This window comes from Lissotriton helveticus, chromosome 9 (genome assembly GCF_964261635.1).
Source record: "Lissotriton helveticus chromosome 9, aLisHel1.1, whole genome shotgun sequence".
Taxonomy (NCBI): Eukaryota; Metazoa; Chordata; class Amphibia; order Caudata; family Salamandridae; genus Lissotriton; species Lissotriton helveticus.
This window is the reverse complement of record NC_136070.1, coordinates 580,723,575-580,795,663: the sequence shown is the minus strand read 5'-3', so window position 1 is coordinate 580,795,663 and position 72,089 is coordinate 580,723,575. Positions and strand designations below refer to the sequence as shown.

General features: G+C 43.8%; 1 protein-coding gene across 1 annotated transcript; it reads right to left on the bottom strand.

The window, feature by feature from the left end:
- Positions 1-24,606: 24,606 nt before the first annotated feature.
- On the bottom strand, positions 24,607-68,500 carry NAA40 (N-alpha-acetyltransferase 40, NatD catalytic subunit). The gene is made up of 8 exons (XM_078660545.1): positions 68,273-68,500; positions 42,993-43,088; positions 42,601-42,653; positions 40,128-40,223; positions 39,378-39,536; positions 37,075-37,158; positions 25,895-25,972; positions 24,607-25,551 (listed from the first exon to the last, which is right to left on the bottom strand). Exons 1-8 carry the CDS (start codon positions 68,276-68,278, stop codon positions 25,410-25,412), a joined length of 714 nt encoding a protein of 237 aa, XP_078516671.1. The 5' UTR covers positions 68,279-68,500; the 3' UTR covers positions 24,607-25,409.
- Between the last annotated feature and the right edge of the window lie 3,589 nt (positions 68,501-72,089).

The following is a 72,089-nucleotide window of genomic DNA, read 5'->3' as shown; positions in this document are numbered from 1 at the left end:
AATTAATAGAGCTTCTTTCAGCAATAAATGAAACAAGGGGGAGGAGCTCCCTTTGGCAGAGTAGTTGGTGGTCTTTCTGTAAACTCCAGGGTATGGCCATAGGTGACATGGCCCAATACCCATCTCTCCGAGGCGATGGCTTGCCAATAAGGGAGGTAGGGGGATATTTTTACACACCAACAGGATGAGAAAATGTAGCTGGTACCTGGAGAAGGTCACTGTTTGCAACCGGTGTCATGGATCTGAGGAGGCCATCGTCTGCAAGGCCCTTGGATGAAGAAACCAGCTGTAGAGGATTGCCGATAGGATTGTTGTTGGTATCAGTCCTGTACTGTGGTTGGTATAGTTGTGCGTGCCACCCCTATAAGCGGAGAAACGACGGCCTGCATCCCTCTAAAAAGGTACCTTGTGGTATTGGAGAGTGCTTAGAGATTTTGCAGTATCAGTGTCTGTCTTAATAGCAAAGAGAGCACCGCTGATGTGCTTGCCAAATAGTGTCTCACCATCGTAAGCCATGTCCAGGATTTTGGACTGGACCTCATGGCGAAATTAGGTCACCTTTAGTCACCCATGGTGTCGTAAGCTAGCTAGCTGGCGGAAGCCTGTGGAGGTGATGCCCATGGCGCAGTCTATAATTTCATCTCACCCTCCAGGAAGATTTTCCTTCCTTCCGGTCGTTTGCCCTCAGGAATGAGATCAATAATATCCCAGATATCAGACCACATCTGGCAGTCATGGGAGCCTAGAATGCTGAGGGAGTTCGGAGCCTACATCGTGATTGCAGACATGGTGGAAAACCATTTTCCGATGTTATCTAGACGGCGTACCTCCATGTCAGATGGTGCAAAAATTGGAGTGGACTGGTGTTTTAACCTCTGTTACGCCACCTGCGAGATCACAGAATCAGGCTTGGGGGGTGTTGTCAAGCATGACAGGGATTTCTCAGGTGTTCTGTGCTTCTGGTCTATGTGTGGCAGGACAGCTGGTACAGTGGCCGGGTTTTTCATGATCTTTACTACCACTCGCCAAATGTTCACTATCGGTAAAGAGCATACCGACCTTCTGGCCTGCTCTTTGAAGTCATAGAGGAAGCAGTCAGCCTGCTTCACCAAGATTGGAAGGTGAAATCTGGTTGCGGCTCTCTCCATGAGGTTATGCAAAACCTCAATATCCTCTGGTGGTGAATCAGTCTGGCGAGGTGTAGGTGTGGACGGAGTTGGAATCACATAGTCATCTTATTCATCTAGAGATGACTAACCTTGCAGATTTTCACCCTCTTCTCTCTCCTCCTCCGAGGAAAAAGGATCCTCTCTGGGCGGTACTGCTACATGGAACGCAGGTGTAATAATAGGTGTAGCTGGCAGAGGAAGGCGTGGAGGAACCAGAGGGGTAGGAGGTGGTGGCAGCAGCAGCGATCCAGCAGGTTGCTCTTCAAGGGGCTGTGGAAATCGCCTCAGATAGTCGGAGAGCATGGCCTGGAGATACTGAACCAAGGAAACTGGAAGATGTGAAGTGTCCCACTTAGGTGGAGGGTCAGAATAGTATCCTTGTGGCTCATAATACCTTGTAGGTGTAGCATAATACTGTTAAAATATTGTCCTTCATCCTCATACTCCATCTTCCTCCTGACATTTCACATTCAGCTCAGGACTCTGAGCTGCGCCAAAGAGGCTGCAGTCATCATCCGACTCCTCATTGTCCAGAAGGCGGGTAGAGAGAGGTCCTGGAGATCTTGCGAGATTTTTATCATCATTGACGGAGATGCCGACGGTGCAGTCATTGAAGGAATTGCCATGGTCGACATAGTCGACGGGAACACTGTCAATGGAGAAATCAAACGTATCGTCACCGACGGGGCCATCGTCGACGGCAGTGACATCGACGGGATTATCGTCAACAGGAACTTTGTGGATGTTTGGATCTTAATCGACGAGATGGGCGTGTCGATAGCTGCTGTCTTCGTCTTTACCGTTCACGAGATGGAAGTGGTGGTCGTCGACGTTCATGGTGTCGACAGAGGTCATTGTCGATGGGATTTTGAAAAGGATTTATGCCTCATAGAAGGGTCGGTAGAGGAGGCCTTAGGGCTGTCTGGTAGGTGTCGATGGACAGATAAAGAGGTCTCCGAGAGGAAATGTTTTTGTTTCTAATTTTTCATGTAGCTGTGAGGTAGATAGGAAGTCTTGATAGATTTTCTGGACTTCTCTGAAGCTCCTTCAATATATCTAGTCCTCTTGTGAGACCTCACAGAGGAATAACTGTCCTCCTCAGAAGGTGTTTCCTGAGTCCTGGCCTTCTAAAGCCATAAGAGTAGCCTCCCTGTCCCTCAAAGTTTTTGAGGAGAAAGTGTGGCAAATCGTGCACCCCCTTACCTCATGCTTGGGATTGAGGCAGTCCTTATGTGGGTCATCCACATGAACTCGCTTCTTCCCACGTCTTGCAGGGACGGAAAAGGCACTATCAGACATAATGGAAATATCAAAGTTGAATAAAGCTTTTTAAATGAGAGTACTCAGCAAAGCTCAGGAAGACTCCCTTCACACGACGTGCAGTGAAAACCTTTCCTGGTAAGGTTCTAGAGCACAGCTTTCCAAACTTTTCATGTTGGTGACACACTTTTTGGATATGCATCATTTTGGGACACAGTAAGGCAGTGCATCGAGCAAGCCCGAACCACTTAAGGGGGATTGAACTAAAAGTGGGCAAATGGTGGATTTTCAAGCAAATTTGAGACCATGAGGTTGAACACAGGCCCCTGCAGCGGATGCCTTCGTCCACTGAGCCACCAGACCCGGCATACACACATCATTCTCTCTCTCTCTCCCTATCTCTCCCTGTCTCCCTCCCTCTCTCTCCCTGTCTGACTCCCTCCCTCTGTCTGTCGCCCTCTGTTTCCGTCCCTCTGTTTGTCTCCCTCTCCTTCCCTTTGTCTCCCCTTGACTCCCTCCCTCGGTCTCCCACTGCCTCCCTCCCTCTTTCACCCTCTCTGTCTCGGTCTGTCTCAGTCCCGGTCTCTGTCTATATGTCCCTGTCTCCCTGTCTGTCTCCCTCCCCCTCTCTATCTCTCTCTCGGTCTCCCTCACTTTGTCTGTCTCCCTCTCTCTCTGTCTCCCTCTCTCTCTGTCTCCCTCCCTCTCTCTGTCTCCACCCCCGTCGCCCTCCTCCCTCTCTCTGTCTCCGTCCCTCTGTCTCCTTCCCTCTGTCTCTCTCTCCCTTTGTCTCCCTCTCGCTGTCTCCCTCCATCTGTCTACCCCAGACTCCCTCCGTGTCTCCATCCTTCTGTCTCCCTCTCTCCCCCTCTCTGTCTCCCTCTCTCTGTCTCCCTCTCCCTCTGTCTCCCACTCCCTCTGTCTATCCCCAGACTCCCTCCCTCTCACGGTTTCCCTCTGTCTCCCTCCCTCTGTCGGTCTCCCTTCCTCGGTCGCCCTCCTCCCTCTGTCTGTCGCCTTCTGTCTCCCTCCCTCCGTCTTCCCTTCTTCCCTCTATCTCCCTCCGTCTGTCACCCTCTGTCACCTCAACCCAGCTTCCCAGGCACACACAGCCGCACCTGAGTACTTCGCAGATCTTTAAAAGACCATTTACTGGGAGACGTTATGCAATAGATGAGGCAAAGTGAGAACAAAGCTTTCAAAGTAATGCCTCTTAATTAGCAGCAGTTATGTGCTAAGTGCCCGTTAATACTGGTGTCATCCCCCGACACACCCACCATTTGCAGGCGACACAGTACTGTGTCGGGACACACACTTTGGAAAGCTCTGTTCTAGAGGATGCTAACAGATGATTAGTTATAATTGAAGTTTGGTCCTTTTTAAAATAGAATTAAAAAAAGGCCAAAGATAGTTTAGTAAACTCATGGCATACAGCCATTTTAGACTATGATAGGTTTTTAGGTCGAGCCTAGCAGCAGCGCGCATGCGCTTCTCGCTCTGCAAGACATACGGTATTAGGGTATGCACTTGAAACTCCACCTACTCTAAGCCCATATTTTTCATTGGCCTGTGTCCTTGTCCTTCGTAAATGCTGGCTTCTGATTCGGTAATAGGCTGGTTAGTCCCTTCTCGTCTTCCTGTGTAACCTCCCATGAGGACTGGACTTTTTAGGTCTCACCTGAGCCAATGCGCTTGCGCATTGCCTCGGCGAGATTATAGTAAGGGGAAAAGAACAGTCTACCAAAACGGCGGATCAGACACAGTTCATGTGATCTATGCGTGTGCATAACGCCAGCCACGTCACACACCACCATTTGTCTGTGCCTCGCATCAGACTTCAAAGGCTGCCGCTCCCCCACAATCAGATTTCAAAGGCTGCCGCTCCCCGCGTCAGATTTCAAAGGAATGCGCTCCCCCGCAACAGCAATACTGAGAGCTTGTCTCCGCCTGCTCTCCCGTGTGCTTGCATTTTCCTTCCTTGGCCCCGGGTGTTTTCCGTGTTCTCCCATTCAGTGCCTTCTCGACCTCGTACTTGATTGCTGTCCAAGCCCCAGCCCTCACTGCCTCTATTGTTAGACACTCTCCTTGTGTTTTCCTGTTTCCCCTTGCTTTTTCCCAGCTCCATCATTCTGTACTTTGATAAACTGAACGCGCTTTGTAGCACTCAACCCTGCGTGTTCTTAGCTTCAGTCTCTGTGCTGCTGCACCACATCACTCAGGGTCAGGGACACCACCACATCACTCAGGGGCACCACCACATAACTCCGGAGCCCCATTCAGGGGCACCACCACATCACTCAGGGGCACCACCACCACATCACTCGGGGACATCACTCGGGGGCACCACCACATCACTCAGGTACATCACTCGGGGGCACCACCACATCACTCGGGGGCACCACCACATCACTCGGGGGCACCACCACATCACTCGGGGACACCACCACATCACTCGGGGACACCACCACATCACTCGGGGACACCACCACATCACTCGGGGACACCACCACATCACTCTGGGGCACCACCACATCACACGGGGGCACCACCACATCACTCGGGGGCACCACCACATCACTCGGGGGCACCACCACATCACTCGGGGGCACCACCACATCACTCGGGGGCACCACCACATCACTCGGGGACACCACCACATCACGCGGGGACACCACCACATCACTCGGGGGCACCACCACATCACTCGGGGGCATCACCACATCACTCGGGGGCACCACCACATCACTCGGGGGCACCACCACATCACTCGGGGACATCACTCGAGGGCACCACCACATCACTCGGGTGACCCACAACATCACGCGGGGACACCACCACATCACTCGGGGGCACCACCACATCACCCTGGGACACCACCACCACATCACCCTGGGACACCACCACCACATCACTCTGGGACACCACCACCACATCACTCAGGGGCACCACCACATCACTCAGGGGCACCACCACATCACTCAGGGGCACCACCACATCACTCAGGAACACCACCACATCACTCAGGAACACCACCACATCACTCAGGAACACCACCACATCACTCATACACCACCACATCACTCAGCACTGTCCTTGCTGCTACCAATAAGCATTGCCATAGCCAATAGGACTCGCATTAGGAAAGTGTAAGCTATTGGCTTTGTGAATAACAATGCTATTAATTTATATATTTTCAAAGTCAACACATATTAAAAAAATGTGCCATTTACAATACCAATAGCTCACACTTTCCTAATGCGAGACCTATTGCATTGCAAATGCTTGTTACTGGTGGTGTTACTTGGTCTGTTTTATCTCCATCTGTGACCACTATTTTCTTTAAAGTTGTTTACCCATTCCACCCACGACGTGCTTTCCTGAAACAGCGTGCCCCACCATGCTTTATGGACATTTTTACTCCGTTTTTTCAATATTTTAGGCTTTTAACATGCAGTGTGGCACAGGCGACATGCTGCACTGCTTACCAAATGCATAAAATATTGAAGAAAGAGTTTGGCGAGCCACACCTTTATTTTCTTAGATGCCGCTCAACAAACTCTGTTGTGCAGTGTTTTCGTAGCACCCCCAAGACACGGATACAAGTTCACAAACTCAAACGTGACATTAAACTGGACTTTTATTCAACATAAACTAAAAATGCTAATATTGTAATACTGTTTATCGATACCGTAAGACGTGCGTTGGTTGGTTTCGGTTATAACCAATGCAGCAACTCCATTTTGAACAGTCCAGAGGTCTTCATGTTCAGAAGACCCAAAGCGACTACGGCAGGACGGCGCCATGCACAGCTGCATCGGCACCCACAATGGCAACTTCCACTGCGACAAGGGCAGCTCTGGCGTATTTTCCGTGGAGAAGTACGAACTCGTAACTGGCTGCGGACACTGCTGCAGTACCCGGTAAGTGGACAGGGTTCATTCTTGTTTCATAGATGACTTTTTGGTTATTATTAAATCACAATGTAAAAGATTTCTACAAAAATGCATATTTTTTTATTATTTTGCATTTATTTTACTTCTTCCTGTGTATTTTGTTCTACCCCCACAAATAACTTTTTTAAAGGCACGCTGCTTACGCAAGCCATTTCCTTTCATTGCCGCTCCATGCATTGCACCACTCTGCAGCTTCTGGGCATGGTAAACAACCTGTTCTGGAACAACTCGTTTTCATGCCCCATAAATCTCCATTGTGAAGTTATTTTTGTAGTGCCTCGAGCGCTTTGCAGACAGGCAGAGCCACTTAATACTATTTAAATGGAGCAAGGAATTCCAGGGAAGTGCTGGAAGCAAAGGTGCGGGCGTTGGGAGACAACCCAGGCCCACAGAATTGGCTGAGTCCACCCAAAACTACCCCCGTGGGCTTACCCAAGAGTACTTGAGGCTGTGACCCTCTTGGGAATTGAAATCTGGCTACAGGTTCAAGGTCCTCTTCCTTTATGCATTAATAGTTCCACTTGGCTTTTGGCAGGCTGCTATGGTAGTGCCGTGGGTCGATGTGCCCGCTGGCAAGAACTAGTCCTCTGGGTCACAGGTTCTCAGGCCCAGTAAGCTGCGTCACCTTCTATAACAGGACAACTAATTAAGTACAGTTCAGTGAGAGAATATCTGTTATCAGCCCCTTGAGATTTATAGAGGGAGAAACTTTGCAAGTTTGGCAGCAAACACTGCGTAGTACAATGCGTCAATACTTCACTTTTCCCTTTTGTTCTCCTCTGGTCATTGTTCACACAGTGCGCTTACATTTTTACCATGGCAGGCACTCATTTTTTTTAATTCACTCCCTCACTTGTCACTCCGGGACCAAGGACCAGAGAAAGTTCTGTGTGTTATTGCAGTCAGACACACAAATAAGTATTACAGCCAACATGTGGACTGTTTTAACTTCCTTTTAGAAATGGGATTTTTGGTAGGCTAGGGCATGTGCCAAAGCCAGGCAGCAACCAGCACTCTAGTCAGGATAAGAAAGTTACACTCCTAAAATAACCCCTGCTCACCCCCCCTTGGTATCTTGGCACGAGCAGTCAGGCTCATCTTAGAGGCAGTGTGTAAAGCATTTGCACATAACCAACACTAATACAGTGTAAGCACTACAAAAGGACACCACACCAGTTTAGAAAAATATCCAATATTTTTTATAAACTTAAGACAATACCAAAAATGATAAAAATCCACATTACAGTACTTAAAAATCTTCGGTTATCAAAATATGTTTGAAAAGCAGTTACTTTATGTCGATAGCCCCGGACGGAGCTATCAAGGCAACATGAGCAAACAGATCCAAACAGTTCTGGCTGACCGCGGTGTCACGGGCCAGCTACGGTGTCAGGAAGACCCGCAAACAATACCTTTTAGAAATGCAGGGCGTCGGCGACCTCTCGTTGAGCTTCAGAAAGCAGAGCATCCGCAGGAGTCTGTTCCGGAGGTCAGTGCAGGAGTCGTCAGGGCCCTCGAAGTGACACGAGCTGCAGATCGATCTCCTCTCTGTTGGGGTCAGGAGCGCTGGCGTCAGGTGCTGCGCTGCTAAGGGCAGTGGTGCGGTGCCATTGGGTTGCAGTGCAAGCAGCGGCTCAATGGCGTCGTCGGTGAAACCAGGGTCGCAGCGTGAGGTGAAGGCAGTGCTCGTCGGGGTACTGGCAGACCACAGTGCAAGCAAAAGCGGCGTCGTTGCTGTTGCTGAAGCGCTGTCGTCAGTTGACGAACTGGAGTCGATGGCGCCAGCATCGGTAGGCCAAGGCTGCGGTGCGGGATCAGAACGGTGCGTCGTGTAACTTTATGAGCGGTGCCCCCGAACCCCAGTGCAAGCAGCGGTGTCGATTTCGCCATGGAGCGGCATCGTCTGGTATACCAAGGCGTCATCGTGAAGCGAGGCAGTGCGGAGTGCAGTGCCCACAGGTTGCAGTGCAAGCAGCGGCTTGGTGGCGGCATTAGCAGGCTTCGTCGGTGGAACCAGGATCGGAGTGCGGCATTGTGGCACTGCCCTCTGCGGTGCCTTCTGGGCCTTAACGAAGGTTGTTTTTCTTCTGTTGCAGCACAAAACACACAGTCCCCAGTGCTGAGGGCCAAAGAGCTTGAAGTCTTTGCGGTTCCTAAAAACTTCTTCTTGAACAGGGGGCAAGCTCTACGTCAAGCCCTTGGAGAAACTCACAAAGTAGATTACAGATAGTTCAGTCCAGTCCATTCACTGCCCAAGACAGAAGCAGCCACTGCAGGCCAGCACAGCAAAGTACACAGAGAAGTGGTAGTTCCTCCTCACAGCTTCTCTGGCTCTTCTTCTTGGCAGTCTTCTTGGTCCAAAAGAGTTCTAAATTTCAGGGGTCTGGGACCAATATTTATATCCCAGAATCCTTTGATCTCTTAGGCAGAGAGTGGCACATAGGATGACTAAGCAAGAAAATACCTACTTTCTAAAAGTGGTATTTTCAAACAGAATGTAAAAATCACCTTCACTATAAGATGCATCTTTAGATTCTGAGTTCAGGCATACTAAACTTTATTCTCCTACCTATTTCTCCAGGCCAGTTAGGTTTATAAGAGGTTATAAACAAACTCCCCATTCTTATGGGGGAACAGGTAGCCTTGCAATAGGACAAAACAAAATTGGCCATAATTCGCTATCAGGACATGCCACACACACCAGGGCATGTCCTACCTTTCACATACACTGCACCCAGCCCACAGGGGTACCTTGGGCCTACCCTAGGGGTGTCTGACATGTAAGAAAGGGGCAGGTGAGGGACTGGCAAGTGTGGGCACTGGCCAAGTTCACATGGCAGATACAAACTGCACGCAATGGCGTGTCTGAGTTACCTTTTCAGGGCTACTCAAGTGGGTGGCACAATTCGTGCTTCAGGCCCACTAGTAGCATTTGATGCACTGGCACACTCAGTGCACTTTGCTAGGGACTAACAAGTAAATCAAATATCCAATCATGGAAACACCAATCCATAACACAATTTACCACAGGAGCACTTGCACTTTACCACTGATCAGCAGTGAGAAAAGTGCACAGAAACACTACGCCAGCAAAGACAGTCAAAATCAGGAGGTCAGAAAGCAAAAACTCAGGGGAAAGACACCAAAAGATGCCAAGTCTAACACGAACACACATTGGTTTGTTGTGTTTGGCAGACCGAGGGTCGCACAGGACTGACAAGTGGAGTTGGCGTCCAACTCCTCTTGATGTGTGCTTGGCACCCTAGAAGAACGAGATGTTTGCAACAATGGAGACTGTGCAGAGAAGAAAGCCCCCTTCTTTACTCTAGTCTAGGTGCATGCTTGGGTTCGTGCTTTCTGCTTTAAGACCTGTAGCCTTTAAAAAAGCAGACGCTCTTGTTTTTTATTTAAAAGCATATGCGCACTGGGCTTCACATGCACATTGTATGTGTCTGCATGCACAGAATTCCTGTATAGGCTGGTTCTAGTTTGGAGATTGCCTGACGTTTTTGACAATCCTTTCCCCTAGGTTAGTCAGTCAGTCAAAATACTTTATTTCGATAATTCAATATCATAAAAAGACGGTGATGCATACTATACAATCAAATACACTATAAAAACAGTACAATTCATGTGTTTAAAAATATCCCACAGATTTCATAAAATTGTTAAAAGAATCATATTACAATAAATTTAGCTGCCATATTACGTTACTCTATTAAAAATCCAATATATACAATGCAACAAAAAAATCTAACTTTATAAAAATACAATCCTTTACAGTTTATCATTCTCTTGTTCCTAACCCTAACAGCACCCACCAAATAACTGGCAACATGGAAAATAACCCTAGGGCTGTTTAGTAATTGTAAATATAGGAGAGCAGGCTTGACTTGAAAAAACCATGCCTCCTTAAGAATAGGAACAAGAAACTTAGTCCTTACTGCCGTGTAGTGACCACAAAACATCAAAAAATGCATTGTGTCCTGCATCGAAAAATTATCGCAAGAACACGGTGGAGCCTGTTCAGGGCTGCTCCATTCAGAAAAGTGACCTAAGTTCAGATGGATCATATTTAAACAAAAACGTGTTAAAAGAAACCTGTGGTAAGAACGATTAACTAAAACAAGGTAAAGTTCAGGTCCTGGAGGATTGGCAACAATAGGGTTGGCCCTTACAGTGGGTTTTCTAAGCTCAATTTCCTCTCTGTTTAAGGGCAATATCTGTAACATAGCCCCCTTTGTTAATGCTATGTCCTTACGAGTTATTTTGTCTGGTGAGAAAAAGAGCTCCGATCTCCCTAATTTGTGAAACCAACGATTAACATAAGATAACCACTTAATTTTATTTACATTGTCTAGTGAGAGGCAGTCTTTAAGGATGACATGATTCAGGGAGAGTTCATCATTCAACCAGGTCTTCAGCCAGGATATTAAGGGGGCCACTCTTATCATGTCTGTAATAAAACCGGCCCCTAGCTCTGAATGAATCGTGTAAGATGGGGTGGACTGTGGCACTGATAAAATCGATCTCATGAATTTATTTTCAGTGACTTGTAGACAGTCTATAGCGCTATGCCCCCATAATGAGCAGCCATATGTGGCTACCGTCAAACATTTCGCTTTATAAATGTTTAACAATGCCTTTATGGGCCTAGCCCCCAGTTTTCTGCGAAAGCCCATGATTGCTGAGGAGGTTCTAGCAAAGGCCGCATCTCTGTTTTTAATCTGCGGTCCCCAATTCCCCTTCTCCTCGAAGGTAATCCCCAGGTACGGGAATGTAGGGACTCTGCTAAGTTCCTCCTCACAACAAAAAAACGTTTTCAGGTTTTTCTTTCTTGAACCCCTTCCCATAATCATGGTTTGAGATTTCTTTACATTTATTTTGAGGTCCAGGGAAGTAATAAAAAGGCCAAAAGCATCCAACAAACGTTGAAGCCCGACCCCGGTCAGTGCTAGAAGGACCGCATCATCCGCATACAGGAGAACCGGTATGCCAAGTTCCCCTATATGTGGTATGTCAAGCGTGGCCTCCCTAAGCGCGGGTTCAAGGGCGTTTATATAAACTGTAAACAGAAGGGGGGCCATGATACACCCCTGCCTGATCCCCCTTTCTGATTTAAAGTGGCTAAAACAACGCCCCTCTGCGTTCACCCTGACAGAAGCCAAGAGACCAGAATGTAGGTCCGCTAAAAAGTTTACCAGGGCAGGATCAAGACCTAAATCAATCAAGATCTGCCAGAGTTTTGTGCGATTTACAAGGTCGAAGGCCGAGGACAGGTCCATAAACCCCAGGTATAGTGACCCATCCTTGGCCTTCGTATATTTATCCACCAGCAGTTGTAAATTAAGGCACTGATCCAAAGTACCTCTTTTGGATCTGAATCCATATTGCACGTTTGACAGTATCCCTTTGTCGTCAAGCCACTCCTGTAATTTGTGCAAAATGACCCGCCCCAAGATTTTAACGGATGAGTCTAGTTGTGTCTAGCATCTCCAATCTTTTGTACCTTAGGAGCTTGGGTCGCTCTTGTTCTCTCGACCCCTCCTTCACACCACAAGCACCATGGGGACATGCCAGGCCTATGTCAGTGGCCCCCAAAGTGACTTCCCATTCTGCAGCAGGGACTTTCTGTGATTTACTTTTCTGTGTAAGCCATATGCTGTGTTCTCCCGCAGTCCCAACCGGTAACAAAATGCTTGCTTTCACATTGGTCCTTCTCCTTTGAATTTTAAAGGAGACGTGCACCCCAACAACAGATCTGACCGCGACCTAGTGTCTCTTTAGACTGCAATCCTCTCTGGTATGCTTACAAACGCTGCTTCTAAACTTTTAACCAACCAGAACTAACGTATATGCAAATGTGCGTTCGCTGAACATATGCTAAGCATACTTTATCAACTGCAGTATTAATAGCGGTGACTCCTGGCGTGGTGATTCTTGGCTGCTGACCGCTACAAACCTTCATCTGCTGCCTGCACTATTTGCTGTGGTTCCTGTCCTCCCGCCTCCCGCCGCCCGACCCTTTTTTCATCCCGGGGTGAGGCCGCCGAGTGGAGCGCGGTGGGGATACAAACTACAACCCCCAAGAGCCTTCACGACGCTACTCGCGTCAGTTGCGCGCCAGGAGGCGCATAAATCACCAGTCACCCCGGTCGAGTGGGTGACTCCTGGCGTGGTGATTCTTGGCTGCTGACCGCTACAAACCTTCATCTGCTGCCTGCACTATTTGCTGTGGTTCCTGTCCTCCCGCCTCCCGCCGCCCAACCCTTTTTTCATCCCGGGGTGAGGCCGCCGAGTGGAGCGCGGTGGGGATACAAACTACAACCCCCAAGAGCCTTCACGACGCTACTCGCGTCAGTTGCGCGCCAGGAGGCGCATAAATCACCAGTCACCCCGGTCGAGTGGGTGACTCCTGGCGTGGTGATTCTTGGCTGCTGACCGCTACAAACCTTCATCTGCTGCCTGCACTATTTGCTGTGGTTCCTGTCCTCCCGCCTCCCGCCGCCCGACCCTTTTTTCATCCCGGGGTGAGGCCGCCGAGTGGAGCGCGGTGGGGATACAAACTACAACCCCCAAGAGCCTTCACGACGCTACTCGCGTCAGTTGCGCGCCAGGAGGCGCATAAATCACCAGTCACCCCGGTCGAGTGGGTGACTCCTGGCGTGGTGATTCTTGGCTGCTGACCGCTACAAACCTTCATCTGCTGCCTGCACTATTTGCTGTGGTTCCTGTCCTCCCGCCTCCCGCCGCCCGACCCTTTTTTCATCCCGGGGTGAGGCCGCCGAGTGGAGCGCGGTGGGGATACAAACTACAACCCCCAAGAGCCTTCACGACGCTACTCGCGTCAGTTGCGCGCCAGGAGGCGCATAAATCACCAGTCACCCCGGTCGAGTGGGTGACTCCTGGCGTGGTGATTCTTGGCTGCTGACCGCTACAAACCTTCATCTGCTGCCTGCACTATTTGCTGTGGTTCCTGTCCTCCCGCCTCCCGCCGCCCGACCCTTTTTTCATCCCGGGGTGAGGCCGCCGAGTGGAGCGCGGTGGGGATACAAACTACAACCCCCAAGAGCCTTCACGACGCTACTCGCGTCAGTTGCGCGCCAGGAGGCGCATAAATCACCAGTCACCCCGGTCGAGTGGGTGACTCCTGGCGTGGTGATTCTTGGCTGCTGACCGCTACAAACCTTCATCTGCTGCCTGCACTATTTGCTGTGGTTCCTGTCCTCCCGCCTCCCGACCCTTTTTTCATCCCGGGGTGAGGCCGCCGAGTGGAGCGCGGTGGGGATACAAACTACAACCCCCAAGAGCCTTCACGACGCTACTCGCGTCAGTTGCGCGCCAGGAGGCGCATAAATCACCAGTCACCCCCGTCTCGCGGGACGCCCTGAGCGAAGCCCGGGCAAAGGGCGGGCCCTCTGTGGCCCTCAGTGGCCGAGGTAGGCCGGGCTGGGCCCTGGTATTTTTAATAAAACTTTAGTTTGTTTTCTTTGTTCGCTGCCTGAGTTATTGTACCTTATAGGCATGCAAACATCTTGATAGGACTATAGTCACAGACTACTTTTTTCTGCAAGTTTGTTTCTTGTGTTCACCCCCCTGGGAATATTTTTTATCATTCATATTCTACATTGTGTATTATCTTCAATAGTGGGGAATATAGCTGTAGGACCAGTCTTTCCTGCACTATGGAGGCAAAGAAACTCCGTTCTGGGAAAGTTGTAATGGAGAAACCTGGTACAATACCTGGTCCTATTCATTTGAGGAAAAAATATGTTAATTATGATACTATGAAAGGGCAGATGCAACTGTCTCAAATCTGGGAAAAAAGCCTGAATAAATCCCTAGAAGTTCCTAAGAATTCTGATACTGATTATTTACCTCAGCTGGAACTTTGTCCTAATATGGAGGGAGCTTGCCAGCTTGATCCTATGCTGGAAACAAAAAGGTCACTGAACCAGTCAAGTGAAGTAAACATCTCTACAGGTCCAGCATATGTGACTGGCGCTGATCCCTTGTTAATACCAGCGCAAGCTTTGGGACATAGTATTCTCATGGGAAATGATAATTTGGAAAAAGATAAGGCTGATGTCTCAATAGCCACCAGCATTGATCTGGAACTCTGCGGACGATATGTGGATAAGCCATCTTTGCTTCATCTAGCGGCTAATAAAACCCCTACTGGAGAAACACCATCGGGATTGCTACTTTATAGCAGCACTCCCTCTGTCAAATCCACAGATAACCTTTCTTCGCAGAGTGCTGTACAATCTCCGGAACTTAATTTATCGGGGATCTGTGCTTTTACATCATCCAGCTATCCAAAAAATGACAAACCCATTTCTGAGTCTCTCATAGCCCTTGAGCAAATCTTGTCTTCCATATTACTTTTAATGGGTAAATTTGCTGTAAACTCCGATTGTATTTTGTCTTCGGTTACAGAGATATTGCAGGTGCTGTTGGCACAAAATGTAAAAAAAGCTGAAAATGTGATTAACCCTCTTATTACTTCCAGTAATTCTGTTTCTGTTGTCCAAAAAGTTGTTGATAATATTACTGAGGTGGGGGGAGTTGCCCCCATAGGATTGTCTATAGAGGTGGATATCCATAAGCCCCCTAATCGATCTTCCCCATCTTCCTTGCCACAGATAAAAGATTCTGTGTTGGCTGAGCAGGTAGAAAATGTGGTTGTAGAGATGCAAACGGAGGGTCATGATCTATTTCCTATTTTTATACAAGATAAAAAGGAGCCCGAAGGTCCCTCGGGAACTATTAGTGTTGCTAAAGTAAAATTAAGAGGGAAAAATAGGAAACTAATACGTAAATATAAAAAGAAAAGACCTAGGCAAATTATTTTTCAAAAACATATAACATCTGAAATGCCTGTTCCTACAGAAAGTGGTCAAAATCCACCTTTAGATATCCCCGAGATGACGGAAGTTCGAGGTAACATAAATGTTGAATGTGGGAGTACCCCGGTTGAAGCTTCTATGAAGGGGGCAGTCCCATGTCCATTAGTAAATGTCTCTGATCCTCTATCGATAAGTCCCGAAGACACTATACATACGCCAATAGTAACAAGAGTATTTAATCCGTCTGCACCTATATTTCGGCCACAGACGGAGGTAGTTAGGAACTCAATGCCTCATTCAGCAAAAAGCCCTATTTTAAATGTGGATACTTTATCATTGGATTTTCTCCCATTATTTGATACAGATCTAAAAATGAATAGATCCTGGTTACTCAACTGCTTTAAGGAGATAGAAAGTTTAAAGTTAGTTTTAACAAATGACATTGATTTAGTTCTCCCAATAAAATCTATAAATGGGCAACGAACAAGGGTAAAGTTTTACTCTAAAATATTAGCCAATTTAGTTCTTCATCAAGCGGAAGCCTTTCAATGCAGAGGAATTGACGTGCTACCCTTTGTTAACAATAATTTGTGTTTTCCATTTAGTGAAAGAAACACAAAGTGGTCCTCTGATCAGGATGATTTTTCCATGTGTAATAAAGACCTAAAAATTTGGGTATCCAGAGGAAAACGAATGGTTTCACAGGTGCTTCCATTACCTGTTAATACAGACGTTCCTCTAAATGAAGACAATTTGATGTGGAACTGGTTACCAGGAGTTCTCTCAAATACAACCTCGAGAAACCTACGACCATTTTCGCATCTTTAACACTTGTCTAAAAATTGTCTCTTGGAATGCCGCCGGTTTGTCGAATTGCCCCGAGAAATTTGATTTCCTTTTCTCTTTGAATGCAGATGTGATATGTATCCAGGAAACATGGTGTAAAACTCTCCCATATGGAGGGAAAGATTACTTCGTCCTAGAGGCTCCTGCAACTCCATCAAAAAAAGGCCATGCTAAGGGTGGAATTGCCTGTTTGTTATCAAACGCATTACAATGGCAATTCTCCCATTATAAGGACGAGAGTAATCTATTCCAATCCATAACTATTTCCAATATGGACTCTGTTAGTCAACGCTCCTCACTCATAATACTAAATGCTTATATTCCTCCAGAAGATACTTTCACGATTGTTTTAAAACGTATGTTTTCCCATGTCAAACAACTAATAGAGGTGGATCACCCCCCGTACTTATTGCTGGTGGGGGACTTGAATTGTAAAGTGTCTAACACTTCTTTGGTCATGTTTAGAAATAAAGATAAGGAAGAAGCATATAATATACCTCAAGCAGTCCTGCCTGCCCAAATCAAAACTAATAAAAGAGGCAAGATTCTCCTCGGGGAACTTAGTTCCCTGGAGGGAATTATTATAAATGGCAGGATGCCTTCAGATACTCCTGCAAACTATACACATGTATCTTTTAGGGGTGAATCTATTTTAGATTACGTAATAACTGATTTTGATATGTTCTCCTTTCTTAAAGATTTGGTGATCTCTCATTCCCCTCTCAGTGATCATAAAATAATTACTATAACTGTCTCATTAACACCCCCTGCAACGAGCCTCTGGTCTTTAAAGAATAGAGGTTTCTCGATCAAGTGCAATACAGATAGATGTTATTGGGGAAATATTAATAGTAAGGATGTACAAAATATCCTTAGCCAATTATTATTGGAGTTGGACTACTATCAAGGTAGGGAATTCCTTTTTCTTGAAAATCTTATTAAAAAAGTCACCTCAATGGCTAGGATTAAAGGAAAACCAAAAAAGAAACATTTTTCCCCTAGTCCTCTATTAAGGTTAAATAACGAAATAAATAAACTCGTTAGAAAGCAATACCTCAATAGATCGGGGGAAATTGAGTCTCAGTTAGCTTTATTAAAAAGAAGAAGGGTAAGATTGAGATACAAATTAAAAAAAGAAAAAGAAGATATTTTATGGATCAAGTTAAGAGAGGCCTCGATTTGTAAAAATTCGAGAGATTTTTGGTCCATAATAAGGCAAGGATGTGGGTCTGTAATAACGCCCACTCCTATAGTTATTACGGAAGATGTCTGGACCAAATTTGTGTCCACCCTATATGCGCCCAATGGTGCAGGGGCGGACCCTTGGGTGCCAGAGCTAAATAGCGATTGTATAATGGAACTCCCCACTGAGCAATCCATAGCTACCGTAATAAAGAGCATGCGCTCTTCCGGGGCTATGGGGCCTGATGAATTGCCCATGTCTATAGTCAAACAAGATGTTACGACTTGGAGCAGGATTCTTCTTCCAGTATTTCTGGCGTGTTTTAAATCACGAACAGTCCCCGACTCTTGGCGGGGAAGTATCCTAATCCCAATTTTTAAAAAAGGTGATCGGGACAACCCCTCTAATTACCGTCTAATAGCTCTATTAGACTCAATAGGGAAAATTTTTGCTAAACTTTTGCTATTGCAAATAATGGAATGGATAAATGTATATAATATTTTACCTATGGAACAGACAGGATTTCGAAAAGAGCATGGAACTTTAGATAATCTAACATTGCTACAGGTAATTATGGATAAATATGCTCGTGTCCGAGGAGGTGGCGTATACGTAGCATTTATAGATTTCTCCACAGCGTTCGTCAAGGTGGATCGTCCTACGCTGTGGAGAAAGTTGGCGGCTATGGGTATGCCGGGACACCTATTAGACCTAGTTAGGTCTTTACATTCGTGCACATGGTGTAAGGTGCTACAAGGCGGTGAGAGGGGTCTTTCTCATTCTATCCCCTCCCTGAACGGCTTAAAACAAGGGTGTATATTGGCACCCATATTGTTTTCCTTGTATACGGCCGATTTACCTACTACAGTTGCAGTTTGTGAGGGTTTAGCCCCGAAAATCGGAGGGACAGCTATATCTATTCTAATGTATGCAGACGATATACTTGTCTTAGATCTGACCCCGAAAGGTCTTTCTAATCGTCTTCATGCATTGAACCAATTTGCAGATGCACATTATATGAAAATTAATAGCTCTAAAAGTAAAGTTATGTGCATCTTTGGAAAGAAGAAAAGCAGGTCTAGTAGCTATAATTGGATACTTAGCGGAGAAAAACTTGAGGTGGTTAAAACCTACACGTTTTTAGGCAAAATAATATCTGCTAATCTTAGTGAGAAGCCTCACATCGAACATAATTCCAGAAAAGCGATGACTCATGGTATGGGATTATGTTCTTTGTATAAAGCTACTGGGAAGAGACATTTCTCCCTATGCTTGGATGTATTTCAAACTAAAATCCCTTCAACCCTCCTTTATGGAATGGAATTAGTGGAGCTGAAACAATGGGGCTTCATGCAAAAAATGGAAGGAAAGGTACTAAGAAAAATATTATCATTTAATTCTGCCTGCTCTACATCATCATGCAGGCTGGAATTCGGACTTCGAAGTTGTTGGGTCCAGGGGTTGGCAGCCCTTGTAAGATGGGTAGCCTGTTTGGCTAGAGGCAAACCGGGCACCTTACGAGAAATTATAAAAAAAGAACTATTGGGCAACTTTAATGAGTTCTCGCAGCTGGTAAAAAACTTTAGAAAAGCGGTATCGCTGCTTGAACTGGATGAAAACACATTATTTTTACTTTCTCCATTAGAGTTAAAGTTGAAGCTAAAAAGAATGTCCTGGGAACTTTGCATTAAGTCGGATATACTTGCCCATCCAAAGAAAAAAGAAAGGGAAGTCCTGGCAATGACATATACTCCCAAAGTACCCCAACAATATTTAATTTGGAATATTCCCCATGGCGTCCGTAGATTTTGGTACCTTTTACGTTATAATTTGCTTCCACTGAATTCCCTTTTAGCAAAATGGTATGGGGTTTCTCCCCTATGCAACTTCTGTAATAATGTTGTGCAGGATTTTAATCATGTATTGCTTATTTGTCCGGTATTGTGTCCCATGCGCCAAAAATGGATAAAACCAAATTTGTTTACAATTGGGAATTGTGAATGTAAACATGTTCTTCCATGCACTTTATTGCCCCCCTAACGAAATGTTCTGTTCCAGAATTTTTAATTATTTTAAAGAATTTTTAGATATTTATTAATGAATTTCCGGGAGATGATGATAATTTTCTTACTTGCAGATAACTTTGTGGCTGTCTTTTCTGTCGTATGATGTTTTTCATGTATTATGCTGTATTATTATGTGTGTATTTTTATGTGGCCCTCGTTGAGAGCCAAATCATAATAAATTTGACTTTGACTTTGACTTTAGCTGTACATATTGTACCCGAGTGGTTTCTGACAGCAATTGTATTACAGCTTCAAGAATGAGAATACCTGTATCTTTATAAGTAATTACGCTTTCTAGCATTAATGTTGCAATGCCTTTAACTTGTACATTTTGTGTAGCTTATTTTGTTTTGAGACACTGCATCCTGAGGCACAAAATGAATGCTAGAGCCACCTTTAATTCTATTTGGACACTTAAACGCTCATCAAAAGTTAGATGGGATATGGAGTGGTATTTACAACATGTGGAAAATACTATCATCACATAACTCTTAATTTCAACCATGGAAAAATCTTTTTTTTTTTTTTGGCTAAGGGATCTGAATTTAACATTACACTTTTAAGGAGGGCATAAGTGTAAGACTTGAAAGCTATCAACTTTATTGTGCGCCTGGAAATGTATCTCTGTTCAGCTTGGCACGGGATGTTATATCACATAGTTACCTTAACCTCCATACTGTGTCTTCCATTATTAGGAGTATATTTCACCCAGAAATATAAATATCACCCATGCTGCAAAGTAATTTGCTCAGAAAAATATTGTTAAAACGATCCATTCTGCCCCTAATACTGGTCTAAATCTTGATAAAAAATAGTTTCGTTTTGCTGTGTATTGTACACGAAAAAAATAACGTTTAAATTGTCTTGAAATCCAGTATGTCACTGTCTATTGGTCTGGTTTTACCAACCAAATCCGAGTTTCTGTGTTGACACTCACGTTGCTCTGTCACATCTTGGCTGGTATCAAAAGGCTGAGAACTGTATTTTTTTATAATTGTTTTGTTCAAGTCTCTCTCAACTACAACATTGTCTTCCAAGCCGCATAATATATATATATATATATATATATATATATATATATATATAAAAATACAAACTACTCCTCGCTCGCTTCCATTAGGCTGTACTCTGGTCTGCAGGAGCAGTCACCATAGCTTCTTACCTGCTGTTCTCCAAGTGACTTCCATGTGGCACAAAGACACTGGAGGGGCAATTATCTCATATACTTTCTTTTCTTCTTTCTGCCTTTTCTGATACTTTGCTTCTCCAGAATCATGAGCTATTTCAACTTCCTGGTTCACATGAGCTCTTCTTCAATGCAATGATGTATCCCAGTGTACAAAGAGAGGCTGGATCACCTGAGCAGGTTAGCAGGAGTAAGTCAGGGATATAATGCACACTTCACCAGCAGCAACATGTGCCGGTGCTTGTTCCCAAGGCCTGGACGAATGGGGCTCTAACTCCTTTGTTGCTTTAATTTACCCTTTTCTGGTCTGAGGTTAGGAGTAAGCCCAGAAAATAAAGCACGCTTCATCAAGATGTTAATGTGGTTGCTCCCAAGGATAGATATAATGCATCACCAACAGCAAGATGTGACAGTGCTTGCTCCCAAGGACCTAGGTGGATGTGGTCGTAACTCCTTTGTCGTTTCAGTTTGCCCTTTTGTAGACAGAGGTTAGCAGGAGTAAGTCGTGGATATAATGCATGCATCACCAATAGCAATGTGTGACGGTGCTTTCTTACAAGGAGCTGGGCGGATGTGGTCATAACTCTTATGCTGTTTTCATGTACCCATTTCCTTCCAAGAGCCGAAACATTGACTCCCTAGCAGATGGGGACCTGGGCCATTGCGCACTAATCTCTTCCTCACACACTCACCCGCCCTCGGTTTCCCACTCCCTCTCATATTCCTTTTCCCCTGTCCCATTCTTCTCTAACCAATCCTTCCTACCTGTCACTCATACACACTTCTCTAAACCCTCTTTTGCACTCTCTCACACACATCCAGCTCCAGTATCACGCTCTCTCCTGTCATTTGTGTAGTTTATTTTCCTTCACCCTCCCTCGTAACCTATTGCTTATTGCCTATTTTCTGGTTCTCCAACACCCCAAGGTCATACAAATGGCAAAAGCGCTATGCAAATGTGATCACTCCACTGTAAATAAAAAAAAAAAGTAAAAACATTGTCATTTACAACGCCAATAGCTCTATCTTTCATAAATACAAGACCTATTGCATTGCAAATGCGTGTTTTTATTACTGCTGGATTATGATAACGTGGGTATCTTTCATAGATTCAAGCATGTGAATCTATGAAAGATACATGGCTATGGTTATTGTGAATCGACTGCTCCTTTAAATATTTCTGGATCAGGTGGGGTTCTTTCCTGGCAGCAACCTACCATATAAGAGTGTGTTCTATTCTGTATCAGGTGAACACTGAACTGAAAGCAGCACTGGTCAGTTTCATGCAGCGAGGCATTCAATTCTGTCAAATGACATGATTAGGTTGGGAGAAGAATTTTTATTTCTTGCTAAATCTGTAGCAAGGACACTAGTGTTTTTGTTTAGAAGACCCATGTGTGATGAACGGGAGGGAAGCCCAGGATGTTCTTTGGTCCGATTATTGTCTGTCCCAGCCATCAAACTCTTGGCCCATATGCTGCATACTGTGTGGGAAAATATATTTAAAGGTCACCAAGCACTGTCACATATGCATGCAGACAACACCATTATTCACAAGGGACCCAAGGGTGTACCATCAATCATAGCTGGAAGAGGTAGACAACGTCTTATGAATTTTCTTGAATACAGCCCAGATCAAATGGGGCAAGTCTGGTATCTGTCTAGGGGTGCAAGACAGACACTTCGATTCCAGTATCATGCAATTATATATCCAGGAATTAATGTCAGCTAATCAAAGTTCTCATAAAAAAAATATATTATGAGCCAGCAATGAAGACTGCGATCTTACTTCGAAGTGGATTTAACTCCTGTTCTCTGCCATCTGCAGATTGTCCCCACTGAAAATGGCTTTATTAGGTAGCTTCCTGCATATGTTTATCTGAATTCCCATGTCACTGTCAAGTGCAATCTTTCACCAACAAATAAACATACAAGTTGGTGTGGTCTGGCAGTCACATTAGGGTTAGTTGGAAAACAACAATGGTGAAACAGAAAAAAGCAGAGTCTTAGTTACAGACCCTCAAATGTACTAACCTATGTTAGAGGTGATATTCTAATTCCCCAATTCATCCGGTTTCATTTGAAACTATAGCTAGATAGGGCCATTGCGAAACGCGAGGAGAGACTCATTCCCACCTTGGATAAACCAGTGATGGGTTCCTACTTGATAGATAACCATACAAGTAAGGCTAGATGGGATGCTGCTGCAAATGCACCTCCCAACAGAGAGTCCATGAATTTAGGAGTACCAAATCTATCACAAGGGATAGATAACAAGCTATGTATGTGCCCAAGCACACATCTGGAGATGGGTTAGTTGCAGTGCAGAGAAAGCAGATTTAATCTGAAGAAGCAAAAAGGATTGTTTAGAAGGAAGTTGCCTGCACATCTGAAATTGTTGCCTCTGTAATATGGAGAGACTAGATAATACTAGTAGTAGGTATGACAACAAAATCCTAATTACATTAAGTAAGATTGCATTGCTAGAGGGAAAAAAGAAAATAAGTCAGGGCCAAGGACTCTTTGCCCAATATAAATCTAATAAACATGAATAATAGTATGAGAAAGAAGGGAACTCATTTTCACGTCCAACGACATTTCAGCACCGCAGTTGCTTACCTGCTCAGCAGAGGCACAAGAGGGAGACTGCACATGCGACTCATATAATTACCATGGAAATGGAGGTGTATAGAAGCGGATAAACAATTGTAAATGTAAATGTATTTGAGCTTGTAAAGCGCACTGCTACCCGTCGGTAGGTTTCCTGGCGCTGTATAACTCTGGGGAACCCGTCCTGGCTTTCCCTGTGGGATGGTCCCTGCTGGGAGTCCCCAAGGTGGAGCCAGGCATCCCCGGAATTGATGGGGCCGTTGTGGAGATTAGGCAAGCTAATGCCCAGAGTTGCCGAGTGGAACCCCTGATTAGAGTAAGCACCGAAGCGAGAATTATCGAGTTCGCTGACCCAAGTCCACAACCCTGCCGCGTTGGGAATCGAACCCTGGTCCCGGGCCGACTTCTGCTCCCGGGTCTGCCGCCTCTAACCAGTGAGCCACACTACTCCACATTCTAGTTAAACTGAAATTTTTTAATGAAAAGCAAAGACCTTGGAACACTACCTCAGAAGTCAGTCACTAAGCAAGACACATTCTCAGACCTCAAAGAACAAGACTAGGTCTGCTTGCAGACAACAGATTCTAGTCACTTTCAAGCAGTTCTCTACCCATCAGTACATGAACCTGCTCACAATCAGTGGCCTAGCTACAATTCAGTCAGACACTCATCCATCTCAAAATTACATTGACATCATTCTCGCTATAAATGCCACCATCATGGCAAGAACCATCAACATTTCTTTAATATTGATCACCTTTCTCCAATGACCTCAAAAATCCTGCATTAAGCCAATCATAAAGAACCACTTTGGTCCAGCCAGCTAGCTAGCAACCAATTTCTAATCAGTCATCCCTAGGAAAAATCACTGAAAGCATTACCTTCACTCAGCTCTTCAACTTCAGAAATAAAAACACCCTACTCTACAAACAATCAAAATGACTTTTGCCCTCGGAGAGGAGCTAAATCTGCCAGGATTTCCCTCTAGGACATACTTAAGATGACAAGTGACAAAAATTGAATTGCTGCCTTATTCTGGACTTGGTCTTTTATATTTGATGCAGTCCACAATTTCTTCTGCTAAGGTTACAGGTCTACCTATTCGGGGAATTAACCTACACAGAATATCTTACCTCTCAGGCAGATCATCAATACACCCTTTTGAATTAATCAGAAGGGAGCTTCCAGTCACCTCCTTCAGCAACCTGAAATCTATGAAAAATGGAAACATTACAACCATAGCACCTGGGCCCAGCCTGGACTATTACTCTATTTGGCAGAGGACAGCATTACACTAAGAGTTACAGGAGTCAGCAGTAGCACCCTCAAGTAACATTAACGATTGACAATGAATAAATACATCCCCAATCCTCTGTAAAAAAAAAAGCAAGCGAGTACAAGATAAGCACACTTTGGACAAACATGGAAGAAATAAAATGCATTTTGGGCTAGTACCTCCAGCATTAAATCGTCTGACAAATGTATTGAGTAAAAAGATTTTTTTTATAGAAAAAACACAATCATTACTGTAAAATCTGACAATTCAAAATAACCACACAGACACTTAGGGTGGTGGAAATGGAACATTTTTGGCAGTGAACCCTGATGGGCTGAAAGGAGTAAGTGAGCAGGGCACTGAGCACAAACAGGAGATTTTCGCTACAGAGGTACTGTGTTATATGTTAATATTTCAGCTAATAGCCTTAGAATCCGTAACTTTCCATACTGGGAGAAGGAATGCTAAGGCGGAATGCAAATCTTTCTGCAAATAGCTGCAAAAGGTTTCAGAGAATAATGTGTGGCCAGGTGGGTGAAATCAGTGGCACAATGGAATGAAAGTGGGGTAGAGATTCACTAAAGAAAACATACAGATTGTTAAAAGTCAGTACACAGGGGTAGTCTGACAGTGTAGAGAATAGGAACGTCACCTGGAATGATTAATCGCCTCACTCCGCATTGCAGTATCTCTGCATTCTTTTCCTGAAAAAAAGAGTGTGGTTTGAAGGCAGGTTTCTGTAAGTCAGGAAAAGGAGTGTTTGATGAGGGTCCTTTCTGTGAATTTTGTAGGGGAAGAGGACCAGAAGTTCAATAAAAGATATGCAAAAAAGGAGTACCGAGGGAAAACTTGCCCTTCAAGAGAACAATGTCTTTAAGCCATTACAACCTTGTGGGTCTTGCCAATCCTGTTGCGGGCCAAGTCTTTACCACGGCTAAACTGTCCAGTCTCTATTGGTTGAGGGTACAGAGGCGTAAATATACAAATTACAAAGGCATAGGGCATTCGGCATCAGTGACAGCAGCCCCCACAGTGGCTGCCCCCATGTGAATGCTGGCCCTCTCCGTACTTCGTCCTACGGCTGAGGATTTCATACGTGCACTCGTCTCCACAGCAGCCAGTCATGCTAGGCGAACTCTCATCTATCTCAAACCTGAAGGAAAGTGGGCGGAGAAGCAAAAGTTAACCTTAAAGCCAGGGCAGGAAACAAAACTGCAAGTGAGTGCAAAAGGTAGAAGGTTAAAAAAAAAATTTACAGCCACTCTGCAAGCAAGGTGCAGGAACTTTGGGAACAGTATGTGAATACATTAAGATAAAGATTTTACTAACTGTCAATGAACAAACTGTTATAGAAAATGCAGAACAAACCCATACAGGAGTGGGTGACATCATGGTTTTACATGTGTATGCGGCCCCCAACGGTGCTAGATTTTTTTCTCTTGCAACAGAATAGGTTAAAAAAAATTACATAATGAAGGGAGCAAAATGGAACTTACTGCAAAGCTTCTCTGAAGAACTGGTAGGCACCGTGATTGTGCTTGAACACGGTCAGCATAACCTTCTTCATCTGTGTACTAAAACAGAAGAGGCAATCAAGATCACCTTACATATTATGCTGCTATATAGGCGCCAGTCTGCACTTGCAGGAATTCACAAAACTACAGGATCCACAGACTGGCGGGTTAGCGCTATTAGGATTCCTTAGGACTAGCAAGCCCTGCCCTTTTCTGGATAGTCTGGGTTTAGGATCTCTAAATTGCAGACATTTTGCATGCTTCTAAGGACTGCTATAAAGGACAGTGCTGAAACAGGGAATGCTAGGATACCGTGAATCACTGCAAGAACACATTCAGAACACACAGACCAGCCCCTTTAACATAAACCCTGGCAAGTCTTCAATGTTCTCCTACCAGTGTATAATGTAATTAGAAGGTGGCAACTGCCCGTTGAAAAGACATTGCAGAAATGTCACGAGGTTGCTTAAGTCCGGGATGTGCTGAAAGTTAATCATATCTGTGGAATTAGCATACTATTTTGGCAATGCAATCACAATCACCCTCTTAAACGAGAAAAGTGCAACATCAGTTGTTAGAGGGATTCTTTATATTTCAAAGAGGTTTAGCACTACTTGAACAGAGAGGCAGTTCAATAATGACTGAGCATGCTAAATGTGGATGAGAGCAACTAAGCACAACAAAGTAAATCAGGATCACTAATAGACTGGGTAAGGTTGCCGCAGCCTACGCCAGTTCGTTTGGAGGACCACTGTGAGGATACGGATTGCAGCACTAGGAGCTTTGTATTTAGGCTCAAGATAGCCTGTGCAGCCGTACTCTGTAGTACAGGCTCAAGCATGAGGTAATATTGTAAAAACTCTAGTAAATCCCATTACTCTCATGATGAAATAACAATATTGTTTACATACAACTCATGCCGCAGTGATCTCAAATTACTCTTTATCAATGAACCAAGCTTTCTAAAAACGGGACTACTAGCACCAGAGCAGAACCAATCACTGCCCATCAGCACCAGAGGAACTTTTCAGCAACATAATACATGCGTCAATTTTCACCATCAGACGAATCCAGCAGGGCATTACGTCCTTTAGTTATCAAGGAGTATGAGCCTTGGCCTTACTTCACATCAACCTCCATAAAATGGCCATTTAATACATTTCAAGAAGATCCAGGAAGCAATCTTGCTTTAAAAAATTAAAATAAAAAAATAAAAACTTCGATGCTTTTCCAGCTATATTTCTAATCAGACCACACCCTTTTTCTACTCCGGTCTAATTTTCTAAACTAAAGCACAAAGCAGCAATTATTGAACACTCCCAGCGTGTGGGTGTAAGGCCACGAAAACAAGTCAATTAGCTATTTTTCACAATTCGGATCGGCAAATACCCTCCTAAAACAGCCCCAAAATGTTCTACATTAAAAGTTTCCTTTTTAGTCCACAAAACACAAGAATCCAAGGAATTCAGAAAAAGCAGGTTGAACGTCTACGAAAAACAAGTTGCTTTAAGCAGTGACTAGGACTGCTACTGCTAACGTTTGAGAGCAAATTTGAATTTAAAGAGAATCTGCATGCAGGAGGTGAAATAAAAATGTCTCAAACACGATTTAATTAAATAGGCCAGGGTGGGGACCAGCTTTTTTCCCTCTCTCACCTTCAATAAGTGATAGAGTACTGATAATGGGCCAAGAGGGAGCATGCTGGGTAGTCCAAGTCTCCTTAAACTGGCTGGAATAATAGACCATTTCAAAAGAAGTCAATGAAGAACAGGTGGGGCAAGAGATTATGGATGCAAGTGGTCAACAGCAAGCAGTTTTTTAAAAAAAAGTATCAACAAGTGTGTTATAAGGTATGCAAGCATGTTCAAGTAAACGCTTCTGTAACCAAGGGACAGAAAAGTAGCTGGCACTGCAGCCAAACTATGTTCAGGCAAGAGAAAACGTAGAGATTTTGAAAAAAAAAGAGAACTCGGAGAAACTCGTGTGAACCAACGATGCAGCTAAATTGAATTAAAATGGCAGGTTCTTCACAGTTGTATCACATATAGAAATGTGCATAATGGAGACCAAAAAAGGTATTGCACCCCGTACTGGCTATGTTTCCAGTGTGATACAAACGCTGCATCATGCAGCATTTCCAAAGCTTTTCCTGGGTTGACCACAATGGTCCGGAAAGCCATTGAAATACCTCATTTCAATCTGCTGCATTACATTTACCAAGCAACAACATGATGCCAGCTCCTCCGGAGTTAAGGAGCCATTCTTGTATATATTGCCTCGGATTTCCTTCTATACAAGCATGCACCGTCTCCAAAGGGAAAATAACTCAAAGCAATTTTGCAAAGGGTCTAGTAGTCCAAAGCGAAAACATGAAACCCAGGAGGGCAGACGGGACAGTGCTATTTCCAGTTCTAATGCCAGAGCTTAGGTCACACATTTTTACTCCTAAAAGTAAGGGGGCTAACCAGTAAATCAGTGGTTAGGCTTGTTGCTGTTTTTTTTTATAATTTAGCAAATATCTAAAGTGTAAGCTTATAAATGAACTGAAAGCTTTACAATTCGAGAAGATTGTGTTCACACTGTTTGTTAAAGTGGCCGTTTTCCCCACTGTTGAAGACTTCTGATTCAAGAGTAATGGCTAGCTCTACACAGTGCGTACCTTCTGTTGGTATCCACTTAGTTGCTAGAGGAAAGTCTCTCGGACTTGCTACAATGAGTTGAGCTGCAGAAACAGGACTGTTGTGCACCTTTGTAGTCATTAAGATTGCTATTTAGTAGTTATTACAGTTGTGTACCATTCTAAACAGAAACTACTGATCATCAACTGACAATTCATCAATCTCAAAAGGATGAAAGAAAGTTTTTGCTGGTCCTGCCTTGATTCATCCCGGAGACCTACAGCAGGATCTATTCAACCAAAGGCCTATCTTACAGTCGGATGAATCATGCGGGGCTTTGTATGCTACCAAGCTAGTCCCAAAAGCATAAACCATTGTTCAGAAACAATCACTTCTATAAGTACACAAAGGGCATGGTCAAGTTTTTAAAAGTTGTGTCTTGTGTCAGGAATCATAAAAAAAAACGTTTATTATTAAATGTATTGCATTTTGTCAGATGTTGATTTATAGGATTTTTTCTCAGCAGTATAAAGTATCTAAAGTAAAGTAAACTGCTATAGAAATCTGCCGGAAACGTATTGATGCTTCAATAAAAGTAGTTATTTTAATTTATTTAGCAATTAATATTAACTGCATTTCGCACTTAAAGTGATCATATGTTGGCCCAAGGCACCTCAAAAATGAGTCACTATCATAGACTCTCTAGATGGCATAACGGTCCCTTTTTTAGCCGAATTCGTTTGTACTTTGGGAGGGGGGGGGGGGGGGATTTTCGCTGGGTTTTTTGGTCTCAACAGGAAGGTACCTGTGGTATCTCCCTCCTCTGTTCCCCCCCCGGCGGCTCTGCATGTGATGGTGCTGCTCGCGGTGACATCACTTAGAATGTCACCGCGACCAGCGTTCCAAGGCGAGCGCCGGGGACACTCTGAGGCGACAGCGGCAAGGAAGGCTGTGGCTGAGGTCACAGGAGTTAGCACTTATTAATAAACAGTTTATTGCCATTCACCACTCCGAGTTCTGGTCCTCATTTGCGGTGAATGCCACACTGGCGACGAGGGTCAAAAGCCTGTGACCTCAACACGCCGTGAAGTATGCGCCTGGAGGAAGATTAGCGGAAGGACAGCAGCTGAATCGTGTTGCTGCAGCCTGCCGACTGGGAAGGAAAACAGTCGCGTTTACAGACTGGCTGAGACGGACGACGCGAGGGGCAGCTCTGCAGAGAAGTTGAGCCGACATAATTGAGAAAAGACACGGAAAATCCTTGGTGCCTGGAGAGCGACGAGAGAAGTCCCCTCTCACTGACGCTCCGTAGGTGAGGTGCAGCTGTTTGTGCCCTGGCGCGCTGGAGCCAGACCTTCCGCCGTTGTGTGTCGGTGATTATTCTATAAATTGAAAGGTGAGGTAATCCCTGCCTGAGAGCGATCATAGCGCCACCTGAGCAGTGACTTTAAGCAGAAGTCCGGCGCATTTGTCACCAGCCCCTCTCACGAGGCTTTCAACGCGCGCTCCTCGATCAGCAGCAGGGCAGCGCTGTGTGGTGTCGGCACAGGGGCGTTAGAAGCCTGGCGTCAGTGGATGAAGTCTCCCTGCCCCACTGCTCAGAGTCCCGGCGTTAGCAGTGAGTAGCAGTTGGCACGCTTGGGTGAAAGTCCACCTGGAGTAAAGCAGGAAATATAATTAGAGGTAGAATCCAACTGCGTGGGATGGTGAAGCAACGCGTTTTGAACTGTCATTGACCTGAACCTGCCGGCGCTGCGAGGGAGCTTGAGGCGTGTAGGCTGTCTGAAGTACTGTCAGTGGAATTTCCAAGGGACTCTGAGAGCACGACGTATAAGGAGCAAGGGGCCAACGAGCGCGGCGGAGCTGTGGTACAATGTCAGTATAACCTATCCTTGCGCCTGAGTGACTGTGGGTTCTGCTGCTAGCGCGGAAAGTGGAAGAACATCTGGTGGTCGCGCTTTTGGGAGCTCTGCAGTGTGACCACTGTGATGGGAGTACTGTCTTTACGTACTGCACCGAGGAAGCATATTTAATCTGTGACTTGGGGAACGTAGTGTTTACCTTTTTGGGAGGGACAGGTTTATATTTCCACGTGTATGTCGTAGCGAGTTGAAGCTGTGCTAGGCTGGTCAGACTTCTGCTCCCTCATGAGCATTTTCACTGGTAATCCAATTCCCCCTAGCCACTCCTATTAGGACAGGATCTCAGGTTTTCACTTATCGCAGTTTGTTGAAAGGAGGGTAGGTGCACGTTTGAAGGTTAGAGTTCTTCACTGTCTATCGTAAATTGAACATGCAAAGTGTGACTCCTCCACCCTTCTTCCTGACCAGCCCAGGGGACCCCACCATCTTGTGGAAGAAATGGAAAAAAGTGTTCCTAAATTATGCTACTGTATGTGGGCCAAACTTGGGTCTAGAAAGAAAGGTTGCATTACTGGCCTATTACTTGGGCGCAGAGGGGGAAGAAGTCTTGGATCATCTCCCGGATTTGGGGGCACAGGAGGGAAGGGGTCTGAACGAATTTGAAATTAGTCTAAAGAAGTTAGACTTACACTACCTCCCCAAGACCAGCACAATTATGGAGAGGTACCATTTTGGTAAGAGGGCACAAAAGGATGGGGAATCTATAGAAGATTTTGTGTCTGAGTTGAGGAAGTTAGCTGCAACGTGCAAGTTTGGAGGAGCGAGTGAGGAGAGAATTAGGGACCAGTTCGTTTTGACCTGCAGGATGGAGCGAGTGCGTGAGGAGTTGTGGCTCAAAGATGACCCGCCGTTGAGAGAAGTTCTCATCATAGCCAAGCAGGTAGAGCACATGTTGCAGTGCGTCAAAGAAATTAAGCAGGATGCAGGGGAGAAGAAGATCGATGACAAGGTCAATGTCAGTGAGGTGGTATCCGAATGTGAGACTGTGTCTGTTGTTAAAGGTCAGAAGGCAGTAGGCAAGGAGCAGAAGGACAGCAGACCGGGAGGGTCATACAAGGGTACCTGTTACAGGTGCGGGAAACAAGGGCACCTAGCCAACGACAAGGAATGTCCCGCCCTCAGGTTCACATGCAATAAGTGCGGTAAGAAGGGCCATTTCAAGCAGTTTTGCAAGAGTGGGCAAGGGGCCAGTAGACAGATTAGAGACAGAACGAATGTGGTGAACGACGAATTTGTTGTGCAAGTACAAGAGTTGAAGATGCCAGGTCCCAGAAACCCCTTGAGAAAAGAAGTTACAGCACAGGTAGGAGAGGAACAAGTTGAAAGTCCCAAAGACACCATTAGAGTTGGAGATGTTGAATTAGATGCATTGTTTGACTCTTGTTCTCGAATAACTATCATTAATGCCAATGAGTTCTCGCGTTTGTCAAAAGGCAAGATAACCTTGAGGAGGTTAGACCTGAGACCAGGAGGGTATGCGGGGCGCCCCATCTCCATGAAAGGGTACTTCCTGAGTAAGATCGAGTACAGAAACAGGTCTACTGTCTCCAAAGTATATGTGTCCACTGTAGGGGACAACATTTTGGGGTGGCGCGCACAAAAAGGGTTAGGGGTGTACCTTAATCCCAACAGCAATCCCCAAATTTTAATACAGGAGATACAGGTGGGTGAGGCTGACATCACAAGAGAATTTGAAGAGGTATTTAGGGAAGGGCTTGGGTGTTTGAAGAACTACTGCCACAAAATCAAATTGAAGAAGGATGCCAAGCCCGTTGTGGCAAAAGTCAGAAGACTCCCCATAGCCATTCAGGAGGAGGTCAGAACTGAACTGGAAAAACTGTGCAAGGCCGGAGTTATCGAACCTGTGGAAGCGACCGAATGGTTGGCGCCCATCGTGGCAGCGAAGAAGAAGGATGGGTCAGTCCGGCTCTGCATTGATTTGAGGGCACTCAACAAAGAGGTCGTTGTTGACCGATACCCCTTGCCGAACATCACCCAAATGATGAGTATGCTTGAGGGTGCCAAGGTGTTTTCCACCCTCGATCTCACCTCGGCCTATTTCCAGATAAAACTTCACGAGGAGTCTCAAGAACTCACTGCTTTTGTGACACCCATGGGCTCTTACAAGTTCAGAAGGATGCCTTTCGGCTTAGTCTCGGCGGCAGCCGTTTTTCAGAGAATCATGGGCAACATCCTGAAGGGCATCCCGGGCGTCATGTGTTACCAGGATGACGTGCTGGTGTTCGCAAAGAACCAAGTTGAGCATGATCAGAGACTGAGATGTGTACTGAGGAGGTTTCTGTCCCAGGGTCTTACCGTGAAGAAGAACAAATGCGTGTTTAGCTGTCCCGAGTTGGATTTCCTCGGTCACAAGATTACGGCAGAAGGCATACGTCCCAAGGTCGAGCTCCAAGACACCATTGTGAATCTGTCACCACCCAAGAACAAAGACGAGATCAAATCATTCATGGGGATGTTGGAGTTTTATGAAAAGTTCATCAAAAACTTAGCAGGCAGGACTTACGCCATCAGGCTGTTGCTGAAGAAAGAAAGCGAGTTCAAATGGAGCCAAGAATGCCAGAGCGAATTCGAGGATGTAAAGAGAGCCCTTGCGGAGGCCCCTAGTTTGAAGTCCTACATGCCCGGCCGGACAACGATCCTCACCACGGATGCTAGTGCAAAAGGGTTGTGAGCGGTCCTTACCCAGAAAGACGTGGAAGGAGAAGAAACCGTGGCTTTTGCCTCAAGGTCACTCCGAAAATCTGAGAACAACTACTCAGTCATTGAAAAGGAGGCATTGGCGGTATCCTGGGCAGTAGGCAAATTCAGAGACTTCCTGTGGGGTACGCAGTTCACCCTCCGAACCGACCACAAACCTTTGGTAGAAGTGTTCAGCAAGAAGGGTTTGGATGCCATCTCCAGTAGGATAAGGCGTTGGGTGGTCAGTCTCCAGGAGTACACCTTCAATGTCGAGTATGTTCCAGGAACGCAAAACCTCGCAGCCGACTGTCTGTCCAGGCTTGTCAGTGATGCAGAAGCGAGTGAAATGCGAGACAAAACAGATGAAGACGAAGAAGGATTCATGGTTGAGAATGTCTGCATCATCCAGAAGGCGTTGGGTGAAGAAACGTGGAGAAGGGCACAAGAAGAGGACAAGACCATGGAAGAAGTTTGCAGAAGAGTGAGAGATGGATGGAAGCACGTGGACAAACGTGATGAAGACCTGCGACCCTTCCAGGCGGTAAAGGATGAGTTAACCATTGTCGACGGATGCCTGTTCAGGGGAACAAGACTCGTACCACCAGCTAGTGTGAGAGACAACCTGGTCGAGATAGCTCACGAAGGGCACTTAGGAATCACTAAGACCAAGCAAAGACTCAGGGAGAGCTATTGGTGGCCGAACATGGACCTGATCACGGAAAGGAGAATCAGGGGGTGCATCCCGTGCTGCAATAGCGACAAGGTCTTGAAGCAACAGACACCACCCATGGTGTGTAGGCCGCCCCCGTCTGGACCATGGGACGAGTTGGCTTTAGACATTTTGGGCCCGATGTCCGGGGAACTGCGGACACCTTACATCCTAGTGCTCGTGGATCTGTATTCTCGGTGGCCGGAGATAAAACTCGTCAGCGAAGTCACGACTAGGACCGTCATCGGATTCTTGCAGGAAGTATTTATCCGAGAGGGGCTCCCCAGCAACATCCTCACCGACAACGGAGTGCAACTATGCTCAAAAGAGATGGAAGACTTCCTGGAAGAAAGAGGCATCAGGCACAAGCGATGTGCATTATACCACCCAGAAACCAATGGCATGGTTGAACGCTTTAACAAAACCATAAAGGAGAGCATCCAGCTGGCCAAAGCAAGTGGTATAAGTTGGAAAGAAGAGTTGTGGAGGCGTCTGGAAGCATACAGGTTCACGCCGCATCAGACGACGGGCGTCACCCCGTTCGAATTGCTCCGCGCAAGGACACCCAACACCAAGCTTGCCCCGGGGTGGATGGAATGGCACAAGGGGTGGTCGGACCGAACCAAAGAAAAGGACAGTGTGAGGAAACATGAACAGGCCATGAGGATGAGGAAAGAAGGTTACGACCAACGCAAAGCCACACGGGAGGTCGGTTTCAAGGTTGGAGACAACATCAAAATCAGAGCTCCCACAGGGAAGGCGAGCTGGTCAGAGTACAGCAGTCCCACAAAGATCACAAAACTTTTCAAGAATGCGGTCAAGACCCAAGAAGGCAAGATATGGAACCTAGGGAGAGTTGTGCAGTACCACCCACCTGTAGAAGTCCCAGAAGGTGAAAGGGGGGGGGGGAAGTGGTCAAGGTCTAGATAGCGGCCTCGCCAGCAGGACGCCACCGGGTGTCCCTCTCCCAGGACACAGGCCCATCAGGAGAGTGATCAGACCTCCCAGGCATTTTGACCAGTATGTGATGATATAACCATTGCCATTCTGCACTATGTACGTTTTTCCCCAATTTGGTTCTTGTCTATTGTTTTATCCAATGTTTTCTATTTCTGCAGGGAAGGGGGATGTGTGGTATCTCCCTCCTCTGTTCCCCCCCCGGCGGCTCTGCATGTGATGGTGCTGCTCGCGGTGACATCACTTAGAATGTCACCGCGACCAGCGTTCCAAGGCGAGCGCCGGGGACACTCTGAGGCGACAGCGGCAAGGAAGGCTGTGGCTGAGGTCACAGGAGTTAGCACTTATTAATAAACAGTTTATTGCCATTCACCACTCCGAGTTCTGGTCCTCATTTGCGGTGAATGCCACAGTACCTCAGTGCCAAAACATGTGTCATGGTGTTAAACTTCTAATTTAAACACTTTACTCTGTGTTTTATTATGTAGTTTAATGCTTGTACTGTGCATTTTTATGGTTCAACAAATCAAAGTAAAGTTATTTTACTTACTTAAACAAAAATACTCTCAGCCACACCCTCACTTACCCAGTTCTTCCTCTACACTGCTGTTTTAAAATCAAGTCACCAACAATAGGTTCTCCCTCAAAAACAAATGTATACATTTTAAGGGTACAAAAGTCCAGTTCTTTGCATTTTTATACATAAAAATTCACTCTTTAGTTATACCTGAAGTTTTTTTTTTAATTGGAGTTTCTTTTGTTAGGCTAGGAAGTCACATACATTTTGTTTTAAACAATGCTTTTGCAATTCACTAAATTCACCAAAAGCTCTTCTGGGGTTATTAATGTTTCAGAAAGTTATTTTGAAGATCTCTGTACCTTTTTAAGTGTTGAGGAAGACGACAAGGGTCCAGAAATGGGTGTGGGATTTTATATTGTACTATTTTTTCCAAAGGACAGAATGCTTCAGAACTCTAATTGTTCAGTGAAAAAAAATCTGCTTGTCGCTTTTGGTGACTTGCAGTGAGGTGACAAATTATGTCAGTGTTCATTTTCATCAAACATCTGATAATAGTTGCTGGGGTTTTGTTAGGGATACTATTTGCTATTCTATCATGATTTGGGATTCTTCAGACTGTAGGTAGAGTGGAATCTGTATAGTTCCATGGTTGAAAAAGCCTTGAACTCTTTGCACATCCACAAACTAACATGTTTAAAGATATTCACCAAATCTCTCCAATCTCTTCCCAGACTGGAAAAAGTTGGAAATAAACTCCTGATCTGGGTGGGAAAGGGGGTTTAGTGAATGTAAATGGGGAAAAAGAATTTGCAAACGTCTGCTAGGATCACGATTTCCAGGCCTACTTCTTTATGCTGTTTATTTCCTGAAAGTCATAAATCTGGATCAATGTAAGGCCGCACAACTGTGGGATTACTTTTAGAAATGCAAGAATCGTACCCTTTCTTTATTTCTTTTCATGTTGCCCATAATGGTTCTAAACTTTTTTTTATATTATAATACATTAAACAGGTTTTACTAAAAGATGCCTCATAGAAAGGGTATTTAAAGTTACATAATCATTTAGAAAACGTTTTTTTCAAGCACTACTTTTTTATGTACATTGCATTTGAAAGCAAACAATCAATATTGCTTTCATGCTTATGGACGTATTTGCACATAATTAGGAAGCATTCTAAATGGCCTCAAAGTATTACATTTTTCCAACATGTGTATACCTTTTAATACCAGAACCACTGTCAGTAATGCAAGCTGAGCTCACATTTCCTTGGAGGGCTCGCCATAATAGGAAAAACTCTGCCTCGCTGAAACATATATATGTTTGAATAACTTCTAAATATGAATACAAACCTTGCCATACTGGCACACACTCCTCATTCATAGCTCGATAACGTGGATGTATAAGCTTGCAACCAAATAACTGGTAGGTTTGGGGCTACTTGTCCAATGAACAAACATTAAAACGTGCTACCTTTGACCCACAAACAATATGTCCTGGGAATTGGATAATAGGAAGTTCACATCCCTGCATTGTTAAATGTTCACATATTTCACCTGGAAATTCAGCAGCGCTGTAACACAATGTCAAGTCAACTGCTGTGTGCAACATACACTTTGACATTGGGTCTGGACCTGGGACAAGGAACTATTTTTACGCAATATAATAAAGGCAGCAGACTACACTTGGGCCCCCTACAGTACTCTAAAAAAATCAAGAAAGAATAAGATACACTCACCTGTTCGCCATCAGCTGCAAAATTTGAATAAGAAATTTGCCCAGGCCTTTCCTCCGCACTTTGCTTTCTAACTGTGCCTCATAGCTGTGGAGAAGGAGACTGTCAGTCATGCTCTTACTGGTATATTCTACACAGGCTGGCTCACTCAACCGTGGGACATTCCAACCAACACGCAAGTGCAACACCAATAATAAACAGAAATGAGTCCGACAGGACAGAAAAAAAGTTTCCGGGGATGTGGTATTTTTGACCAACGAATAAGCATAATTAACACAGGTAATAATATTCAACCTATAGGACAGAAAACATGAGTGCAGGCAGGAAAACATCCAAACGCAAGGGACACCTGCCTCAGCAATAGATGTCCTTGAGGAAACAACCATTTTACATTTTTTTACACCCAGACACTCCTTGTGCAGGACCAGAAAACAACACTAATACAAACATTTGTGTTAAGCATACTACCATACAATTGTAAATTGGGTAAGGGAAAGGATAACATATTAATAGGATGGGCTGAGTAACCATAGCCTTAGAAGTGGGTACTGCAGCCTGGAGAAGGCTCTCCCAAATGTGGGTACATAACTAGCTGTCCCACTAAAGCACAAAGTGAGGTCCCAAGAGAAAAGTTAAAACCTCCCAGGAACAGAGGACACTGAAAAATACAGATATTTGTGACACAGCCATTTACAGCCAATGAGTTTCCGCCATAACCCACACTCAGTCGTCGTCATTCTACAGAACCTTCTTTTTGTGTTGGCATAAGCGAAGGAAATATCCCAGTTCAAGAAACAATGGACACCTAGGATTTGGCAGGGAATTTAGTTACAGTCTGAGAGTGCAACAGTATTTAGCTCTGCACTAAAAGTGCTCTGCATGATTAGTATCTACTTTAATACTCTTTCAGGGAAACTTTTCAACTACCGAAAGGGCAAGAAAGACTTTGGGTGCAGTCAGACATGGTTAGTGAATTGTGAAAGCGGACAACTACATGAGAAAATATATAATCGTTCTCAGACGAAGAACAAGTTCCATGCACAGCAAAGCGGAACTAATGCCCGAAATGATTTCAACATGGAAAAGAATGACTTGCAACCCGTGTCACGAGAGCATAATAATTCAAAATGGAAGGAGTGCTGCTAACTACACCAATTGCACAAATATGCGATAAATGGCAGAAGTCATGAAAAAATGTGTTAACAGTTCCGTTTTGACAGTCTAGCTGTGACATAACAGTGTAAATTTAGTGTTCTCTTGTGACTAACTGCAGATAAACTCCGTATGAGACTCTCAAAGTGAAAACCTCTGCCAAATACACATCCAAACCTCTCAAACATACACACCAGGGCTGTGCCACAGTAGCTCTAATTTTCAGGTGGAAAAGCAGGGAGAGAATGCATATATTTTGGAAAGGAGTTGGACCAGTGTTTCCCAAACGGTGGGTACCGAGCTGATATTTGGTGGGTCACGGAAGTCCGAGCGATAAATAAAGATTTCTTTAAATTCTATACTTATCTTTTTACATTTGCTGCACTTCAAAGACAGAGGTCAGATATCAGGCTATGTCTTTTTTGCATTTCGGAAGTATGACGGAACCAAAGATTTCAAAAGTATCAAAACAAATCAAGACACTTTACTTGATGAAGCAAAAATGATAAATATTCACCGAAAACCGATTTCCACACAATATTGGTGGGCAATGTAGTTTTATCACTAAAACTGTATGCCTGTGCAAATTAAGTGCCCATTTAAAAGCAACATATGCGGTCTGTAAAGGACAGTGCGTGACCACACAATGCTTAAGGTACTATAAATAATAGATCAACTGCCTCATGCCCATTGTAGCTAGGTGGGTCACGAAAGTTTGGTGTTCTAAAAATTGGGTCATGGTTCTAAAAAGTTTGGGAAGAACTGGGTTAGACATCATGTATTATATGGAAGTAACTACCCTCTACCCTAAGTAGAATCTAATTAATAGATCACTAAGAAGCTCACAGAACGTTTGTACTGCAGAAATATTTTAATGTCTAGCTTACGACCAATATAAGGCAGAGTGGCAGGGAAAATACAAGGATTCCTTTCCTTGCGCTTTTAAAAACTAAAAATGTTTTCAAAACAGCCTGCATTTTGTGAACGCTAAGTGGTAATCTAAGCTTGGTTAAAACATTTCCTCAGGAGAAGAGTCAATGAGGACACCATCAAATCCAGGCATCAGATTGGCAGTTAAGCCAAACCAGCTGTTGCAAGCCACAAATTAGATAATATGGGGATTGGTCTTAGACAGCACCGGGGGCAACACATACCAATACAGGACTTCATCCCCGCATTCTACGTCAAAGCGGAAGTGGATGAATGCCACCGGCTGCGAGCTTTCCTCCCTTGCCACTAGGTACCAGGCACGGTCATCAGTCATCTCATCTCGCTTCTCGCGGTCCTTCCAGCCCCACTCGCTTTGTTCATACCTGTAAAGAGCGAGAAAAACGAATCACTATTGGTGAGGGTTATACCCACACTGTGCCCTTCAATGCAATTAGACAAATTAAGGACTTTTTTCATCATTCCAGCTTATTCAACTGAAAGTAGCAATCACACAGGCCCTTCTCTATAAGACAACATAATTAAAAGAACACTGCAGCCCTTGGCTGTAGGAGGACCCAAAATGAACTGATGCATGCAGCATTATAATGTGCTGGAATAGGTGGTTAGGACTGAGACAGTGAAATAAAATAAGCCAAATCAAGGGTGCAATCCTCCTCGGATGAGAAGCAGTTACCTTAAAAATGCAAAGAGAAAACAGTTGAGCTCGCTCTTAAGAATCGGCTTCCAGCCCAAAGTCAGTTGTAGGGCCAGAAAGTAAAGGTAGGGGAGAGGATCGAAGTTTAAACTTTGTGGCACTGGCAACATGTGGAAGCAGCAGTGACTCCACAATGTAACCAAGGCTTTCACATGCATAGGGGCACATGTATGCTCAGAGGCAGGCAAGCTAAGTGACCTGTCATAGGACATCCCCCCTGCTGCTCTTGCTATCACGTTTATTCTAAAAAGACACTTACAAAGACTGCATGTTTGTTTTGGTGAGTTCATAAGCCCAGTCCAACGTTGCCGGGTCCAAACCGGAGACTTTTATGCACTCAATGGAGATGTTTAACCTGCAAGAGATGGAGAGGGACAGGAAAAGTTGGAAACCTTGGCACAAGTAACAGTCACTCAACAAGCAGACTGTGCTCAGTGTTAAGAGGAGCTAGTTACAAGGTTCGCGAGCTAGGCCTAATCGTGCATGGATTAACCTTGTGCTGCAAAACTATGCAAGTAGGCCTGATCAGCATTCCAAGTTCAAGCTTGTGTTCACAGTGAGAACTCTGGTGCATAAGTGGGTTTGCAGCCAGTGACATGCATTTGAACTTAGTGAAGACTAGCAGAAGATAATCAGGTGAGCAGTGTTCTTCCCAGTAGGCTCAGAACACAGACAGGACCCATTTTACAGAGCACATGGTAAGTAAACTTCCAACACTAATTAACCCACTCCAGTGGTTCCACACAGTCAGTGCTGTCATTTTACCCTTCCCAAAATGTACTGCACAAAAGGTGATGCTACTGCCAGAACAATAACTTTCATAAATTACTGCTGCGCCTTCGTTTTAACCAATGAAACTGGATCAAACCTGCAAAATATTTCACTACAGCAAAAAGCTTTCATTCCAAGTCTGATATGCTCAACAAGGACTGGGTTTAAGGAGCCTTTCTGTAGTTTTAATTCCTTACATTTTGCAGGAAGTTATAAACCTCCCCTAACCCCCAGAACCAGGGCATACCCCAGTCCACTTCATATCCGAGTTCTATTGTTATCTTAGGTTGCTCGCAAGCAGAGAAAAATGTTCTGCTGGGCTAGGAGTGTGTCCAAAGGGCCCAACCCATTTGTAGAAGAGCTGTGATGGAGCCCTGTAATCAGTCTACGAAGAGAGTAAAAATGTTATCCGCAGTGATTTCAATGAGGCAAAGGCCTCCTAAATCAATTGATGGGAGAGAAGTCCCAATCCCTTTATTCCAATAAAATATGTGACATTCTCTTCACAATGTTTTTATGCTTACAAGTGGTATATATGGGGGTCAAGCACAGCACAAATAGTGTGCTCTGTAAGCACATATTGTATGCAGCACAATAGGGCGTTTCCCTGAATAAGGTACAGCCATTCTGTTTTTGGACTACGGGTGGGCAGAACTTGCAGACTTTCACTATGCCGAATTCCATAAAGCGACTTAAAAACTGAGATTCTGTGGAGTTCAGCGAGCTGCAGAGTTCGGTATGCTGTGCTGATATTTTTAGGCCGGGAGCTTGTCCCACGCTGTAAAATCCACGCGAACAGCACCAAAAGGCCCACTAGAGAGCGCTTATTTCTGCCGCTAGAGTAGATTTTCTACTGGAGCTGCAGCTTTCTTAACTTGAAAGGTAGCAACCACCTGCGTTTAGAAATCACCCCAGGCGATGGTCTAGCACTCAATGTTAATGCACAACAACTTACTGTTGACGAGCCGCATGCCTAAAAATCTCTGAATGGCGGTGGTTGGCAGAGTTTTTCTGAAACGACTTCTTCAAGCGGAGCAAGCAGAACTCTGAACTCCACTGGAGGAGCGGAATTTAACACCCACCCCTATTTCTAACCCAGAACCAGCTGCTGATGCTCGAGTCTTAGAGTCCAATAGCAATTTTACCACTGGCTTAGATTAATTAATCAAGATCCAACTGATCAGTTTGTTTATCTCAGTGCAACAACCAAATTGTGACGAGTACTCCCAGATGTGGGTCCCATACTCACTTTGCCACTGGAACCAAGCTGCACAAGACTGAAAAGTCCAAACTAGAGCAAAATCGGTCTTGCGTTACTTGTGTCCCGGTTTAGAGAGGACCTGGCTCAGCAGTTCGGGTTAACTGTTTCTACTGTAGCAGGACCAAAGACGATTTGCATATGGCTGGGTCTTATCTAAGGTAGCATTGCAGGCAACAAAAAATATATGGACTGGGATGCCGCCGAGTAATTACCACCACCACTTTTTGTGTTTACAGGAATGTGCGTATCAACAACAGTAAAGACCAAAGACTGGCAACAGAGATAGAGAAGAGTGTGAAGAATGACCAGTAAACTACATTAGCACAGTACAGCAAAGAAAAATAAGCACAGGCCTGTGAAAAAAAGAGAAGCTATGATGAGGAGAGGGGTTAGAAAGACAGACAGCAAGCCTGGAGCCCTGAAAAGTGAAATACTTGTGAGACAGAAAGAAATATACAAAGTCAATGAGCCAAAGAGATTTTAGTGTGATGAAAAGAGATGGGCTGTGGAAAATCATAGGGTAAGAGAAAAATGTTTAGAGAAAAGCATGCACACACGAATACACAGGACGAGAAAATGTGCAGAAGAACCAGAAAACGAAAAATGAAAGGGATGCATATAAGACCTGTTTGTAAAAAAAACAATTAAAATTCACACTTAATTTAAAAAAGAGGTGACTTAACTAAAGAATTGGTCTTACCCATTTCTGTCGTACTTTTTGAAGACAGGGAAAGCCTGTAAGGGATCTCCGAGCTAAGAGGAGAAAACACAAGATTTTCAACTATCCATAGAATTTACGTTTACATGGTAAGACCAAAAACAAGACATTCTAGTCTATACAGACTGGAGCTTACATTCCCTAAAGGGCCTGCAACTCCGTAATAGTGCAGACTACATGATAAAGCTGCAGATCTATGAAAAAGCACTAAAGAACAGACTGATCATGGTACATATAGAGTTGAAGGCATCTGACCACAATGTAGTATGGTTCTACTCCAATATGTGTTGTGCATACTGGCTTCACCCACTGGAGCCAGTCAATTTAGCGATAAAGCTTTTGCAGCGATGCGAAGCCACTTGCGAGATACTTACTTTATTTGCTGCTTCCACCTTGGCACAGACTGCATCCATGGCAGCCCGTTCTTCCTGTCGTTTCTGCTTTTTCTCTTTGGCTTTGCTTGATTTTCTCTAAATACAGAAAAGCAAAACAAAAGGTACTGAGAAAAAGTATATCTATTGTATCTTCGTAGTAATCATAAACGTGCCTCAATAAATGTACAATGGCACTAAATGGTTAATTCACTGAGCTTAGGCTATTTTCACCATAGTAGTGAGAATGCTTTCACACATTACCTGTAAGCATTTTGCGGCCAGGGAGTTTTCCTGCACAATTACAGATCTGCCACAAGTCATCATATGCAGATTTTGACAAAAAATGTTTTGTTTCTAGTGCAAACGTACAAAAGTTACTAAAAACGCAAGGACGTGTGTTTCCGCACAGTGAAAGGCCCTACACAAAGGTTTACTGGTCATTTTTCAGTTGCTTGTTAATGTACTTGCGTGTTAAACTGGTACTAATGAAGTGAAAGGTTTGTTCAGAAAGAGGTATGTGCAAAAATAATAAAATAATGAATACTAACAAAGTGTGAGGTATGGTTTGCTTTTCTTGCTGAATAATATAGCGAACTCTCCCACATAATGTGTCCTCTCCTGCTGCATCATTCCAATGGTCCTGCCTGCAGCCCAGGCTATCCCGCAGAAACTTGCAATTCGACACTAAAAGAGTGATGAAGAACCAGACTTCCATGAAAATCATGCTTGGTTTATTCCACCATCTAGCTTATTAGTAACAGGGCAGAGAACTGAAGGCCCTGCCACAGCGAACGAATGGTAAACCGATATTAGTTATTTTACAATACCAAGGAAATAAAGGATTAATTACTCTGCTTTAAAAAGGATATTGCGTTTAAATTGTGCGCACTTTTGCAGCTGGGATGTCATCAATGCCGTCCAGCAGTCTTCAGAAATGAAACTGACAACGAAGAGATAAAAACAAAGGAAAGCCCGAAAAAGTTGAGGCGCTTGAGAAAACATTAATAACACTCTCAGACTGTTCCACCTCAGTAGATTCGCTGTTCAGAACCTCAAAAACATTCAAGGATCAAAAGAAAGTAATAGGAACGACTATTGTTCCTGGATAAAAGCTTTCTGTAGAAACTTCTTGGAAAAAAAAATAGTTCATCAATAGCCTGATGCTGGCAGATTAGCTCTACAGGCCACCAACCCATGCAGAGACTAAGCCTGTCGGGACAGTAAAAAGGTTGTGGATTCTCCCGCGCATACTCGCAGAGAGTATTTATGTTAAAAGAGTAAAATAACCAGAAGCTTGACTCATTCGTATTTCCCAGCAAAATGGTACCACGCACTTCTCTGAACAAATTGGGTACATCAAAATAACAAAATGAAGAAAATGTAATAAAAAAGTATCCCCAGGTTGATTGATTAAGCACGTAATTTCTGTGACGTGTGCCTCTCCCGCGCTTGCAAGTGTTGGTAAATGGATGGGGAGCCATGCGGTGTGGCCACATTACTTGGATCCTGAAGCCGAACTACTTGCCTGCAAGACAGCATAGACCCGAAATCATAACGGCAAAAGGGATGCTTCTAGCTAACTTTACTATACACCCTTATGACCAGGGATAACGGCTGCTCAGGAAATGTCGGATCAGCTTCTTCTGGCTCACTCCCCACAACATACGTGAGGGCCAGCCTGAACCTAAAAGTGGGATTATTGGGAAAGAGGAGGAAGGTTTGGAAAAGATGGTTTCCAAGGAAACAAGTAACAGACTCTTTCAGCCAGGCTATAGAAAATTATCAACAAAGCATTGTACTGACAAACATCAAAATCCGATACTGCTGGTCCCTGTTCAAGCAGGGAACAGAATAAAGAAACGATCATTTTTTATTTACCCAGAATTTGTAAATCTTGGAAAACCATTATTCTAAACACACATTTACATACTGTCCGCCGCCCGTACAGACAGAAGACTCCGGGCTAGGTTTCCACAATCAAAAAAAAAAAAATGAATCGAGGTTACCAATTTACAGCAGTTCCAAAGACATTCAAGGACGCAAATAGGCTAAAAAAATTGACACAAAAACGTTTCTCAAAACCAAAAGCCCTGGTGTGGCATTAAAGAAGGAGCCTAAAACATACATACACACCCTTCTGGAAATCTCAAATAGAATCCTATGTAAGAGGATTATCCACATACTACTCCCAAGTCTTCCTGTCTGACCGTCCTAACTCTACCCATGGCCACCCCTTCATCCCTCCAGTCCACCCAATTACCACCAGCTACTTCCACACTACCTGCTGAAAGTACTGCAAAGTATTAACCCCAGCCCCAACATACTGTAACTACCCTCTCTTATAAATGTATTGCTCAACCTCACTCTTTTAAACATTTTGCAGATAGTTTACTCTTAGTAATCCAATATGTTGGCTCCAGTACAGAGAACCATATGTACTGTCACAAGTATTCCCTCCCTCCACCACCAGACATGTTGCAACGAAAACACCCTGCATACCATGGAATAGATGTGTTTTACCCTACTAATTTTTTTTTGTAGACTAGTCCCAGATTTTACTTGCAGTATACTGGATGATCATGTGAAGCGATAGTGGGTACTTCATTTAAGGTTTTGCCTACAGGCAGCTTCCAGCTATCTATTGTCAAAGACTTGTGTACTAATAGGTACAAGTTTTGGGTCAGTCCACTGTTTAACATTGGTTGGCTTTCTTGGCAATCTAATCTAATTGCTTCTTATATTACTACTTCCTTTTTTTAAGTTGTACCTCCCATGGAGCAGATGTTTGTAGTAAATGTCCTCTCCACTGTTCTTCACTAGATAGACATCTCTGACATCATAGAATGCCTGAGTGACTCTCTAGCTCACAGGGTCTCTCTCTACCTGACTGTGGCAGTTGGTTAACTCAGGCTGAGCTACTAACAGCTGGCTCCTGGTGGGGTTTTACTTCTATACTTATTATCTTGGAAGGAACTTACAATAAAGGATCTGGACATACACAGTGGACTGTGCATCTTCCTTTACTACAATTTGGCGACGTTTTGAAGAGGATGAACCTAGGTGTGATTTGATGAAGCTACTGCAAGGAAAAGGACTTAAGACATTTTACATAAGCTTAAAGGTAATGCCCAGCTGACCCCACCAGTGTCCTATTTCAACTTGGACAGCCTGCAACCTGGGCGTTTGTTACTATTTTGCCTGCTGTCACCTTGCTCCTGTCTGGAAAAATTTACTCTTCCCTGAGGTCTGCGGTGTTTTTATTTCATCTGACCTTCATTCAGTGTGGGAAGCGTCAAGCGTTGACAGAAACTGGCAATTTATAGGTGAAGTGGTTTATTGGCAGCATGAATGAAAAATGCTGTGAACGTTTCTGATCTGAATCACTGAAGAACCACTGAAGAACAGTCCCTCTGGTGAGTCCTGGCACTTATACTCTATCGTTTTACAACACCTGAACTCGCTACTTGCTGCACATTAGTCTGGTTCTTTGCTGGTTGCGCGTTGCTCTGCATGGGAACTTGTGTGTGCCAACTCTTCAAGCATCGGAAGTTATTCAGCAGCGCGTAAATACAGTGCCGCTTCAGCATGGGTTTACTGTATCACTGCGCTTTGCCATGTTCAGTTACTCACCGTACTGTATGTTAATGACGGTTGGCCGGCAGCGATCTTCTCTGTTTCTCTGCTCCCGTCCATCTGATGACGTCTTAGAATGCTTATGGGTGTTGGTGAAGGTCTTCTTACGTAGCGAGGTTCTTCTGATGTCCTCCGCTCCTGTGACGCCTGTGGCACCTTCCTTGGAGACACGTCAAGCTTGTTCCCCACCCGACGTCGACGTGGCGGCCATTTTGACTTCAATTTAGTTGCCAAGACAACAGCTTGCTCTGTACACTTCCCGGTTACTGCACAGCGTCATTGTACACAAAAGTCGTTTAATTTGAAGCTATTTATCCAACACTGGTGCCAGCAGCAACCGGAAGGGGTAAGGATCTGAGGGCGACTACCTCAGTACGGGTTGGATAATAAAACCTCAGTTTTTCGGTGGAAAAAGAGATTTCACCTGCACTTCAGTGCTTCAATTTCTTTACGAAGCGGATAATTTTGGACGATATTTCAGTTGAGGAGTGGAGCTCTACATCTATGAACTTTTCTTCAGTTATGGCATCAAATAGACGGTCTGATACTTTGTTTGTGTGGCAAGACTCAGCGTTAACTGTAGACACCAATTCTGACAATACATCGACCCGCAAGCCTTCTACTGAGACACAGCAAGTTGACTTTATGTATGTCCTGTTTGGTGTTTGGTCTGGGCGTTTGGATCCCAGGTGAGAGGTCGCTCACCGGAGTTATGTCACTTATTTATCTTGCCTAGCACTAGTAGTTCTTATCTCGCTGCATGTTATGTATTAGTCAACATCTTACTGCATATTTTATGTGTGCCAATGCTTTTGTTCGTCTTGTACGGGGTGTTAGGTGATGTTGTAATATTGGTTTTCTAGGGTGTTTGCGTGTAGTCAATCCCAATTCATATTTTCAAGGCTGTAATTCTGTGGAGTACCCTTTTTAGGGGAAGTTGGGTATTTGTAGGTAGTCCATGCCCATGGTTGTGTGTTGTTGGGTAGTCCATGCCCATTTTGGTTCCCAGGTATTGTCCTGCGGTGTACCCTTGACAGGGGAGGTTGTGTGCTTGTGGGTAGTCCATGCCCCAATTTTGGTTCCCAGGTATTGTCCTGCGGTGTACCCTACACAGGGGAGGTTGTGTGCTTGTGGGTAGTCCATGCCCCATTTTTGGTTCCCAGGCATTGTCCTGCGGTGTACCCTACACAGGGGAGGTTGTGTGTTTGTGGGTAGTCCATGCCCCATTTTTGGTTCCCAGGTATTGTCCTGTGGCTTACCCTACATAGGGGAAGTAGTGTGTTTGTGTTTAGTCCATGCCCCTTGTAGTGGTGTTTGTGGGTAGTCCTTGCCCTATTTTTGTTCCCAGGTTTACTATCCTGTGGTGTACCCTATTTAGGGGAGGTTGTATTTCTTTTTAATCTCAGAGTTTCTACTTTGCGCTGTCCCCTGCTTTTGGTGGAGATTGTTTGTACACTATGTTCTGGTGATGGAGCAAGATTTCGCATCGCGACTTGCTCGAGTCAAGAACCTCGAAAATCTATTATAATCTCGTAACTTCAATTGTTTGTTTTTACTAATTTTATGTATTTTGAATGTGCGTAGGTATCATAGAGACGCTTGCCTATGTGTTTTACTAATACGATTAATCCTTGTCCTTAAAATGGCCGCTGCTTGACTTTCCTCTTCTGCGCATGCGTCAGTCACACTCACGTGACTTCGCGTAGAGGTAGTTTTGGAGGGAAAGGGTGCGCATGCGTAATAGCCACAAGATGGCGTTTCCCTGTATTAACGTGGTGAAGCTTGTGCTGTTGCTCTCGTGTAATTATATATTGCACTAATATTTAACTTGCATAGTATATTTTTATGATGGTAAATGTGAAGTACGAAAATATAACATGTAATGCCTTCATTTATTTTCAATGTATTAATTTGTTTTCGCTTACTTTTCATGTACCACGATAACTGGGGGTCTGACTGAGCCAAGAACCATCTTGAAGGTCCCTTCTGCGCATGTCATGCAGCCCGGGGAAATTCAGCCTTGAACAGTGGAACTCAGCCAGCTGGCAGAGATGGGCAAGATGCTCCTGAGAAAGTGACCTGCGACCCAGCAGGACAGAGTCATCTGTACCCATATTGAAACAAATGTTAACAATTCATTGTATTCCACTGGCTAGTCTCATGAGAACCCCAATCTTGCTAGGCGGCACCTTAGCATGCAAATTAGGCCTTAGAATAGTCTGTTCTGATTGGTGTGTTAACCAAATCCTACCTTAGGACCAATCGAAATTTGGGGATTCTGACACTTTGCAACATTTGGGGGGTGGTACCCTGTCCCAAAACAGTATATCTAGCCTAGGTTTAGCTAGAGAAATTGTCCGACTTGTCTGAATAGCTGACCTGTCACTGACCCAACGCACTCAATAGGTGACTGAAGATACAGAGCGCTGCGGAGCACTCTGTCCGAAATTGACCATAGACTAAGGTTTTACTAAACCTTAAAGTGCTGGCGGAGCACTTTGCTGGGGAGTTCGCTGACCCAATCGGGGTCCTGACTGATAGCTGCAGAGAGGGTGGAGCGCAGGCGTTGCTTCCGAACTGCGGGTGCTGGTCGTGTCCTGGTGGTCCTGTCCTGATCCTAATCTGAGGGTTTCCTGTCCTGTCCTGGGTGTCCATTCTGCACCTGCTGTCCATTGAGGGGTATCCTTCCTTGAGGGTTTTCCTGTCCTTAACTGACCCGTGGCCAGGGTTTGGTTCTCACACCAGTCTAGGTAAATATCGCTCTGAATCTCTTGAAATCGCACCTTTCTATTTTTCTGTCTTTGCTTCAATAAAGACATACCCTTTGCACATGATTAATTTTCCATGCTTTTCTCCGCAAACATTGCATATCATTAAAGTCATTTACAATTTTGCATTTCATAGCATGTTCCTATGTTCCCTTGTCTTTTTAGTATAAATCTCACCATACTGTTTATGAATTAGATGTGTGATACAAATTTTTCTCCTAAGTACTGAATTGAAGTAATAACGTTAGAATTATAGCGTGTTGCACCTTTACCCTTCCATAGATGTATAGGTTACCCTAGTGTCTTTCCTCTCGAAATATGACCCCATGATAAAGTTCCTAATACGTGTATAAAATTCCTAGCATTAAGTACTCTCCCACGAATTTCATTTCCGTTATTTCTGAATTCTCTCATCATAGGGTTAGATGGTTACCTGTATACTTTTCCTATGCGGTTATGTGCTCTTCGTTATTCTGATTATAGATTGTCTCATTACTATAAACTGTATGATTGAAGAATCTGAAATCTAAGATAAACTTTTAAACTTCTCAGTTGTCCGTGGTCATTTCATGAAATAAAGTATAAATGTTGGGGTTTGTATCTTGCTGCCTTTCCTTTTACAGCTAGCTCCCTGACCCATCGTGGTCATAGGTACCCATAACGGTGGATGGTAAGTTGGGTACTTTGGAAAAAATCGAAAAGGAACTCACAATTATTGATAGAAGATTGTGTGGTCATCTGACCAATGTATATGATAAAGTAAAATATATGGGCCCGAAGCCAGAAGTGGCGAAAATATTGGTCGGGTGACCCGCGATCTCTAGCAGTAATTTTCTGGTAGCGAAGAGGATGGTTAGGGAATAGTTAAAGGTTAGGTAGGACTAGTTAGTCTAGCTAAGTCGGAAGCTGCTAACAAGAGTGGGCAATTCGGGTGATCTGATCACTCGCTCGAAAGGTTTACTTTGAAAAATTATGAAATGTTTTAAATTTGTTATTCTTGTTATTATACTGTTATATGTATTAATCCATTCGTACGTGAAACGTTTTTTATGTTGTTAGGAATCCCCGGGGAATTGAATAGCAAGTGGTGAATAGAATCCACTTGCTTTGAGGTCACTGGTCCAAGGAAAGTTGGTGCAGGTTAGGCAGAAGTGGAAGCACTAACTAGGGTTTTTTCCTGAATGTATGATTGAATAAATGTTAGTGACGAGGTTCATTGGCAAAATTCCTACTGTGGCATAACCTAGTGAGGGTCGCACCGGAAGAGTAGCAGGTTCATCGGAGCTCGAGTGAAAGCAAAGGGGTTCGCTAGGGAAACTTTAGGCTCGGATATATCCCGGAAAAGTGGATGAGTCTAGGGGAGTAACAGGTTCTCCAATGCTAGTGTGAAGGGTAGGCAGAAGAGATCTACTCGTAGTGAGTGAAAAGTAAATGGAAGTAGTTTACTTGCAGTAAAACAAATCTTTCCTGTCTAGACACTTGAGCACAGTGGCGAATGTGTATTCGTTGTTAAATAACCAAGCACTAAACACTTTAGAAAGAAAGAAAGTTTCCGTTACCTTGTGAAGGAGGGAGTCAGTCGCGAAGCTTCTCTGACGTCACTCTGTGCCGCGCTGGGATTGGTAGACGCAGCGGGCGGGTAGCGGGACTGGAATTATAAAGGAGGGGTGAGCGCCGAGGCGTGAGAACTGTCTCGCGAAAGGGCCGCGCACCCATTGGTCGAAGATATTTGAACTCGTGCATTTATTGGCCGCACGAAAATAAAAGACGCATTTTGATTGGAAGTGATTTGTAAACAAAGTCACTCGTAGGAATCGTATGTGGCATTCGTATAGACCTGATCCACGGTATATGGGATTTGAGAACGATCAGTGGAAAGGCGTTAAAAACGACATTATGTACGGAACTAAGAGAAAAGTGTCTCTTGTAAACAAAGTGAAGAATTATTTCAAAAAAGACAAGCCGATTAAAACTAGAGAAGGTGTTGTCATACCGCAACCCAACACTTCCGCATCTTTCATGATGTTCGATAAAGGGTACAACACATGTGTATGGTTGGAAAATTGGGTGAAATACACGAAAGATGACGGAGTATTGGCTTTTCCGTTAGATGGAACATTTAACAGCAGAATTCTATTCAATTTGAGGACCAGAATGAATGACTTACATCCCAGACCTAGGTTAACGCAGTATGAAGCACTAGAAGAATGGGAAATCGAGGCTTTTGAAAGGGATAAGCCCCGAATGGATAAAGGGTTAACTAAATTTTATCCAAAATTGAAGCAGGAAGCACGAGCTAAATAGATGAAACAGTGGAGGCAGAACATGATAGTGGAGGGATTGTTTCCCATGATGCCAGCAGATGATCCTTCTGGGGGGAAGAAACGGTTGGAAAAATCTAAACATTGGGTACCCATCGGGGAGTCGGATGATGAATTATTAGATGACCTGTGTACGAGAAGTCCGCCTCCTTATAATGAAGGACATCGACCTTCCAGTGCAGGAGATATTTCCCGAAGACTTCCTCCCCAGGAAGAAGTTAGGTCCGCAAGTGTAGGAGGGGGTTACCACATACCTCCCTATACCGAGAGTCTAGGACCAGTGGATACCAGAAATATTTACCCCAGAATAACAGCTAGTGGAGAGACAGGATATTCCCGTGAAGGAGATTTTTGTTCTCGACCTCCCTACGGAGGCGAGATGAGACCCTCAAGTTCAGGAATGCCGTTATTACAGCCACAGTATGAGGAAGAACGAAGATCCCTAGGTACAGGAAGTTTATTCCCAAGACCGAATTATGGTGAAGGACCTAGTGAGACTCATCCCACTGCCCCAAGTTATGCACCCACACTGACCCCGCAGGTGTTACATGACAAATCCATAGAGGGATTACGGGAAGAAAAGGAGCGGGAGGTTCTAGCAAAACAGAGAGCTGAGATCATTCAGAAAATGTCCCAGTTAAATACCAGTCCTGAAGCATTGACAATCCCAGTAACAATTGGACCCGTGGTCCCATTGTACGGGGATCGGCATGAAAGTCCAAAACCTCCAGTCATTACTCCCGTCATAGCCCAGCCCAGACCCGAACCCTTAATTGTAGATGAACAGACGAGTGAGTGTGAACCTGAGGTCTCACTCATGGATCTGCCCATTAGAAATACAGGGAAAAGGATGCAGAAGAGACATAATCCTTTCAATGCAAGGGAGATTCAAATGGAATCAACTTCGGGTACTAGAAGTGTCACTTTGGTCACACCTGAGGAAATCGAAAGATGGAGTCAAGAATTAGAGAAACAAACTTCGCAAACGAAACTTTTAGATCTCTACAAACTGAGAGTAGAAATCGAAGAATTAATGGCAGGAAACGTAGGATTAGACAGATTAAATACCTACTCTGAAGAAGAGCTGTTGTTTATGTGCAAAAGTCTTACCCGCAATGTCCGAGTACTTCATGAAAAATTGACAGATACTGCTGCTAGTATGGGAATAGACATTTCAAAATCGAAACCCTTGCAGAAACCATACCGAGCAGAATTTTCAGACAAAGATTTGGAAAACCTGAATATATCAGGAAAAAAGGCACAAGTCAAAGAATTATTGACAGTGTTGCAGAAATGGGGAGACGTAGAAAAATGGAAAGCCAGATGGGCTAGGAAAAAAGATGAGGCCAGGTCTAAGCAGGTAACTCCTGAATTTGTCCTAAAGGAGGTAGACAAACCAGAACAGTTATGCCCTGTGCGCGAAGTGCCAGGAGGAAAATATGTACACGTTCCATGGTCCCGACAAGATATTGTGTCCTTTACCAATGACTTCCCAAAACTACGAGAAAAAACAGTCGATTGGTACCGGCAGGTAAAAAGATTCGTTAAAGTGCAGAAATGCCTATGGAAAGACCTGGATGGGTTCTTTGACATAGTGGTCCCTGTAGATCTGTGGACTGAGTGTAAAATAGCCATAGCCTGGCCTAGTGAGGAATACCCGAGAGATGAAAAAACAGGGGAACCATCGAAGGAAGTGATGAAGTATGAACAAGTAATTCAACATTTGAAAATAAAAGTGCCTGCAAAGGAAACTGATTGGACCAAGATAGATAGAACTACGCAAGAAAGAGATGAGACAGTGCACTCCTTTTATGAAAGACTGTTGCAGGTATTTAAAACATAAGATAACATCGAGATGAAGGACATGACCCACTTCATTTACAGGTTTGTAAACGGTTTAAGACCGGAAATTTGTCAGTGGATAAAGGATAATAAAATCTGTTGGCATACCAAAAAGATAGATGAGGTCCTACGGTACGCAAAGTACTGTGAGGACGAAATGGCAGAAAAGAAAAAGGCTCTGAAGGAGAAGGTGATGTGGGCTCAAGTAAAGCTCGCAGAACAGCAGGAAAAGCAATTGAGTAAGTTAAACAAAACTACTCAGAACCAAGGCCCTGGGGCTGGGGGTGGAGGAAAACCTAGGCCTAAAATGAGTAGAGAAGAAGCGAAAAAGAAATTTCCCTGCCACCAGTGCGGAGAAATTGGACATTGGCGAGACGAGTGTCCATATTTACAAGGTGATAATGCCCAAACACCTGATTTAATTCCACAGACGCAGAATGAAAAACAAAGAAAGACCCAGCAGCAGGTAAAAACGATTCAAGTGCCTCGAGCGCCAAAGCCTATTTTTAAAGGGAAGTCACCACAGGGTGATGATGTAGAAATCTGGGGAGGCAATGAAGATAGAAATACAGCAACTTCGCAGTATTTGTTGAACGACACCTTTTTCTGTGATGACCAATACTGACGGGGCCTGAGAGGGGAGGACGAGGAGTGCGTACTTGGCGCCTCTTTGCCGGTAGACCAGTCAGGGCCATACATTGAAGGAAAGGTTGACGGAAATGATGTCACCTTTCTATTGGACACTGGTGCTACCCGTTCTACTGTGAGAACAGTGGACGTTCCAAACCTACCCCTCTCGGGAGAAGCAATCCAAGTAGTAGGAGTATCTAATCAATTGATTAGTACACCTGTTACCGAGCCCATGGAGATCTCAATTGGAAATTTTAAACAAATGCACAGATTTGTTGTCTGTGATACCAGTCCGGTAAATTTACTGGGACGTGATTTGCTGTGCAAAATGAATTGTACCATCTTTTGCACAACAAAGGGCGTCGAAATTCAAACCCCAGATGAAGACGGTATCTACAAGCTAATGTTAATTAGACCTGACTCAGAAATAAAACGACTGACTATACAGGACTTACCTGAAGAACTCCAGCAGACAGTGAAGCCAGAAGTATGGGACTTTACAGGAAAGGATGTGGGATTAATGAAAAACGTAGACCCCATACAAATAGCCATGCGAGAAAATGCAGTATACCCCAATACCAAGCCTTACAGAATGAGTGCAGAAGTGAGAGCAGGTGTTGCCATTGAAATACAGAAATTGCTAGAAGCAAACATCATACAGGAAGTAATGAGTAGCCCATGCAACTCACCTATTATGGGCATCAAAAAGCCTAATGGCAAGTACAGAGTAGTGCAGGACCTGAGAAAGGTAAACAAGATAGTGGTCCCTTGTTGCCCTATTGTTCCGAACCCAGCAGTGATTCTGTATCAGATTCCCTGGGATGCTGAATGGTTCAATGTGATAGACCTATGTCATGCATTCTTTTCGATTCCATTGCATCCAGATAGCAAATTTATTTTCTCATTTGCTTTCAACAGTAACGTGTATGTCTGGAACCGGGTCCCCCAGGGGTACACAGAAAGCCCCTCTATCTTTAATCAGATCTTGAAAAAATACCTTGAAACTTTAGTCTTACCTTGAAAATCTGTTTTGGTACAATACATTGACGACCTATTTGTGGCGTCTAAAAGCCATAGGGATTGCGTGGTTGACACCATTGCCCTACTGAATCACCTGAGTGAAAAGGGACATAAAGTGGCCCCGGAAAAATTACAGTTCTGTTCAAAATCAGTGAAATATCTGGGACACCAGATAGAAAAAGGTATCAGAAAAGTCACCTCAGAGAGAGTTAGAATAATTCAAAATATGCAGTTACCCCGTACTCAGAAAGAAATCAGAATGTTCCTCGGAGTTGTAGGTTATTGCAGGCAATGGATTGTGGGATTCGCAGTCCTGGCAAAGCCTTTGATACAAATGACAAAGAAAGGAGCAAAGGACCCAGTTGAATGGAATGACGAGAGCTTAACAGCTTTCACAAAATTGCGTAATTGTCTGTGTACAGCCCCTGCTCTGGGGATGCCTGACTACTCCAAGGAGTTTGGCCTATTCTGTGACACTCGTGACAATTGTGCACTGTCAGTCCTGACTCAGGAGCATGGTTTGACCAGAAGGCCTGTGGCATATTTTTCTGCCACTTTGGATCCAGTGGCTGCTGGACTACCTGGATGTCTAAAAGCAGTAGCTGCAACTTGCACCAGTTTAGAACAAAGTGAGTCAATTATTATGGGACATCCTGTAACTGTATATGTTCCACATGCAGTTGTGATCCTATTGACTCGTACAAAAACTCAGTATCTCACCCCTAGTCGACTGACTAAATATGAGAGGATTCTCATGGGTGCTGCAAATATAGTCATTACCCGATGCAACATTTTAAACCCTGCCACTCTACTCCCTGACTCAATGGTAATGGAAGATAAGGGAGATCATGAGCATGACTGCATTGACCTGACAGAGTTCAGTACTAAACCTCGCCCAGACATTAAGGAAACTCCTTTGCCTGTACATGATGAAGAATGGTTCGTGGATGGGTCTTGCCTGAGGCATGAACTAGGAGGCCTAAGTGCTGCTTATGCTGTGGTCACGTTAAACAAAATTGAAGAAGCATCCTATCTATTTGGAGTAAAGTCTGCACAAGTAGCCGAATTCATCGCCCTGATAAGAGCTTGCAAATTGGGAAAAGACAAAAGAGTAACAGTGTATACTGTACTGTTACGGGGTTGTGCATGACTTTGGCCAATTATGGCTACAAAGAGAATTCCTGACTTCCTCAGGTACCCCCATTCGGAATGGAAAAGTTGTCCAAGACCTTTTAGAGGCAATCCAATTACCAAAAGAATTGGCAGTGGTCAAATGTGTTGCTCATAAGAAGGGCCTTGACCCTGTATCTTTGGGAAATGATTTTGCTGATCGGGTGGCAAAACAGTGTGCTATGGAACAAATGAGAATAAATCCCAGGCGGGGTGGGGTTGGAAACAGCTGCCAACTTAGAATGTTTGAAGAAGTGCCTACATGGGATGAAGTGAGAGAATGGCAGCATGTGACGCCCTGGGAGGAGAAAGAGAAGTGGAAGGAAGAAGGTTGTAAACCAAGACGTGAGGACGGTGTCATTGTGGGCCCAAATGGTATGCCTGTGTTACCCAGACACCTGCTTGCCCCAATGGCTCGATTGATACATGAGGGATCACACATTGGGAGGGACGCCATGGTTCTGGTATTTCAACAGACTTGGTACAACAAGAAGTTCAGGAAAGTAGCAGAGTCCCTTTGCCAGAGTTGCTTGACATGTCAGCAGTTCAACGCTGGCAAGAGAACAGTAGTTGAACTGATGAAAATTGGGAGATCAGGGGGTCCCTTTGTGAGAATACAAATTGATTTCATTACCATGCCACGATGTGAGGGAAAAAGATATGTCCTTGTCATTATCTGCCTATTTTCAAAGTGGGTGGAAGCTTACCCTGCCACACATTGTGACGGCATAACAGTAGCCAAGCTTCTACTAAAAGAATTGATACCTAGATTCGGGGTTCCAGTCTTTATTGACTCAGATAGAGGCGGACATTTTCAGAATGAAATTTTGGCCCAGCTTTGCAAAGCATTCGGGATCACACAAAAGCTGCACTGTGCATATCATCCAGAGGCTTCTGGAGTGGTAGAACAAATAAATGGCACCATAAAGAATAGATTGGCAAAAATATGTGATTCTACTGGCTTGAACTGGATAAATGCTTTGCCTCTTGTTCTGATGGGACTCAGAAGCATTCCAGATCGGAGAACAGGCCTGAGCCCCCATGAGATCTTGATGGGAAGAGTGATGAGACAAGCATGGGTACCAGGATACAAACTGTTAAGCATTTCTGATGATTTGGTACTTGAATACTGCAAGCAACTGGGTGACCAAGTGCGTTCTATCTCTCGCCAGATTGGGACAGACGCCGTCGCCAACCCGACAACCCCAGTTCACAAATTGGTTCCTGGTGACTGGGTTAAGATAAAGAAACACACTCGTTCGAGTTGCCTTGAACCAAGGTGGGGAAAAAAGCGCCAAGTAATCCTGGTAACCACGACAGCGGTGAAGTGCGCAGGCAATCCCAAGTGGATCCATGCCAGCCATACCCAGAAGGTGATACCCGACGAGGAACCTGGAGCAGAAGGTTGTCCAGCTGAGGGGTCTACAGAAGTTGGTCCTGAAGTAGCTGATATCGGACGGCCGAGCACCAGTCCCATTGAGGGTCCTGTAGGCGTTGGTCCAGAGGTAACTGATGACGTATGGCCAAGCACCAGTACTGCTGAGAGTCCCACGGATGTTGGCCCGGAAGTAGCTGATGACGAGCTGCCGAGGATCTGGCCAGAAGAGTGGATACCCATAATCGACCTTCCTGGAGACCCACTCAGAACAAGAGAGCGAATAAGGGAAGACAGAGAGTGGAATAGAGAGGTCGAGCAAGGCACAGGCGAAGACCCTCAGATCATTGAGATTCACATCAAATCTGAGGACGAAGAAGAAGGTCAGACAGGGACAGAACAAGTGATCGATACTCCTCCACTGACTCCTGATATTGAAAAGGGACATACTAGACATAGTGTAATAGTTCGAGCAGAAGAAAATCAAGGGATCGAAGTGCTCGAGCAGGATCAGGCAGAACTAGGAGAACATGTTCAGGACATAGAAACAGAGACATTTGAAAGCCAAACGCAAAATATACCTGAACAAGGCCAGCTTAGTAACCGGGCAGAAGAAATAGATACAAGACCTGGGACTAGTCAGACAGAAAGGGAAGAGGCAGAAATTGAAGTGCCACAAACAAGTGAAAATAAAAGGACATTAGAAGAAAGCCAAATAACAGTGCCAGCTAAAAGACTCAAGAAAAAGAAGCACATTGAGCCAAGGTATATTAAGAGACTAAAGTTAAGAATAAAAACAGTCAAAGAGAAACTTGCAGATATAAGAAGAAGTCCCCGAATTGCAGAAATACCTGAAGATAGCCCCAAGAGAAGGAGTGAGCGAATAAAAAGACAAAACGAAAAATACAAGGATCCGGAGTGGACCTACTTAATCTTGGAAAACTTTGAAGATCTTGATATTACTGACGAAAGCGACGGAGAACAGATTACTGATTACTCTGCAGAAGAAGAACCGCCGTGAAATTGCTCAGTATAAAGATAATTGGGCAAAGCCACAAAGAGGGGTTAAAATTTTCTTCTGAGCCAAAATGTCTGATACAAACGTGAGTGGTAGACCTAGTCGCAGTTGTTGCAAAACATGCTGCAAGGTGTGTATATGTAGTATAGTTATAGTAATATTAATTTGGATAGGATTAACAGTTTTCATTCCTTTTATGGTAAGCAAAAATACTAATATTGACCCTACCCAGACTACTGACACTGAAGAACTGACAACACGAAGTGTAGAAAGACGTGAGAAAGCACTCAGACAAACAAAACGATACTTAGAAGCATCAGATGAGGAAGGACTACATTACCATGGAGTTAGAAACCAGACTCATTTAAATGTTTTCGCAAACCTGTTAGTGCATTATGTAGAAACTATGGAAATAGAAGATTGCTATGTCTGCATGAAGCTACCTACTTCGGTGGCTGAAGGCGTGACATATCATCACCTACCTCTGACCTATGGAATCTCCTGTAGTATTTTAGCAAGCTTATTTTACAAAAGAGGACCGTTACAGTACTATTATTCGAACAATGACGTGATCTTTTCTGAACTTCCTATACGTGGAAATCTAAATCCTGTACATACTAGAAGTGACGTTACACGTTATATGGGAGAATATTTCCTGACTATAGGTACTATAGACTTAAATGAAGCACACAGAGACAACCTGACCTGTTCATTACATGAACAAGAAAAGGTATTTTTAAACATGGCAGAGAAAAGAAGGGAGAGTTTCCAAAGAAAGGCAAATGACAAAAGGCAGAAAACACCTAAATGGGCTGAGAACATGGAAAGCACCTCAAATGGTGGGGCAGGGCCTGCTCTGTTGCTGGATTTCGAAAAGAAAGGGAAACTCTGTCTTCACCGTGAGAAGACTGATTATTATAATAACATTTTCATTGGTTCCAGTCAATGTGAGCACAATTACAAGGTAATTGGAGGTTGGGGATTCAAAAATGGGTCAGAGCCTGTGTTTCCTGGAATTTATTATATATGTGGAGACAAGGCTTATTTCAAATTACCGGATCACTGTTATGGAAGCTGCTACTTTGGCATTGTTTTCCCGAAAATATACCATGTGAATGAAATTGCTGGAAGCAATGAAAACACTAATGGCATAGTGCGTAGCAAAAGAAAAAGCGTAGGTGAAATAATGGGTAGTATTTTTAGTGCACTGATACCTGGAGTGGGAGTGGTTCTGAACACTCACAGAATTTGCAAATTGTCCACAATAGTGGATGTGCTGTCTACTGACACAGCTCATGGATTTCTGCTGGTCAATACCGAAATAGTTGCGATTAGATCAATGGTTTTGCAGAACAGACTTGCTCTTGACACCTTATTAGCAAAAGAAGGCGGAGTCTGCCGGATGTTGAAGGCGCAACATTGTTGCACTTACATTCCGGACAAAAGCGTACAGCTCAAAAGATATGTGAAAAACATTACTAATTTGGAAAAGGAACTCAAACCACTCGAGGTTGACAGTGCTTGGAAGAGACTGGTTGATGGTCTCTCCAATGTAGGACATTGGTTTGCTAGTTTAGGTAAAAGCTTATTACTTAAGGTACTGATGCCAATTGGAGTGATAGGTCTTATCCTATTTCTCATATTCGTCTGTTGCAAATGTCGAAAGCATACTAAGAAGTATCAGGTGAATGCAAGAGGAGTGAAACGGAGTGCGGATGAACTTGAATTGGAAGAAATGAATAATAAGATTTATAAAAAGGTGAAAAATTCTCACCCTACCAAAACTGAGAAAGAGAAGCTGAATCGCTTGTTGGAAGAGATAGAAATGTACAAGGTGTGAAAGAAAGTTGGCATCTGGTTCCATTTTTTGTGATGATAGTAAATATCATCAAAGATAGAGCAAGATTTCGCATCGCGACTTGCTCGAGTCAAGAACCTCGAAAATCTATTATAATCTCGTAACTTCAATTGTTCGTTTTTACTAATTTTATGTATTTTGAATGTGCGTAGGTATCATAGAGACGCTTGCCTATGTGTTTTACTAATACGATTAATCCTTGTCCTTAAAATGGCCGCTGCTTGACTTTCCTCTTCTGCGCATGCGTCAGTCACACTCACGTGACTTCGCGTAGAGGTAGTTTTGGAGGGAAAGGGTGCGCATGCGTAATAGCCACAAGATGGCGTTTCCCTGTATTAACGTGGTGAAGCTTGTGCTGTTGCTCTCGTGTAATTATATATTGCACTAATATTTAACTTGCATAGTATATTTTTATGATGGTAAATGTGAAGTACGAAAATATAACATGTAATGCCTTTATTTATTTTCAATGTATTAATTTGTTTTCGCTTACTTTTCATGTACCACGATAACTGGGGGTCTGACTGAGCCAAGAACCATCTTGAAGGTCCCTTCTGCACATGTCATGCAGCCCGGGGAAATTCAGCCTTGAACAGTGGAACTCAGCCAGCTGGCAGAGATGGGCAAGATGCTCCTGAGAAAGTGACCTGCGACCCAGCAGGACAGAGTCATCTGTACCCATATTGAAACAAATGTTAACAATTCATTGTATTCCACTGGCTAGTCTCATGAGAACCCCAATCTTGTTAGGCGGCACCTTAACATGCAAATTAGGCCTTAGAATAGTCTGTTCTGATTGGTGTGTTAACCAAATCCTACCTTAGGACCAATCGAAATTTGGGGATTCTGACACTTTGCAACATTTGGGGGTGGTACCCTGTCCCAAAACAGTATATCTAGCCTAGGTTTAGCTAGAGAAATTGTCCGACTTGTCTGAATAGCTGACCTGTCACTGACCCAACGCACTCAATAGGTGACTGAAGATACAGAGCGCTGCGGAGCACTCTATCCGAAATTGACCATAGACTAAGGTTTTACTAAACCTTAAAGTGCTGGCGGAGCACTTTGCTGGGGAGTTCGCTGACCCAATCGGGGTCCTGACTGATAGCTGCAGAGAGGGTGGAGCGCAGGCGTTGCTTCCGAACTGCGGGTGCTGGTCGTGTCCTGGTGGTCCTGTCCTGATCCTAATCTGAGGGTTTCCTGTCCTGTCCTGGGTGTCCATTCTGCACCTGCTGTCCATTGAGGGGTATCCTTCCTTGAGGGTTTTCCTGTCCTTAACTGACCCGTGGCCAGGGTTTAGTTCTCACACCAGTCTAGGTAAATATCGCTCTGAATCTCTTGAAATCGCACCTTTCTATTTTTCTGTCTTTGCTTCAATAAAGACATACCCTTTGCACATGATTAATTTTCCATGCTTTTCTCCGCAAACATTGCATATCATTAAAGTCATTTACAGTTTTGCATTTCATAGCATGTTCCTATGTTCCCTTGTCTTTTTAGTATAAATCTCACCATACTGTTTATGAATTAGATGTGTGATACAAATTTTTCTCCTAAGTACTGAATTGAAGTAATAACGTTAGAATTATAGCGTGTTGCACCTTTACCCTTCCATAGATGTATAGGTTACCCTAGTGTCTTTCCTCTCGAAATATGACCCCATGATAAAGTTCCTAATACGTGTATAAAATTCCTAGCATTAAGTACTCTCCCACGAATTTCATTTCCGTTATTTCTGAATTCTCTCATCATAGGGTTAGATGGTTACCTGTATACTTTTCCTATGCGGTTATGTGCTCTTCGTTATTCTGATTATAGATTGTCTCATTACTATAAACTGTATGATTGAAGAATCTGAAATCTAAGATAAACTTTTAAACTTCTCAGTTGTCCGTGGTCATTTCATGAAATAAAGTATAAATGTTGGGGTTTGTATCTTGCTGCCTTTCCTTTTACAGCTAGCTCCCTGACCCATCGTGGTCATAGGTACCCATAACGGTGGATGGTAAGTTGGGTACTTTGGAAAAAATCGAAAAGGAACTCACAATTATTGATAGAAGATTGTGTGGTCATCTGACCAATGTATATGATAAAGTAAAATATATGGGCCCGAAGCCAGAAGTGGCGAAAATATTGGTCGGGTGACCCGCGATCTCTAGCACTGGTCTAAGTCTATCTTCTTGTAACTCGTGGCCAGGGTTTCATGTTGGTAAGACTTTGAGTTGTGAATTTATCATATCTTTAGTGTCGGCACGTCTTTATCAAGGGAAGCTCTAGTTCTTTGAAAAGATTGTTTTTCTTTGGTAATATTTTTGTGAAAGGGGTTTGCTCTCTTTTGTCTTGAGTGAATTTTTACCCCTATTGTGTCTCTCTCTAGAGTCTCTATCTACACTCTCTTTTGTTCTAGGGTCTTTACCCTGTGGTGTACCCATGTGTGTGGGGAGGTTATGAGTGTGACTACTTAGCTTAGCTGCTTTGGTTCGTTAAGGGAGGGGGGATGAGGCATTTAGTATTACATTTACTTTTCTTTGTTCACATTTCTGCTAATGATACCTCATGCTAATGTTATCTGTGTACATCTCATTTGGTTCATTCTTGTACTTTTCTGCTGATGTTGCATTTGAGGTATTTTGCTTATTGTGTCCTCTGTTCTGTTCCTATTCCATAAGGGAAGAGGATGTGTAGTAAATGTCCTCTCCACTGTTCTTCACTAGATAGACTGTACTATGTCATGTCTGACATCATAGAATGCCTGGGTGACTCTCTAGCTCACAGGGTCTCTCTCTACCCGACTGTGGCAGTTGGTTAACTCAGGCTGAGCTACTAACAGCTGGCTCCTGGTGGGGTTTTACTTCTATACTTATTATCTTGGAAGGAACTTACAATAAAGGATCTTGACATACACAGTGGACTGTGCATCTTCTTTTACTACAATGTTCTTTACTACTTTTGAGTGGATGACTTTAAATAATATATATATATATATTTTTTTTTAAAAGGCTACCGCTTCTCAACACATTCGTGCACAGGCATGGTGTTGCATACATGTGTACACTTCTATCTGTGAAATCCTTTTTTGCTGATACTATTCCGTATTAACCAAGTATTTTCTTTTTGCTGATGCAAAATCACAGTGTGCCTCGTGAATATTAAAATATCAAATCAACAATATCATTGGGAAAGAATAGAGGACCGAATAACAAAAACAATATTGAGAGGTAAGTCTAGATTGTCTATAACCAACTCCACAAATATGTACCTCGTGGTACATAGATCTTCAAGGAATGTACAAGTGGAGCTAGGAATAGTAATTCTATATCTCCCTATATGCCCTAACCTTACAATATTTTGTCACTCGATAGTTGTATGCCACGATATTGTTAGTGTGGATATTCAGTAGTAGAATCCAAAAGAGCATAAGAAAAAAAACTATTGACAAAGCTCAAAGGTACACTAATTGCACTGAATGGTGAAACCTAATAGCTTAGTCCATTCTCGCTTTATTTTACTTTCCAGTTCATAAGCACATTTTTGTTACCAAGACAACACAACAAAGTACTGCTATTGACCGAGAGTGTGTGGCTATTGTCCCTTTATTCAAGGCTACTTGGTGATTACTAGTGGGGTGAATAGTTTCTACTCTAGTCCCTTTTCAACACAACACCTGTGGAAGAATACCTACAAGCTGACTCTAGGTAAAGGTCCGCCCACTTTTTGTAAATATATTTGCCTTCCTCATGTGTTTTACAATGGTGGAGCCTGTGTGTGTTTTTTTTTGTTTTTTTTACACATTTGCTGAGCAATTGGTTAGGTTTATTTGGACATCAAATGTATGCTGCACAATATAGTTCACCTCATTCAGGTACCTGCCTTTGTCCATGGTGTATGTGCTAGTCTGCAGTACTTGCCTTAGTAAAACCTGATCCACCTAGCGAAAGGCTCAGGGAGGAATGCAGACCATTCTTTTGTTTCTGTAGGTTTCCTTCACCTCAGTTCAAGTGAAATTCATCTCATTCCTCCTCCTTGTTGCACAGATCAATGGCTACCTGTGCTGGCCTCATCTAATTCAGGATAAACAAAATATTTTTGGCGATTTCAAACTGGTCTGACCTGTGACTCGTTGATGAAAAGGCACAATCTGGATTTAAAGAAGAGGATGCATTTCTCCTTTGCTGGAAATGCTATTGATATTTGAAAAGGGTAGCAAATTGCTTGTCTCTGGCTTCCTGTATTGAACTCTAAAGAGGGTAATCAATGGCCTGCCTGAATCTTTAACTTGAATATATTGTTTGGACTGCCATAAGATTGTGCACCAGTGCAAAGCAAATGTGTTATCAGGAGCAAAACCTCTGCTGCCTTGTTGCTCTCCGTGCATCTAACCCCAAGGCTGGATTCCTGTGTGAAGCTTTGCTGCTGAGTCCTTGAAAAGAAGGAAAGCTCGGCTGCCTTCTCAAGATGCTGGACAGTCTGCTAGAAGAAAGGCTGATTTGGCCCCAAAGAGATATGCACAATTCCCAAATAAATAGACTCTAGATGGAGGACAACTCCAAAACTGCCCAGTGGCCACAGGACAGCTTGTAAGAACTAAAGACAGAAAACCTACTTCACCTGGGGGCGTAGAGCATCACTTACGCTTACACAACCTTGAATGAGTCTGCACCATACCTAACCCACTACTATGTTTGTAAAGGCTCTACCTTAACAACCATTGCGCCTGGGTTGTTTAGGCAGCCTGGAAATGATCGCACTGATTATGGAACCCTTGGAATTATCTTCCTATCCTGTGCAGTTCTGAAGAACCAGTCTTTTACAGCCACGTCTGAACTCCAATTTCCAATTGGAATTAGTAAAGCATTAGGCTCTTTTGGAAGTCCCCACAACTGGGAAATATTGACCAGAGCCACACGGTCATAAAAATGAGGTCTCCCCAGAGGACTGAATAATAAGTACTACACCACAACATTGTTCTTGCCAAGGACACACAAAAAAAATGAAATACTTTGAATATTCAGTTAAGAACGAAACCCAACTGGACGATGAACTATGAGGGATTGTTCCCTGCTCACTGCAGACTAGGGTGTGCAGTTAACTGTACCAGAAACCAGGCTATAGCAAACATGGCAATAAGCACCCTCTTCCGTCAACAAAACATTTTGATGAGACCATGCTCCAGTTTTCAGTTGTGGGATTTTACAACTAGAAACTTGCTTGAGACCGGTTTCGTAGGATTTTAAGCCAAACGCTGCATCTGAACTTACTGCAAATATTTATTTTAAACTTGTTTTTATTCAAAACTGCACAGATATCACGTTACATAGTCGCCCATCAGGTCTTCAGTGCAATTATTAGCTCGGCAGCAGCCAGACAACTATAAAAGGATTCATCAAAGTCACCAAATCCTATATTCTTAACACAAAATCGGATCCCTAGCAAAAACACAAATACTACTAGGTAAAGCATAATATTTAAGATTTGCAAGTCTTCCCACAAGGATAACAATGGCAACATTGCCAATGTTATATACTAAGAAAATAAAGCACAAATGAGCTATAAACAAGTTTGGGGTCATAACTCACCCCCAGGTGGCACCAACACAATTTGAATATATATTTAAACTGTTCTATTGACCTACTTATGTCTAAAGATGTGCATCATTCTTCTTTGAAGTTATAGCACCGATTGGCAAAACATGTTATAAAGCACAAATAACTATGTTCTTTTACATCTATTTTGTAACTCCCAGCACACCTACAGCAAGCCTTCACTACTTACCACTGCTACCTAAAGAGTCAAATGCCCACGTTTACAGACATAAGTGAACAGATCACAACACCTTCATTTTAACCTCCGTCCATTACATTAAGACTCACTTTTAACACTTAACACCCCACTTAACACCCTTTGTGCCACCTACCAATTATATAATCACGACACCCCACACCCGTAAACATGTTAATGCATTTGTGACATAACCTGTACCAAGTCGCATCACTCGGAATAGTAACCCAAACCACGTACTACATGTATACCTTGCTTGTTGTATCATTCACATCAAGCCCGCCCACTGCACTATCCTATGTTGGATGTCTTTCTTACCCTCAACCCTTACCACAAACATCCCATGGTATACACACCCCCCAAGCCTCCCGTATCTCACCAGGTCTGGTCCTCTCCAGACTGGACTATTGCAATTCTCTTCTAACTGGCCTCCCCAAATCCCACCTGTCCCCCCTTAAGTCTGTTCTCCATTCATTAGCTCGTTTCATTTATGGGACCAAAAGAAGCGACCACATCACACCCATGTTATCCACCCTCCGCTAGCTTCCCACCGAGGAACGATCTATCTACAAGACTGCCTGCATTACCCACAAAGCCTTGCACTCCTCCTCTCCTCGCTACCTGGCGAATAAACAAACTCTCTGGAGGCTCGAGACGATCACGAAATGCGGAAAATCTACTGCTTGAACCTCCGATGGCCCAATCTTTTTTAGGCAATGCAGTGAGAATCTGGAACTAACTTCCGCCTCAGCTCCGGACCACCACCTACTCCCAGGCCTTCAAAACTGACTTCAAAGTTCTCCTCCTTCAAAGACACTTCCAAAGGTAATTCATGCCCTCTCTATTATCTGAAGGAAGACCTTTTAGTATAGAACATTTCTATTCTCCTTGACTATGGAAGTACCTTCCCAGTGTGTTCTTGTGGTTTGAGAGTCTGCCATGTATTGCAGTATTACTTTTACCGAATTTTGGTACTCTTTTGTAACATGCACACGTCACTTTTCTCTTGTAACACACTGTTTGCTACCTCTTACATTTTGTTTGCTTTCGATACTTGCACAAGTGCCACCATTGCCTACGTAACGTTTGTTCTTGTGTTTGAGTGTCCTCCATTTATTGCAGTATTATACCTCTACTTCTACTTTGTACGCTTTTGTAACCTGCACACGTCACTTTTTCCTCTTGTAATGCACCGTTTGCTACCTCTTGTATTTTGTTTGCTCACGATTGTCACTTTTGCCTCATGTAATGTAACGTTTGCTTTTGTAATTTGTTCACTTGTAATGTTCTCCATGTATCAGTTCTGTTCCTATTGTGAAGAGCTCTGACACCTTCGGGTAAAGTCCGCGCTATATAAAAATGCATAAATAAAATAAATAATGCCATAAGCTATATCCTCCCATGTCGAACTCTCCAGCATTTTAAGTCTGAGTCGCTAACACGAGCTCACCAAAGTCTTACCCATTAGCTACCTATGACTTCACCCAAAAGGTCCTCAGCACCCTTGCATTTACTCACAAGCCTTCAAGTCTTTCCCCGTCCACTTGTCTTAATCTCAAAGGGCTCCTATTACCCACAACCCAACAGTAATGCACACATTTCGCATGCCCATCCTTCATTAATACCCGGTGCTCCATTTATGGCACTAAAATAGCAAACATTATCCTAACCGTGCATTCGTCACATATTACCCATTACCTGCAATGCACAGGAATAATCCTGGCCCCAGTACTACCCCTACTCCTCTCTAACCAACCGAGTCCGAGACCACACATTACCACCAGCCCCAATAGCACACCTCTCCGACTCAAACTGGGACCCCACATTCATTCTACAATAATTCGATACTATCCCCCCTCTCACTTACCCCCATGGCGATAGCACCGGTTCCTCTCAGGTTTAGCGCGGGCGACGAGGGTACAGAAAGGGGGCGCGCGCCGGGAGGTCACTGCGCGTGCGCCCACCTCCGAAAAAGGAGTACAATGGGCTGCCTACAATCTGCGGGGCGCTGGCGTGGCGGCCATCTTAAAACGGGGCTTTCTCAGAACCATGCCAGTGGTCACATACCGCTGCCGCCATAGTCGGTCGGGGTGACTATGAATGGTTGAGGGCTTGGATATACGTCAAGAGCGCGGAACTGTTGGGGGCCGCCGGTGAGGGCAAGCGAACAGCTTCTAACGGCAGACATCTTGCGTTAGCCTAGTTCCCGTTCATTTCAAAGAAAACATTATGATATACAGGTAATTCTGGATACCTGGCTTAGTGTTCGAGGAGTCCCGTGAGTCCCACATCAATGCGGGGAAGTATGACTGCCATGCTAAACTTGTCGGCAATCTTCAGCCCGATAAGTACAAATTTAAATGAAGTCAATATGTTATTTACTAGATTTAGCGGTATGGGAAAGATGGACAACATACTACTTTCCATAGACCTGAAAGCACTCTCGTTGGGGGGATGTCACCCTCCTTGGACTCTTCATCACCTCCAAAATAAACAAAATGCCCCCCTCCCATCATTGACTTTAGTGGGATCACCAGGTCTGAAAATCTTCCCTCCTCCAAAGCTGTTTTCAACCCCTTTGATATCAAGAGACATACTCTCCAAACACGCTTAGTCTCTCCCTCCTTGGAGAGCCAAACGGTCACGGGATATGACACTGCCCACAGCTAGATGTAATGGATATATATTGTTTTAACTAGTGTTGGCACCTGCCCAGTATACTATCAGCCTGAGTAGTATTTTTAGATGATGCCAATTGAAATATTAGATAAATCAGTAAATGCTGGAATTTTTCATTCTTTGAAAAATGCACTAAATATAACTAACTGTAATAACTATCACTGCAAAGTAGTTTAGAGCTGTCCAAACTATTCACTACTGGTTATTAAGCAAACAGAGGCAGAGTTGCCGTGGTAAAAAAAAACAGACACATGGGATTTTACAATGCAGGTTTTTCAAGTTTTTCCCCCTCCGCCTTCCACAATGTTAAAACATTAACAAATGGTTGGTATATATGGCTGAGAAAGGTGGCACCTCACTAGCTGTCAACTTTTGGAGACAAAAATGAAAGTGCTGTCTGTACAGCACTGCAAACACCCTTGGCTGGTCGCAGAGGTACCAGGGGTTGACAGGAGTTTTTTCAAGGGATGCTGTCCATTGTCTTACGATTTTGCTGTTCATTAGGGATTTATAATATTAAAGATTTTCTGATTACGTATTCTGCATTTGAGCTGTCATGACAATTATTCTGTACCACTTATTTTTGAGATTTTATAATAAAACCTTTCAACTTTTTCCTGATTTAGAACTCAGTTATTGAGTGGTCACAGTTATTTAATATTTACTTCTCTGTTATATTAATGTTGGGTCTGTTGTTGGGGAGAGTGCATTTTAACACAAGACCAACTCTGGAGAAGCAGTACTGCCCGAGGCAAATTTTGGATGTATTATGAATTTTGAGGTGCTATAAAGTTTGGGGTTTAGGGTTCCGCTACCACAAAATGGTAGCAGGAGAATGGCGGCATTTTAAAGATTACCTCGTCACTTTAAGCTGTCCCCCTAGAGTTATTTTGGTCCCCAGAAGTTTTCCCAGTCCCTAATCCATGAACCGCTTGACCCAGTGCCGAACCCTTTTTTGGCTATTTGGGGTAGTTTGTACATAGGCCTCCCTAACTTATTTTTCACATATGGTATCCACTCCAAATGTGCGTCTTTTTTTCCGAAATCCTTGGGATTCTACAGGCACCCAGGATTTGTCGATTCCCTAGGAGGGCACCAAGAACATAGGTAAAATAGAGCTACATTTTGAGTTTGCCTGGAAAAATTGGAAAAAGAGCTCCAGATAAAAGTGTCTTTTTTCCCCTTAAAAACTGCATCAAGAAACGGGTTGCTGTGCTAAAGTCACCACCTTCCCAGCTTTCAGGATAACGCAGAGCTGAATAAATAAACTATTTTTATTGCCACCGTTTTGGCATTTTTGAAAGAGGTTGTCCATTTTTCCTATTTTTGTGCTCAACCTACTTTTCCTTTTATGGTGGAAACCAGTGTGAAACCCTTGGGTGATCCAGCAAAAACATAGATTTCTAAAAAGTAGACTACATTCCGAATTCAGCAAGGGGTCATATGTGTAGATCCCTCAAGGTTTCTCCAAAGAAACTAACTTTGAAATAAAGATATATTTTAAAATGAGTAGGAAAAAACTGCCATTTGTGACAACAATTTCACGTGTAACTTTTTGTCATAATGGCTGATTTGCAAAAGTAATAAACCACTATGTTCGCTAGACCCTTCTAGTTATACAGGGTTTGTAGGTTCTCCAAGAACCCAAGGTACCCAGAGCCAACAAATGAGCTGCACCGTACAATGTGTTTTGTATTCATATGGTGAAATAAGTAGATTCCAAAATGGGCCCAAGATATGGAGTTTAGGAGCAGTGTTTATTTGTGCATCTCTGAATCCTATAGCCCGATGATCAGGGCATATTGTTTGACATCTAGGACAAGTTTTTATGTTCATTTTTTTCTTGGGACAAGTAGGCCTAACCCCAGGCATCATAAACAATCTGGCTGCCAGATCACAGTACCTCATTATGAATCGTGGATGGGCATTGCCTGCAGTGTAATATTTGTGTTCAAAAATTAATGCTGTTTGAACTTGTATTTGAACTAGTATTTATGGTTCATAAATACAAAGCCTTTAATATTAGGATGAGCGCTCGAAGGAAATGTAGGTTCAGACTGCACTACTGACAGTGGTTCCAGTATAAAAATGTGTATACACATTTGCAAAGTTTTACAGTATGAGGCTATGTATAAGGCTCACAGAATGCTCTCTGATTAGATGCAAATATATGCCAAAACCTGAAAACAAGATTAATGATTCTTTGCTTTCAAAATAAAATTTCCATAAAAAAATGCATCTGGGAAAAAACATTTTCCTGAACTACTGTACAATTTTAGGTACCATTTCTTTGAAGCATCATTTAGTAAAATGTGTTGATGCATGCCAGTGTATCCCCAAAAATATTCACAATGGAAAATCAGTGTAACCAGTTTCAACAAACGTATAGGAAACATAAAAATAAACTAGCAGTGACAAAGCCAATGGGCATGACATTGGTGGTCAGCCTTTTGGTTTTGCCATTGCTGGTCCTATTTTGACATGGTTTTTGTAAACATTTGTTGTGTGAGCTACCGGGCCCATCATTATAACAAACATTGGCAAAAGCAAAAATAGTTTTGGTCTCAAAACCACACATTTCCACAGTAGTTCCTGGCACTGGAAACTTTGCGTGCTGATATGCTCCTTGTGAAAGAGCAGGCTGCTGTCACCCACAGAGAAGCCAGCCTGTAGAAAGAGAAAGATAGCATTTTAATAAAAACAAAATGTCTTGGTTAATTCCAGATCTAAATAGGGGCCCATTTCTCAAAGAAAGTCACAAAAATGCACCCATGGTATATGTCCTTGCATTAGCGCAGATTTACGGCTTTCATGAATTCACAAGAATTTACAGAAGTTGGTCAAGAAATGGGAATTCTAGAAAATATTTGGGAATGGCATTTTAACACCAGCAAATATGCATGTATAAATGTTCTCATGCAAAAACCTGTTGAATGGTAACAAGTTCACATTCCAACAAATCACTTTTTTCCAAGAACCCCGGAAAACGTTTTTCTCTGCCCTTG

Excerpts from the sequence above, each read along its gene's own strand:
- NAA40 (XM_078660545.1), bottom strand. Across the intron at positions 42,654-42,992 it reads AGGTGGAAGCAGCAAATAAA|CTCGGAGATCCCTTACAGGC; the intron begins GTAAGTATCTCG and ends TTCTCCTCTTAG. Across the intron at positions 37,159-39,377 it reads GGGGATGAAGTCCTGTATTG|CTATGAGGCACAGTTAGAAA; the intron begins GTATGTGTTGCC and ends CCTTCTCCACAG.